This window comes from Candoia aspera, chromosome 2 (genome assembly GCF_035149785.1).
Source record: "Candoia aspera isolate rCanAsp1 chromosome 2, rCanAsp1.hap2, whole genome shotgun sequence".
Classification (NCBI taxonomy): domain Eukaryota; kingdom Metazoa; phylum Chordata; class Lepidosauria; order Squamata; family Boidae; genus Candoia; species Candoia aspera.
In genome coordinates, this window is record NC_086154.1 from 125,601,228 (window position 1) to 125,673,316 (window position 72,089).

The 72,089-nt window shown below is 41.5% G+C and overlaps 1 protein-coding gene across 1 annotated transcript; it reads right to left on the reverse strand.

Moving 5' to 3' along the window:
* Positions 1–7,914: 7,914 nt before the first annotated feature.
* C1QL4 (complement C1q like 4) lies at positions 7,915–36,449 on the reverse strand. The gene is made up of 2 exons (XM_063293552.1): positions 35,865–36,449; positions 7,915–8,094 (listed from the first exon to the last, which is right to left on the reverse strand). The coding sequence occupies exons 1-2, from the start codon at positions 36,426–36,428 to the stop codon at positions 7,915–7,917; spliced, it is 744 nt and encodes a 247-aa protein (XP_063149622.1). The 5' UTR covers positions 36,429–36,449.
* Between the last annotated feature and the right edge of the window lie 35,640 nt (positions 36,450–72,089).

Genomic DNA, 72,089 nt, shown 5'->3' on the forward strand with positions numbered 1-72,089 from the left:
TCGGGAGGGAGGAGGATTCCACTTCGGGGAGTTGTTATCTGTTGGCTGCTGGTTTGGAATGTGTTTGGGTTATCTCATGTGTTCAAGGTTGCTTTCCCAGGATCAGTGGAAAACGGTTACCAGCCCCTGGGAGGGGGGTGGTTGCTGCAGTTGGGCGAGGGGAGGGATTACGTTTCAAGCCAAGGGTTTTTAGTTTGTATTTGGCGCGCTTTTATTCATTCTCAGCTTTCTCTGTATTTGCATACTATTCTTTTAATAAATCAGATATCATTAAGTACCTGCTTGTGAGTCTGAGTATATCAGGATAGGCAATCACTACAGGTTGATCATAGTAAAAGTATGTGACCTCAAACCATGCTTCTTGCTTATACTTAATATTTACAAGACATAATTACCCATCTAACTCATGCAGAATTTGTGATGGCCATTCATTGTTGTGCCTGAGATGTTAATAGCTTGCTTTAAATCTCTCCGGAATCAGCCATTTTCCCTTCCCAGTGAAGGGACTTAGGTTGAGTTGTAGGTGAACTTTTAATCATAAATGATACAACCAAGATCATTAGATGGTTTTTCTGGAGAATTCCTTCTCACCATAACCTGTTTAATGGTCTCCTTTCTGCAGGCCCAGGAAGATGGACCTGACAGGGCAGGACAGAATATAGTGTTCTACCTATTAAGTAACTTCTTCTTACTAGTGAACATTGCTAACAAATCTATATTGAGATAACACACCTTATCTGGTTTAAATGTAAGGCTGTATTACTCCTTGATCTTAGGAAAAAGATATGGAACTGATTTTATTAGCCTGACATAAGCTGTTGTAAGCATAGTCTACAGCAAAGTTACTGTTCTGGAAAGCCATTTCAGCTTTATAATTAGGTCAGCCAACTCCAACTTGGTGCCCTCCAGGTGTGTGAGCAATAGTTGCCTTCATTCTCCATAGCAGGAGAATTGTGAGAGTTGTAGTTCAAAATATTGTAAGGGCATCTGGCTAGGCAAGGCAGATGATTGAGAGCAGTCATGAATTACTATTAGTAAAGTTACTACATTTTGTAAAAAGTTTGGGATTTAATCCCAGAGTTCAGTTTTGGATTTCCAGGCTAGAAATAGCATCTGCCAACAGGGTTATCAATTTCATCAGTATGGTTACTTCTTGAAAATAAATCTGCCTGGTGGAGCCCTCCGTACCAGGGATTTGAGCAGGTCTGAGGAGTGGAGTCCTTTCTCCCCAGCCACCCTTGGGTATCGATGAAGAGCCAAACATAATGCCTAAGGACGCTTTTTCAATGGAAGGACTGAGTGAATAAACAGCTAGCACCGATGCTTTTGTTTTGGGCAATGGGCTCAAAAAAGAGACAAGGATTTGCCAAGCATCCCTCCTCCTTTCCTAATTTGGCAATTCTAAATATGTGCTAACAATTATGCATCTGGCCAAGTGATCTGGAGTCCACAAAATTTTCTGCAATACTACTCCAGTTTTGTTAGTTTCTACAATGTCACAAGACTCCTCCTTGTTTGTCCTGCTAGAGCAGGGTTCCTCAGCCAGGGTTCCCTGGAGCCCTAGGGTTCTGCAAGGGGTCATGCTGGGTTCCCTGGGAGATCACGATTTATTTAAAAAATTATTTCAATTTTGGGCAACTTCCCATTAAAGAGCTAAGTTTCATTCTTTATTTTTAGTTTAAGAACACTGTTAATGCACACAGTATATACAGGCCTACCCGTGAAACAAATATAATAATTTTGTAACTTCTGGCTTATATTTGAGCCTGAATGTGCAGAGGGTCCTCGAGGACTGAGAAATATTTCAAGGGTTCCCCCAGGATCAAAAGTTGAGAAAGGCTGCTTTAGAGATTAACAGAGCTACCCCGGAAACCTTCATGGCCAAAAGCCGACTGAGACAGCCCCCTTAGTTGTGACAGGGATCCCAGCTGCCATAGCCAGGCATCTCTCCATCTATATATCTGCACCTACACACTGACTGTATACACACCACAGCACCTTTCCTAGAACGATCTGTTTTGCGTATTTGCTCACAGGCCCCCTATTGCACTCGTGAGTCGCTGCCTCGGATGTACACATCCCTTTGCTTTCTCAGCCCCCCATAACTTGTCCTATTTGCACTTCCAAGATTAGCTCCAGCAGGCACAAGTGTTCTTTAAAGCCTCTCTCTCACCTCGGTGCATTCTGCCTTTACAAGCTGTCATCAGAGTATTGAACGCCCAAGCTTACATTTGGCTTAATGAAGATTCTCGCCATGGAATGGGAGTGGGGGTGGGGTGGAGCAGGGTCAGGCCTCTCTGCCCAGCCCCTCCCCAGGGACTGGTTAACCATCTCAACAGGCAGCTCATAGTTTTCTGCCCCTTGGCTCCTTCTCAGAGCTGCTTTCCCAGCCTGATCAGTCAGGAAGTTTAAATCCCGGCTTCCCATCTCAGCCAGGCTGGAGAGCTCATTAAGTACTGCAAAAGTGCCTCTCATCCACTGACAGCACCATGACAGGGGCCAGGGCACAGCATCAAAACCTATTGGTTGCCTCAAATATGGGGCATGGGTAGAAAATGAGGGAGGGGAATTTATACAGAGGGTCCCTGGGAAGCTCAGCATCTATGGGGGGTATATGTTCTTCCACATGCAGCGGTTCTTCAGCAAATGTCTCTTTCTGCCTTCTTAACAGGTTGTCTGTGTGAGCTTGTGCATGAGGGTTAACATTTCTACATGTGTAAACAAGACTCCTGCACCATTGCACCCTCCTGATGCTGCACATGGGAGTCTGCGTGCATGAGAGCAGAGGCTTGTTGGACAACAAGCGACCAAGGCACAAGTTGGGAGCAATGTCTGGTATGATGAGGCTCTCATGATGAATTCAGTGTGACGTGTTTCCATTCTTGTGACTTTCTAGTCTGAGGAAGTTGGATGGGGAGGCGTGAAAGCTACCCCATAAAGCCAGTGCTCTGAAGCCCTTTTACCAACATTGACAGCTTCTGAGCAGAGGAGAGGAGAATAACTGTGAGTGGCAGGGAAATGCAGAAAATGCTCAGGGAAGATGCTGTCTGGCCTGTGGAGGCATTTTCAGTACGGGATCCTAGCTGTGTCTGTTAAGAGGAGGTTGGGTGATGGGGTAATATGAGCCAAGATAAAATTCAGAAATGGTCTACCTGCAAACTACACACATTATGGCCCTGTTATATACAGGTAGTCCTTGTTTAGTGACTGCCTTGAACAGCGACTGATCGCAGTTACAACAGTGATGAAAAATAACTTGGTGACCAATCCTCGCATTTATAACCTTCGCAGGTCTGCAAAGCAAAGGAAAGCTGAAGTAAGATTGTAAGCGCAGTTGCAGTTTCACTTAGCAACCACTTCATTTAACAACCAAGTTGCTGGTCCCAATTGTGGTTGCTAAATGAGGACTACATGTATGTGCTCTGTGGGTGTACATATCCATGTGCTTAGCCAGTTTCATGCACCTCCCAAGGTGGGTGTTGTCCTTGTAAAGTCGATGCTGAGATCTGGTTGATTATAGCAACCACCTGAGTGCTCCCCTCAAGCCTGAGTTCCATTTTTCCTTTCTTCTTGCCACCTAAAGTTAGTGAAACAAGGCCTGCTTCTACCATCCCTGGAGGGCAGTGGTAGGATGGGATGGGCCACAGCACCCAGGTTGCAGCTCCCTGGTGGTTTGTGCTCTCCATTTAAAAACCAGTCTGTTTAGAGGAGGTTAGCCCTATTGAAGTGTTTGTTTTTTTTAATTAGTTGCTTGGAGTTTGGTTTATTATTTTTTAAAAATAAAGCTTCTTTTTTCCTTAAAAAAAAGGTTGTCCTCCACTTACAGCATTAAATGTTACAGTGCTACCATTTTCTTCTCTGTGAGTGTATTTGTGTGTGTGTTGAATTGGTATGTGTTGAGGAAAAGAAAAGGAAATACAGGAACATACACACACACAGACATATGCACACATACGTACTGTATATATATTTATTGATATGACTTTCTTAAAAAGTATAGCCCCAAACTTTTCGAAAAGAGACAGCTGAGATTATCAAGAAGTGAAATTCTTTTTCTGAGCTTGGTTTTGTTGACATGGGCTAGAAATTTTTCTGACACTGCTGAAAAGTGGAGAGGTTTCTTTAAAAGAGCTACCCAGTGTGGCATGGGAAAAACAAATGTGTGTGTTTCAAATGTGTGTGTCTTCTGTACAGGGCCTAGTTCATGTGAGTGCAGTCTTATAAAACACACACACACATTCCTGGGATCATATATCCCGTGTGAGTGACTGTGCTAAAGACAAGACATGAGTCAAAAACAAGGTATCTTTATTCACCGATAAAACACAGATTCTGATAATTCAATGACATAGAGCTGAGTGGGCCCAATAGGATTTACAGTATATTCTTGGCTGCAAAGCTGGGCTGATGCTGAGGTTACACTGTGCCCTGGAGTCACTCTGGCAGTTTCTTCTTCCTAGAGCATGCATGGAGCGCCATTCAGATTCTCCCTAGCTCTGGGAATGAAAAAGCAGGCATACGGGGGAGGTCTTACCAAATACCAGGGCTGCAATGGGAACCAAACTGCAGCCCTCAGGGGTGGAAAGTACTTTCTCTGTCCCCAGAAAGATAAGGAATGAAAGAGAGCTCAGAGACTAAAGCAAAAGGGGCTTTAATAGCTGAGAGAAGACTGAAATGGTGGTCCTTAATCTGCAAGACATGCCTACACTGGATAATAATATCTGCACACACGTGTGTGTATTAGAATAAGTGTGGATGGATGGTGCACTCTTTAAGTAACAATGACATGGTCGTGCCTCTTAAAATTGTGCACCATTTGCCATCCACTCCTTTGGGTGTGCAGTCTGTGTGTGCACATGCATGAACTCCCTTTCATAGCTTCCTTCCTAGTCATCCAGCCTAGGCCATGTTCATCCTCAAACTCAAATCCATAACTACATGGAAGCAGTGTAAGCACACATGCCTATAGATAGGGGAAAGATACCTGCATTTGTGAGCACTAGCACAAGCAGGCACAAGTACATATACTTAACTGGGCTGGAAAAACCTCAGAGCAGCAAGAGAACCCTGAAAATTTTTTTGACCTTTTGGTACCTGAAAATGTGAAAGTGTTTCATGAGTCAGCACAGCTAATTCTGATCTTTGGCTCTGAGGCTGCTGAACTTCTCTCCCCCGCCTCAAAAAATTCTGCATAAATATACCTGTACATAAACATAAATATACCGTACATTTACAATTTCATTTGTATAGGCACACACATGTACAGCTATGCTATTTATGGGGCCAAGCAACTCATCTGAACAACTTTTTGACAACAGCATGTGGAGAGATGGTGAAATCTACAAACATGTGAAAATATACAGGTGAAAGCGCACATGTTTCCTATTTCAGTGCAGATGTGAAAAGTTGCACACCTAGAAAATGTTGTCAGTCTTGCTGTCCATAATGTAGACACGTGTGGAATGAAGAACGCTTTTCATTTGTTGTGAGGGGAGGAGGAGCCCGCGGTAAGACAAACTTAGAGCATTGACTGTCTCTCCTCCTTGCCTTGGTCAAAGCTCTAGATGCCAAAGCAATGTCAAGGCAGCATGCACTTGGGTGCACACGCTGAGGGATTAACAGGCATGCCTGTGGACTAGGGGCAGGGATGGTCTGAAATGACTGCATGGTTTTGGCTTGATGGGAATGTAGTCTTAATTGCAATGCCAGCCCAGGACATGTTGTGCCTGAAGAACAGCCCATGGGATGTGTCCTCCACCAGTTCGACACTTAACTCAGGCACCAGTTCTCTTGCCTTCTTCCATCTCACTCCCCCGCTGTGCTACCTGAAGTAGGCTGCTCCCTTCTGCTGCATGGCAGAGCTGCATCCCCGTTTGTTGCTTCAACCTCTTGCATCCCTATTAAAGTGCATGGATATAGCATGACCTTGTTTGCATCTGGAAGTTGTTCTGCTGCATATTGACGTGTGTTAGGGACACAGCTGGAGTGGGATTCTATAGGTCTGCAAATGAAGGAGTTGAATGCTAGAATGAACTTGCAGGTGCTGCTATCAAAGTGTTTTACTGACAAGTGTACATACCTGAAGTACGATTAGAATGGTGCATTCTTTGGTGGGTAGTATGGGGGGAAAGAGAAGTCAGAATGAGACATGTGGAGCTTCTGTTGATGCCTGTTGGGGCTGGCTGTGCTGCTTTTGAGGGACATGACAAATACCATCCATCAACACTTTGGCTGGCTCCAGGGTGGGAGCCTCTGATGAGCCTGGCAATCTCTCTGGGACCATTTGCTGTTCCTCCTGCTCTGTAGCAGAGTCACCATTTGAATGTGAGCATCTCTGATCCAGGGTGGTACAGATTCCATTTCAGAGTTCAAAAGGACTACTGTGAGATAGTTATATGGAAAGCGGAATAGACTCCACTTGTCTGACTTCTAAAGTCTATTTTTATATTATCTATATATCTTCATGCAGGTGAACAAAAGATTGTCTTGTGGGGCAGCTGTCCCCACAATCTGTGAATAAATGTACAAAGCCTGGTAGGAATTGAGGTTGAGAGTTCCAGTTTTTAGATCAAGATTTGTTTAACATCTGTTGGAAAGCAAGGTAGGAGCCAGGACTGGTTAATGAAAAAGGATTCTTTCCCATTGCTTTCAATAGAACGATCTATTGTAAAACTTGGGCTTCATATGCAGAGCTTTATATGAATATTTTCTCATGCCGATATATTTTTGATTCTACTGAGGTGAATGCCCATTTCTGTGGAGAATAGGACTGGGGAAACTAAAACTTGCTTTAAGTGCTCCCTCCTCCAAAGAACTTCACATTGGCTTTGTTCAACCTGGAAAATCATGGTCTATCTTTGCAAGCCATCAGCTGAGACCCTTAATGAGGGTCATGTGTCTCTTCATCAGCAGCCAAACACGTAGGTGGGTGGTGGGTGAGGAAGACAGTGAGAGTGAGAGAGAGAAGCAGGTCAGACAGGAAAGGTTATTGGGGTGTTGGAAAAAGAGAGGTGGATGGTCCCATGCATTTTCAGCTTTGGTCCTGCCCATCCCTTGTTCATCCCCACCCACCCTTGGCATTCAATGCAACTCCATAACAGATTATTCTTGTAGAAATATAACCCCTTAAGGAAAAAAAGTCTCACTCTAGTCAATTTAGTCTCAAATATGGCAGGATGACTGAAAAATATATGTCGCATCTAGAGCCAGCATGACTCCATGAAATGATACTACGCTCAGTTATGACACCCAAGTTAAATTCCCATTTAGTCATGAGGCTGGCTGGGTGACCTTAAACTGGCCACTCTGAAACTGAAATGTCTTGTAGGGTACATGTAAGGTTATAAGCTATCCTCAGCAAATTGGAGGAAAGAGGGGGTGTAAATTGCAATAACTTCTATTTGGTGAAAATTGATGCAGAGCACTGATAAAACTGCCCCTTCCCATTTATTTAGGGAAGGGAACATGTAGAGAAAATGAGTTTTCTAGAATTTGCCAGGAGTTTGACTCCAACCTTATTTAATTAGGTTTTTTTCCCCAAAGTACCCAAACTCCAAAATTAGGTGTTACCTCTCTTAGGGACATTTCTTTTATTGATGAAGGTCTCAATAATTAATAAATAATAATAATAATAATAATAATAATAATATACCCTGTTTCCACCCCCTCCCTGATTTTCCCCATGCAGTGAAAATCCCATAATCACCCACCCTCCTTCCATTGCACTGACTGGGTGGGGAGGGCAGAATTTCCACGTCTCCAAGTTTTTCTGTTTCATCCTCAATTGATCAGAACTTACAGAAGGAGCCTCCGGGAATCCACAGAGATGGTAAAGCCAAGAAGAATAAAAGCTGACTCACGGGGGAAGGATTTGGGTAGGCAAAACAGGGAGGGAAAAATTGGAGCCAGGGAAGCTCAGTCTGGGTAGATGATGAATCCAGAGAATGTGCTGTATTTGTTAGTGTTTCCACCATGAACCTTCCCTCCATCCAGCTTGATGAAGACTTCATCACCTACATCCAGATGCAGGATCACACTGTTGCTGGCATAGTCGTAGTTCTGGTCAGCATCTTGCGCGATAGCGCTAGCACGGACCTAGTTAGAAAAAAAACAGAGGTTCTGCCGAGTCTGCTTTCAGAAACAACGATAATCCAACACTTAGACAGAATCTCTAGTCTCACATCCCCAGGTGAGGTGGGGAGGAAAAACAAAGGGCAAGTGGCAAAATGTGTACGTGATATTACGACGCAAGCTCCACCCCTTACAAAGTTGCATGCAATGTTGCAATGCAAGTACGAAAGGGCAGAGTTTGCACTGTGACCCACAACACATGTTTTTTTCATTTTGATGTCACTGTGGTCAGGAATGGATGCTTATCTTCTTGTCAGTAGGTTTTGAAAACCTGCCAAGGCTGTTCGCTGAAAAGAAACCTTACAGGGTGAATATATTTAATATAAGTAGCCCTTCTCTGTTACTTCAACTTGCATTTAATTCAATCCCCATTTTTTTCTGTTTTCGACCAAAGCCAATTGTTCCAGGAACTTTCCTAGTTTATACCTTGAAGATACCTTTCTTTGAATAACGTTTTCTTCACTTTTTAATTGCTTAATGTGGTTCCTGCATGTTTATACTCCTGAGGATGCTAAAGGTTTTGTGCATGCCATAGGTAGTGGTGGAGTTCAAAATTAAAATTTTCTCCACCAAGAAAAAGTCAGTTCTATGTCTAATACAGGTAGTCCTCACTTAACATCCATTTGTTTAGTGATGGTTCGGACTTATGATGGTGCTGAAAAAAAAAACTTATGGCTGGTCCTTACATTTACAACCGTTGCAGCATCCTCGCGGTCACAGGATCATGATTTGGGCACCTGGCAACTGGTTCACATTTATGACCATTGCAGCATCCCATGGTCATGTGATCACCATTTTTGACCTCCCTGGCCAGTTTCTGGCAAGCAAAACCAATGGGGAACCGTGTGATTCACTTAATGATCACGTGGTTCGCTTAACGCCTGCGGTGATTCACTTCAAGACCACTGCAAAAAAGGTTGTAAAATCGGGTTGTAAAATCAGGTCAGATTTGCTTAATGACTGCTTCTCTTAGCAACTGAAATCCTGGTCCCGATTGTGGTTGTTATGCAAGGATTACCTGTATACCTTTTTCATAGTTTCCCTCCATAGGGTATATTGGTTAACTTTCCAGTCAAGACAGGAACTCATTCTATCATTTCCTGACCATAGAAAATTTCCCTCTATCTTTGATTTCTGAGATTTCATCAAGAGCTGTCTGTATAGTTTCACATATGAGTGTATATGTATGTATGAATGCCGTGTCTTTGTGCACACACACGCATCTATGCAAGCCAAAACATTTTTAAAATAAAAATTCATAGGAAGATATATTTGTATAGGATATGGAATATATATATATATTCCATACCTCCTAATCAACTATCCCCTCAAGGATAACATTTATTTAATTATTTCCTTCCTACTACTATTCTATATATTCCTGTCTACTATAATAAAGATCAAACTAAAAAACATATAAATTGTCTGCCATTGTACTTGATAATACAACAATTTTAATCATATTAATAATATTAAACCCCAAACCAGACATTTATTATTTTTTTATTATACCTTAATAATCTCAATCCAAATCATTAAAGATAAATGAAATCAGCCAAACCCTAAAAGCAATCCAGATAAATATTCTTAAACCCTTATCCCACTTCAAAATAAACCAGAGCATTTACATATCCCCACAATTCGCACAGAGCTTTTTTCTTAAAAAAATTGAACAGCCCAACTGCCCCCCTCAAAAACTCTGACTTCTCTTCAGGAGACCTCCCATACATAATAACCGCTTCTTTTCCATGACGTTCCCTCAGAAGATCAATTTCATTACGGCTTGCAACTCGATCTTTAATTTCTTCAACTCGACTACCCAATCTTCATCCAGCATTTCAACAGAAGTCCCAATCTCACTCTTAGAAGAGACATTTCTGTCGCTGTTAAATTCCTCAGTTTCTTCTACAACACCCCCAACCAGATGACACATTTTAGACCTCATATTTTCCACAATGTCCTGAATGCCTTGCATAAAAACTTGACAGGAATCAGAAAGAATCTGTTTAAGATCTCGGTGAAAGTCAGAGAAAGTCTGCTTAAACTCCTCCATGTCTCAAGCAGTAGATTATGGCACCCCCTAGGAGCGTAACCAGCAAAAATCAAAGATATGAAAGAATTCCAAAATGTGTTTACCTAAGTGAAAGTGAGATATTCAGACAGTTCCCCAGGGAAAGTAGAAGCAGAAAACAGAAAGTTCAAAACAGCTGATTCAATGTGTAGGAAAATACTAATATCTTCAAATTTAGTAGAAAAATAATAACAGGGAGACAATTATTTACTCTCAATCCTCCTTAATATTTGGATGGAAAATGAAGTCCAAAACTTCAAAAGAATTTTTTAAAAAATTGATCCCAAAAATAACAATAAGCACCAAGAGAACCCGATTCTCCTTGCTGTAGAAAGCCTCTCTTAGGGTATGCGTACTTAAAAGAAATAAAAATTGGGTGATTTAGAAATGGGGTGGCTGGTCTTAGTGTCCCTTTAAGGCTACAGCATGGCTTGGAAATGGTGACATGCCGGCCTCCCGGCTAGCTCTTACCAGTCAAACATGAATGCTGTTTGTGATCTTCTAGCTGCAAGCAGCCATCTGGAGGACAGATGGGGTGATTCCAGGTGTTTTCCTTTTTCCAGAAAAACACTCCTGGGCTTCAGGAAAAACCTGCCTGAGCCGAAAAAACTTGCCGCATTTTCAGTTCTGCCCACTGAGCCCGCGGGCACAGCTGTTCAGTCCGCCATGTCCCCGCCAGAAGTCGGTAACAGTTATTGCATATTTCCATCAAGGTAATCTTCCTTACTCTCGGCATCTGCCCATGCCACTTCTGGCCTTCCTGCTTTCTTTGGTGCAGCCCCTGACACTCCACCAAAGGCCAAAAAAGGATGGCTCTCAGCTCCAAACAAGTAATCTACTTTTCATCCCAGTATCCCACATGGGCGCCTTACAAACAGGTTGGGATTACAATTCCCAATTCCCTAGCAGCACAGGCATTGCTCTTGACACCTCAGGCAGCTGTCACCCTCACCCCATCTGGAGGACATTGGCTTAGAGAAGGCTGCTCTAAAGAAAGAATGCTATCTATGAAAAACATGTGCTTTCTGTTCTCCATAGGAGTTGTAAACTCAGGAACTGGGTACTCTGAACCCTGAAAACTGAATCAATTATGAAAAGAGAGCAAATTTGCTGCATTTCTTGTCACTCTGGAGACCCAAGAAGAAATGTCATTCACTGTGCACTCAACCACTTTTCTGCCTCCTGAGATGTCGTGAACACTCAGTGCCCACTCTCCTGCAGCGTATCTTCCCAACACTACGAGCTAAGATACTTCAGGGAACCAACAAGCATGAACACCGGCCTGCTCAGGAAGATTAAGTTCAGGTACCAAATTCTGTACTCATGCGATGTGATCCTAGATCCATGTAACAAATGCAGCTCGGAGCATACCAAACAGTTATTAATCTTTGAGAAGCACAGGATAATTGTAGATTGACAATGGATGGCAGTGGTGGCTCGCAGAGGAGAGCTGAGGCCAGAGTAGCTGCCTACACATCCTAACTGGGCATTAACTCAAAGCCCTATTACTCATCCAATCAAACTTCTAGGGAATATAATTTCTGAGGCTTCCTTCATGTGCTACAGCACCTTGCTGCTATTCCAGACAGTGTCATTTTTGGAACATCTGCCCATTAAATGATTTACACAAGGAATGTTCTAATGTGCATAGACATCTGAGCCTGAGCTTTAAAAATAAATTCCATTGATAGGACTCCATGAGCAGCTGCTTGCCGGCCTGTTTGGGTACTTGCTTCGGAGCTGCTAGAGAAGATACTCTTTCTCCAGGTAGGGCCTTTAAGTGAAAATAGTGTTCTGGCATTTAGTTTGTGTTGGAGGTCCTGGCAAATCCAGCATGCCTCATTAGCATATAAATTGAGTTTCGTCCCAGGATGCAACTCTTTGTGCTTCTGAGGAAGCTGTTTGTTGCCACTCCCACTTCCTCTTTCTCTCTCTTCCTCCTCCTTCCACCAAGAGCAAAGCATGCAGCATGCTTTGCCTCCCGCTCCATCTTGGGCCATGCGGTCAGCCTAAGAAAAGAAACTTCTGCTCCTATTCTACATGCAGCTCTTAGCAGCTGTAGAGCTGAGAGATCACCAAGTATAGGTAAAGAACAGAAGAAACAAGGAACATCATTTTCCACCAAAGATGAATGTAACTGGACCAAAGAATAAAGTCAGTATGACTCTTTTTTACTTTACTTTGAACCTACTCTGTCTAAGCGTGTAATTCTTTATGCTTGGGAGGGCTAAGTGTGTAAGATTAATAACCTGTGCTTTTTGACATGCTCATTAAAACCTTAAAGGTTTTATTTATTTATTTCATATGGCATAGCAGAATGCAGTATTGTTGCATAAAGATCACAAAAACAGTATATAAAAGTGTATAAAATATGGGACATTGGGACAATATTTTTTTAAAAAACATGCAATACAAATGATGAATAAAATGATGAATAAATTAAGTTATGCATGAGTAGTTACTAAAGTAACTAAGCCTATGGCTGGATATATAGATCGTTTAGCCATTGGAGAGCAGTACCCTAGAGATGACGTAGTTCTTGCAGGGAGCCAGGAAACCTTCTGAGGGGACATTCCATTGCAATGTGATATAAAGTTTGCAGGACATTCCCACAGTCACAGCATTTTGGCTGCTGGACCCTACAAGGATTTCCCAGCAAGAAGCAGCAGCATGAACACCACCATTTAAGATAATATTCTTTTCTGTGCACACCTCCTCCACTGTGCTAAACTCTGCTCCATTATGTGGTCCTAGCTGTCCACTAATGTCTTCAGTTTGGTTGTCCTACAAGGCATATTTGGTAAAGATGCATTTGTCCAAAGGTGTTGAGTACCTGAGTCTGGCTTAGTCCTTGCTACCTTTTTCCTCTTCTCACATAACATTTTATGTGATAAGCCCAGCCAAGTGAGAGCAACTAGTTGGATTTGCTTAGAGTTCCACAAAGTAAGAGAGACAAAAGTATTAGGATAGAGCAATAATTCTATCTTCTACTGCTGAATTTCATGAAAGATCGGATGTCCTGCAGTTTTATGGCTACTAATCTAAACACTGTCCTCAAATGACAAGGCTGGGCTTACAGATTATGCTATCACAATTTTGTTCATAATTTTGCTGTCACAATTTTGTTCTTTATTCAAGAAACTTGGTTTCTTGAATAAAGCATGATTGATTGGGTTGGCACAACATGAAGAATTAAAACCAAAGAAACCACATTATGGTTGAGTGTGTAGTGTGAACCCTCTCTAGGAATGTTCTAATATTGTCATATATATAGTCCTCCATCATAGTGCAGAACTGGATTAAGGTGATATGAGTGAGTGGATGAGTAAGTGGGTGGAAACCTGTCAACTCAAATATTGTTCTTCAGTGTTATGCTTCAAGTAAGACCTTGGTGTTTGCAGTCCTGCCTGGCAGAGGATAAAAATGGAAGTCCTACTTACTTTAACAGTAAGAAGGTGGGGCAATGAGTGAATTTGTGCGTGTGGCTCAAAACCTGGAGATATTAGATATTGGATACTTGGATGCTTCTGGAGAGATAACTTCAAGTATTATCATTCAAAAGATGACGACACATTACTCTTTTTCCACTCTCTCTTAGCATATATTCTATAGCAAGGAAAAGAAAAGCGAAGAAATAGAGGAAAGCACAAGTGGGTTATAAGCAGAATGTGAAATCTGACTTCTCCCTCCTTCCCTTGTAGAAATCCATGAATGAAACATGGTTACTACACAATAAAAGCCTGTTTTGCAAGCAAGCCTGGAGCTGTATTAAAGCCACAACACCTATTTCTGGATGTGCAATTTAGTTGCAGGGAGTATAGCCATAGCTAATGGTGCTGAATGATGAATAATCCCAGGGCTCTAAGATTCTTCCCTACCGCAGAATATTCCATAGGTACTTGAAGCGCTCTATGACAGTCAGAGCTCATTGTTACAAGAGTTTTGAATTAATACGCCTATTCCTACAGTTGACTTGCTGTTCCTGAACCTTCACTTCTAATACAGCTCTTCTCTTATAACCCAATATAGAAATAGATGGATAACAAGCTTTGCTTGAGTGAAAAGAACTCGAGTTCGGATAACTCCTATTTTGAAAAATGATCGACATTTACACTGGGGTGTGGGGTGGGGAACGATGGTCTCATCTTCAGATAATTCTTTTGTTGTCTACAGATGAAGTGTTATTCCCCTATTTTATATGCAAGATGACAGGAATTATAGACATACGACTGAAATTATAGACATATAGCTGTTAGCTTCTGCTAGAGAAAGCAGTTGCTTTGAGCGATGCTGCCTTTTGTCCAGAGAACACTTCTGCACCACTATTTTTACATCTAAATTCTCAGGAGCAGCTTTGCATCAACCTGGGAACAGCGCTTTCTCAGAGTCAGGAGGCATACAAGTTCAAACAACAATAATGACAACAATAACACCATGGCTGTGGACTCTCCTTCAGCCCATCCTACCTCCCAAGGTTGCTGCTCTGGGGGAAAAAAGGGAGGAGGGAGGGCTCTGTACAGGGTGTCACCTTGAGCTCTTGGAGGAAAGATAGGTTATAAATCTAGCAAATAAACATTTTTTTTTTAAAAAGTTGTTCAGTGGACTTTTTAAAAGAAAAACAAAGCAGTCATGTTACTGTGAGAAGAGGTTCAAACCTGCTCCTTCTACTGAGGAATGATGTTTTAATTTGGGGCCATTGACAGTTGGATTCTCATTTTTTACATACTGTGTTGTCTTTTCTGTGGAGGGTTGGATTATTACTATTTCTATTGTTTACCTTATTTGTTTGTTTTAATCTGAGTTATATGGATAACATTTGGATGCTACTCAGTCAGCTTCAATTGGAATGGCTCATACGCCTTGTCAAATAAATGGATCCAAATAAAACTTGCCTCTTGGCTCAGTCAAAACAATTGTGAATGGATGGTGTGGTACATGGGGAGGGAGCGAACCCAGGAGCTGAGAGGCAGGAGGGTACCCTCCATGGAGAAGTGCTTGCTCCATGCTCCGCATTTTGCTGCAAAACCATCCTTTTGCAGTGACTCTTCCTGTGCCACAACAGAGCTAGAAGCTCCGCTGCCCACAGAGGCTCTGGCATGTTGATCACGTGGGCACTGAGCCAATCCAGAAGCAGCACGCCTGTCATGCGCAGAAGGGTCCAAAGCCTTGAGCCATGAGGCTGCTGATGGGGGATTGGGTGTTGATTGTCAGGTGATTTAATGAGTTGTCCATGTAGTCACCAGGAGTCAACACTGACTTGAAGGCGCACACACAAAAAAGAATATGCTTGAGAGCCTGCAAGTTTGGATTTTCATTTCCATTCTCTACATCTGTTGCATTATTGTGATTAACAATCAAGGGACTTGTTGTGAGGCTGTGGGCCTGGAGTGTGGTGGCTGAAAAGCAAACCTTAGAAACAGACTGGAAGCCAATCAGATGAACTCTCCCCTAGGTGTCCAAAGCCTGAGAGACATTGCACAGGGTCCAAAGGGATCTGCTTCCCTCAAGGCCACCTTGAAAAGGGTTTTCCAGCACACAGGTCTGAACTGGTAACAAAAGATGGAGCGTTTTAGTATGCTAGTATGGAAAATAAAAATTAACTTGTATTGGCAGCTCCCCACCCCACCCTACCCCAAGTTGCTTTGCCCAAGGCTCCAACAATTCTTAATCTAGCCCTATCCAAGTTTGGATTCCACAATGCTTCGGGTTCCAAAGACTTCCCCTTTGATGCTGGCAATGTCACTTGATTCTCCGAGCCTAATGTTTCTATTAGCATTGCCAGAAATGTACTGTACAGGGTGAACCTCCCAGCTTCTACAAAGAATCCATAGATGGGCACAGATCTGAGAGCAGAAAGAGCACTGTCTGGAAACCAATATATAAACATTTCATCACCACCCCAGATATTGTTTCCAGATGTCAAATTGGCAATTCTTGAACAAAAGACTCTTCAAACAGAGGATAGGGTTTTACTCATTTTCTTATATTACATTTTCCCTTTCTACAGATACCATGGAATTGGAAGAGAAAAATAGAGAAGAATACTATGAAGACACTGAACAAACCCAATTTTTAGTAGCTGGTAAACTGTTATATAGGCTGATCAGCCATGTTTCTCCCTTCCCTTGCTTTATTACATTACATGAAATGTAATTAGTGCATGTTATGTTAATTCTGTTTAATTAAATTAATTTGCATTGTTAATTTCAGCAACAGAACATATGCTACTTTTCAATTCTTCCACACCTCTGTTAATAACGCAACTGAAAGTGTCACCCAGAAGAGAGCAGAATTGCTAAGTAAAGGAGAGAATGCAGGTCTTTTTATTACTGTTGGATTCCCTGTGGTTTGCTGCTGAATAGAGATACTGATACCTATATTATCAAGCGTGTGGGTGTGGGTGTGTGCCTTCGAGTCAGTCTTACAGTTTTCTTGGCAAGATTTTGGAAATGGCTTGCCCTTGCCTCCTTCCCGGGGCTGAGAGAGAGTGACTGGCCCAAGGTCATCCAGCTGGCTTTGTGCCTAACGCAGGACTAGAACCTGAAGTCTCCCAGTTTCTAGCCTACACCAACTGGTCTCTTTACAATCAAGGATAGGATGGGTTAATTTTTATCAAGGTTTTTATTCCCCCAAATGTGCCAGTGACCCTCTGAAATAAATAATTTATGTTAACATCATTCCGCTTAACTGTTTAATTTAATAATTGAATGTTTGAGTTATTTAAATTAGCCACTTGTTTTGTGAGATTGGTGGCTATATAAATTTGACAAGTAAATAAATAAATGAATTAAATTATGTAAAATAAATTGTAGTTCCCTATTGTGAACTTTTGAACAAAGATGGATCTTCATTGGCGGCTGCAATTAAAGTACACTGGATTGCAATTAAATAGAGTGGGAGTGTACTAAGCTAGGAGGACAATCCAAAACCTTTGGACAATAACTAACTCTTTGCACGATACTATCATCTGCTTAGAAATATAGAGGGTAATGAACTTTGCCTTTGTTTTCTATGTAGTCACGCAAGGATATTAAGTCAGACCTTCTTCTCAGTATTTAAATATGCAGTATCTTCCTGACTACATAATTTAACATGGGAAACAAAAGCATAATTCAGCCCAGTTTGAAGATTTTCTACTCCCATTGATTTTTATGGAAAATTAAGTGTCAGCCAAACCCTCTGCCCTTGAAGTTAACATCCTGGTTTACACATCATGCTTTAATTTTCTCAGTTAATATCTAAACCCCAATTGCTGGATTTATATTACATACTGTACTTATGTGTAACCAAACAAAATACATTATTAAATAGCACAAGAGTAGGCAAACTTTGGTGTGCATGGGCCACAGTTTTAGAAATTTTTAGCTTCCAGATAATGTAGTGCACATCAGAAATTGTATACTTTTTTTAGTTTTGGCCTAAAGAATCTATTTTGCTTGGCCCAGAATCAGATATTTACCATCAAATTGTAGCAGCAGCTTTAGTGCATTGGGTGAAGCCAGTCAGTGAGAAATAACATTGTTTAATTTACAAACCAATACAATGCAGATTTACTCAAGCATACTCAAGCATATAGTTTCTTAAATAAGAGTAGCTCTTTACACTCGCATTTAGGATGACACTTACTTATGCCTTGATTGGCTGTCCAACTTAGTGGATGTTCACAAATGTCCATAACTGCCACAATAATTTTAGAAGGCTTCATCTCAAGAGATAGATTTTTTTACATTCAGGCAGATGCTTGTGCTTCATAGTCATCAAGTATTTAATTGTCATGTATAGTTTTAAATACACATATATACATACTCACCATGCTATTCCCTTTGCAAGATTATGCAAAATGCAGAAAAGGACTAAGAAATTGTAAATCAAATTAAGGCACACCATTCACTCTATACCTTTCTATCCTTCCAAAGCACTGATGCTTCCACCATATTTATACACCTCCTCGTACGTTGCCTTCTGTGATTTAAACTTCTCACTTCTCTCTTTTTGAGAGTCTCATCAACACCATCTCACCATGACTCGCTTGACCCATTCACTCTTCCTTTACTTATTTGTCTTGCAACTGGATCCTTATTCACTCTTTATTGCACCAAACCACATCAACGCACTTCTTTCCCTAGTCACTCACTTTTGTATTCAACCCACTTTAATTCAGCAACTGTTCATTTTGACTCTTAGTTCTTCTTAGTTTTCCACACCCTTCTTAAGTAACCCATTTTTACTGCCTCCAACTTATTTTTATTTCTCTTCTGCCATTCCCAAATTTTATTTCTAAATAGCAAAGCTGGCAAAAGCATGCAATTTATACACAGGTGTTTTTGTTTATTTTGACAAACATTCATTTTTTGCAACAGGCTTCATCTTACTTTTCTATCAGCCTTTCTACATCTTTGCACATCTTAAACTTGATTCATCTAACCTCCTGTTTTTAGTAGACATGCTACTAAGCTGTACAAATTTGCTTACTTGCACTAACTTTTCACCATGTATGTATAGTGTACAATTTTTAATTCCATTTTCCCTGTCAAATGCAACTGTTTTGGTTTTTGATAACAAATGGCTTGTTGCATCACATAGTATATCTAACATTCTCTGCAAACCCTTAAGGTTCTCAGCCAACAGCACAGCATTGCCTTACACAAAAGTATATGCATATTCAAATTACCAATCAACACACTTCTAGTCTCATCACAGACATTCCCTATGCAGTTATCCATAAATACATTAAACATGAAATACATTTACATATATTTTACCATGGATTTTAATTATTGCTTAGTTTTTATTGTGTTAATCACAGGAGACCGTGGAAATTATGGCAATATATAAATGTAATTAATAATTCAAGCCTCTTCACTTTATTATACACTTTTTCTAAATCAACAAAGATCAAATAAATTTTCTTTGTCACACACATGGGTTCCTCAGTAACCTACTGAAGAGTAAAAATCTAGCCTGTATACTCACGCCCAGTATAAAGCTAGACTTCATTTCTCACATTTTGCTGTTTTAGCTGAAAAAAATAGATAAATGTAATAAAGGTGTCTGAGCATGCTCTAGTATTTTTATCAATTATTAGAAGTTATACAAATACTTCATTATTGAAAGACTATTTTTTAAAAACAGACAAAACAAGATTTTGAAGACTTTTTGTGACAGACACGCAAATTTGGTGGTGATTTGGGATGCATTTAAGACATAAATCTGTGGTTTTATTACTGAATATGCTTTACAGAGAAGAGAAAACAAGCTACATGAGAATATTTGGAAAATAAAATTCAAGAGCTTCTGAGTACATATGCAAGACAACCTACGCTAGAATTATACAAAGCTTATTATCACCTTCTGTACTCCTTTAATCAGAATTCTGCCTAATGCCTTTCCAGGCACAATTAGAAACTAATTCCCCAAAGTTTTTGTATTCACTCTTTTTTTCCCATTGGTAGAAGGGAATAAAAGCGTTCTTCTGATCCAGTAATTTAAAATGTGAACTCATATCAGACTCCATTTTAATCACTGGTCTTTTTAGGCAAAGGACATTTTATAACTGATTGTTTAAAAACCAGTTTTAAAATAAACATTTTTGCTTTTTAATCACCAATTTTCCTCTGTTGTGGCAAGAAAAATAATGGTTTGTTCACTAAGCTAAAAGACATAGCAGGGCTGCTTTGAATTAACTACCTGTTGGCCTACTCCCACCAACATAGGAACTTGTGAACCCCCTACATAGGATGAACTAGACAGACTCTGCCTAAGAGAATAGATAGACCCAAACTCACAGTCTCCTGACTTCTACCCTTGTGCTTTAACCACCACACCAAATTGGCTCTCTTTTAACCCATTATATTTGTATAATTCATCTTCCATCCTTATTTGTGAGAACTTCCTCTGTATCTCAACCACTGTGCAAACCCCATCTTGTTTTTCCCCCATCCCTTCCTTCTCTTTAACTCACTGTACTGTATTTATACTCCTGTAATAGTGAATCCATTCTATACATCTGAGGAAGTGAGCTGCTATTCACAAAAGCCTTAATGGTTACTCTCAAAAGTGCTTTTAGATTTAGTGTCTATCCTGAAACCTCTGTGCCTAATACATACAACACCCGGGGCTATTTAAAAACAAACAAAACAGAAAAAGATTATTTTATCTTCAAGGAACCACTAAATGGAATCAGAAGCAAACTAGCCTGTGGTCAGAGATCAGAAGTTTTAGTTCTTCAGCTGAGACCCAAAATGTAGAAAATAATTTGAAATGACTCTAAAAGGGCCGTTTTTCTTGATGTAGGACTGCCTCCTTCCTGCCATCAAATAATTTACACAATACATGCCAAGCTATCCTTGTTATTTTATCTATGTACTGCCCTCCACAAAGAATAAGCGCAACATTTTTGGGGAATGTAAATAGTTCCTGATCACTCAGATATCTCAGTTTTTTCTTTCTTCAAATGCGGTAGCACTGAAAAAATAATTAGTACTTTTCAGAGAGAGCACTGGACTGATGTGCGGTGATCAAAGTTCTTAGATTATTTTTCACCCATGAAAGGAATATATGCACGATCCTGATTCTAAAACTCTCACACCCTAGTCGTCCTAAACTAGTCGGCTCACAGAAGGGAAGCAGATATTAATGTGCTAATGGTACTTCTCTGAAGTAACTCTTGAAGCATTCCCTAGTCCTGAAAAGGTGTTAAAATTTGGTGAGACTTCATTTAAAGTTGTCTGCATTAGTCTGCCTTTGGAGGAACCGAATTTCCTTTTCTTGCTGTACCACTGATGCCCGGATTCACCTTGGGCAGTTTAATCCAACAGTGCGCTCAGTGCTACAGGTTTCAGAGAAACCAAGAGATGCATCTGCATACCCAGCTTCAGTGCAAGCGTCTAGGACAGATAGATCAATGATGTGAGAGGCTCAGGCACTATAGTGACAGTGTCCAGGTAATAAATCTCTTGGATAGACAGATCAAAAGAGGCCAGCATCAGGCTTTGCCAAACAAATCTCTGACAATAGAGCAAGCTCTTACATGGATCAAGCTGTCACCAGGGGAGATGAAACCCTCCTTGTATCAGCAAAGGTGGGATAAACTTGCCACGTGGAGCTTACGTCTAAGCCATTGACACAGGGCAATTGCCATGGGGCCGGAGGCAGGATTTAATGGGGAGTCAGCCATATCTGAAGTTGCCGGTTCAAATTGTGCGCAAGATATTTGCTTTCTCTCTCCTTTGTAGAAAAGTCCATGGAAATGACACCATCAAAGATATCTCTTATTTATTTTTTCCTGACTCCAAAAATCACAGGCATGCTACTCTCGGTAAAACAGCCAGTGATGGAGCTTGAACTCCCCAAATTAAAAACAGGCAGACTAGGACTGGAAGGTTTTAAACATGCTGTTATTTACTGTCATGTATAGTACATGCCTTGGAAATAATACTGTACCCAAATTATATGTTTGGAAAGGGATCTCTGTGTTGAGTGATACAACTTATTTCTTGTGGATCAAACGCAGATAAGCGGAGTTCAAACACCCAGTTCTGTTGTGGCTTGGAAATACGTTGCATGCTGTTTGCACCCTCTGGGAACAGCAACATGTCATTCCCAACGTATGTGTGAAAATGCACATAATTAACACAGGCAGGCAAAAGATCACATGCTTTACTCCCTGAGACTGAAATCCAACTTCGTCTTCCAATAAGACCAAGTAAAGTAAATTGAAATAACAACATATTGCCCTCTTGCTTTACTCTTCCTACGTTTCCCTTCAATTCTCCTGCTGTCTCTCTTGCTTCTCTCATCTTTTTTTTTTAGTGAAGCACAGTGCGCATGGATGGTGCCAAATAAATAAATAATCAATTGCAGTAATTCACTCTACAAGCTAATCCCTTAATTAACAACTGTGGTAATGCATTACACACTTGCCACAAGAGGTAGAGAGAGAGAGACAAAGGATGCTGTAAGAGAGCCATCCCAGACCACTCACCACCTCCGAACCAGCATTTCAGCTAACCTAGAGGAACTTCCAAAGGGCTTAAATAGAATAATAAATGGATTTCCTTGGTTAACTAGTCTTTCAGAACCAATGAAGAAACTGGGTGAATGGACATGTAGCAAATGGAGGATAGACATTTAATTATATCATCTTCGTAAAGAAGAACTCACAGCTTTAATACTCCTGTTGCCCAAGCTACTTTTTCGATGACATAATACTGTATTACCTTTTCATTTGAAGATATGTTACTTTTATTGCTAATGGTCATCCCAATAGCCTTGCTTTCCTCACAATTGTCACTCTTTCACCTGCCAGAGGCGAACTCCTCTAAGAATGAAGAAAGAAGGTTTACAGGGGATGTAAGTGGAAGCTGCAATAAAATGTCGCAATATATTCTCACCTCCAAACGAGCTTCTTTTCTAGGTACTAGCCGCCAGCCAGTCAGCCAGCCAGCCAGCCAGCCATGCACACCCCTTAGCTTAGAGCAGGGTTTCTCAACCAGGGTTCTGTGGTACCCTCGGGTTCCATGAGAGGTCACTAGGGGTTCCCTGGGAGATCACGATTTATTTGAAAAATTATTTCAAATTCTGGCAACTTCCCATTAAAGAGTTAAGTTTCATTCTTTATTTTTGGTTTAAGAACACTGTTAATGCATATATACAGGCCTACCCATGAAATGAATATAATAATTTTGTAACTTTTGGCCTATATTTGAGCCTGAATGTGCAGGGGTTCCCCGAGGCCTGAAAAATATTTCAAGGGTTCCCCCAGAGTCAAAAAGTTGAGAAAGGCTGACTTAGAGATTCATTCTATCTTCTTCCTTCCATGTATTAGATTTTTCTTTTTCCCAGTCCCTCAGCATTCTGTGGCGCTGAGTACACTCACCTTCAGAGGATGCTTTGTTTTTTGTTTCTCAGGGCTCTGTTGTGAATTTCATTCCCATCAGCACTCAGCGCCCATGTTTGCTGTTAAAGGGAATGATTGCAGAGAACTGCTGGGGTGAGCAGGCTGCAAAAAGTGGGATACTTCATAGGAGACCCATTTCAGTCTTACTCTTGTCTGGACTCTGAGCTACAAGAGTTGGAGACCGTGACATACACTGCTTTGCTTTGCTGTAGAGCAGTGTTTTTCAATCTTGGCAACTTTAAGATGTGTGGACTTCAACTCCCAGAATTCATGCTGGCTGGGGAATTCTGGGAGCTGAAACCCACACATCTTAAAGTTGCCAAGGTTGAAAAACAACGCTGTAGAGGGAGAGGTGTAAAGGCTCTGTGCTGAGCACTACACAAGAATGAGCACCTAGGGTCAATAGTAGAGGAGGGAATAGAGGAAGGAGAGGCATAATGAGATAGGAAGTTGTAGGTTTGGAGTGGTAGGAAAGTTGATGGGAGGGCCTGCTTTGAGGCCAGCTGCTGGGGGGAGATCTAAGGATGGTATTGGGGCACTCTAGGCAACTTCAGCTCCTGATCTCTGATAAGGGAAAAGAAAGAGAACATTCTCTGGCCTAGTACTGGGATGGCAAATCTGTGCAGTGAGTCTCTAAACTAATTTATGTGGCCTGGGAAAAATGAACTGAAGGCTCCTCCATTAAAGCAAACAAGCAGCTTAAAATCTCATAAGGGTCAGAAGGAGCCCCTATTCAAACACTTTCCACAGGGGGTGAGGAATTGTACACAGAAAAATGGCTTAAAAAAAAAAGCAAAACTGGATATGGAGAAATATGGAGAAGTATTGGGGTAGGCTGGCATCAATGAAGCGGTGATGAGCTTTCAGGCCGAATGGCTGTGGTCTAGTTTTATTTTGGTCTGACACGACAAAGCAGCTCACTCTGCCTCTGAAGATGCCAGCCACCAGCTGCTGGTGAAACGTCAGGCCAAAATAAAACTAGATCACGACCATTCGGCCTGAAAGCTCATCACTGCTTCATGGAGAAGTATTCCCTGGACATCATAGGAAGCAGTATTGCAGGACCTCTGCCCTGGGCCCACTGGTAAGGACAGCCTTCTACCCCTGTGGCTGCTTTTCGTGCATCACCACTTGTTTTTCTCCATTCTCCAAAGAATGACTGGAGTGATCATGAGGAGGAGTCGCTATTGCCAGCTCATTCACATGCTGTTTTCTGGCCTGTGGTGAGGACTGGACTTGGGGATGGAGGGATTTGGGGGTGATAGGTGAAATGAAGAGGGCCCCCCTGACTTACTTGGTAAAGTGATTCAGCTAAGTGCTGCATTTCAACTGATGTGAGGTTGTGTGAAGATTCTGGGCCTGGTGTTTGGTCTGTGATAGTCTGTTCAAGTTTGGCAGTCATCACTGGATGATCAAGCAACACCTGAACCATCAAAACAACCCTTTTGATATGACACATTTATTGACTACGCTTTCTCTTGGATAGAGATGATAGATGGAGGCATTGGAAATGCTTCTGCTCTTTATTGGTGACCATAATGATCTCTGCAGTTGTTGCCTTTGTTTGTTTGTTGGTTTATTTATTTTACAGTCCTTAAAATGTGCCCCAATTCCAAAGGACTCTGGGTGGCATCAAAACAAAAAAGGGGGGGGGGAAATAAAATTTGTGGAAGTTCAGCAAAGTTTAACTGTTTTTATGGCCTGGCTGAGTATTATTTCCTACTTCTGCTTCTTCAGAAGATCAAATTGCAAAGAAGATAAATAAACATTTATATTTATACCAGTTTATAAATACTGTAAATAAATAAAATTTATTTATATAAATAAATGTCGCAATATGATTACTTGGGTTTCTGTTGGCCAACGTGTTGTCCTCCACAATGCATTTATGAAAGGAATGGACGAATGTTTATATAATGGGAGTGCCTGGTCTGTAAGCAATGCAGAGAAAACATGCCACAGCAGTGAGATCCTGGCTCTACATCATCTATATCTATGGCTGACACAAGGCTCACAATGTACCAGTGGGTAACCTTTAGGTAAAAAAGTCTCTCAATTTCTGCATTCAGCTGCAAAGCAATAAAGTGGGCCATTCTTTTGCTGCCCTTCTTTTCTACCTGGTTCTAAATATTCTATGGCTAGCTGAGCATGGCCAGTCCTTATTACACTGGGTATTGATTTGGTTTTTTCCTCCTATATTTTCAGTTAAAATACTTCTTTAACTTTCTCAAATCTCAGGTTTCCCCTTCCTTCATCCATCCAAGCAGATTAATATTTTTCTACCTATATAGTGTCTATTTTGGATATGGCCACATGCATATCAGCTTTTCTTTATGCATCTTAAAATAATTATTTACAAAGGTGAAAGCTCCATCAAGTTGGGCTTAACTCCCGGTGCTTTATGTTGTTCCTGACAACAACACACAAGTGGTTTTCTGATGTCCTGGTGACAACAGAAAGGTGACAACAGAAAATACAAGACTGAATCTTGTACTTTCTGCTGGAGGGAATGGTATGAGTGCATATGCCTCTCCCTTGGTCTATCAAAAGAAAAGAAAGAGAAAAAAAAGGGAAGCTAAACAGAGTCACTCCTGGCTAGTATTTGGATGGGGAGACAACCAGGAAGGACAAGGGCTGTAAGCTAGACTGGGAAGTCAAAAACACATCCTGGAAGAGGGCAATGGAAAACCACTTGTGTGTTGTTGTCAGGATCATAAAGGATTCCATAAAGTCACCGGGAGTTAAGCCCAGCTTGATGGAGCTTTCACCTTTGTAAATAATTATTTTAAGATGCATTTGGCCATGGAGGAAATATGCCAAAATGGCAGTTGTATGCCAAAGGGTGGAGAAAGGAAAAGGAGGAAAGCATGTGTGGAAAGAAGAGGTCAAAGACTGACAGAACATTACTCCTTTAATAGAAATCTTTGACCTCTTCTTTCCACACATGCTTTCCTCCTTTTCCTTTCTCCACCCTTTGCCATTAGCTGGTAAAACCTCCATCAAGTTGGGCTTAACTCCTGGTGTCTTTATGGAACCCTTTATGATCCTGACAACAACACACAAGTGGTTTTCCATTGCCCTCTTCCAGGATGTGTTTTTGACTTCCCAGTCTAGCTTACAGCCCTTGTCCTTCCTGGTTGTCTCCCCATCCAAATACTAGCCAGGAGTGACTCTGTTCAGCTTCCCTTTCTTTCTTCTTTTTTTTTTCTTTTGATTGACCAAGGGAGAGGCATATGCATTCATGGTATGATAAATCAACTGAAATGATAAATGCTGACAGAAATAGAATCAAAACAGGACAGTTGAGAGTTATTTGGTTATTTAAACAAGATAGGGAAAGCACGTAGAACACAGCTTCCAGATTTTTTTCTAGCCCTTCTATAAGCGGCAGCCATAGGAGGCCTCTGAATTTCTTCTGGATAATGAAGTAACATGTTGGGTCAGTGGGTGCTTTCTCTTAACAGACTAATCAAGGCAGGCATATATATGTTGTGTCTGTGTCTATGTGTGTTTCTGCTCTTCCCTTGCATGTGTTTGTGTGCATGCGCTTTAGAAGCACAGGGTGGGCTGCATACTTGCACATGGGTCATGCGATCAGAGGGATGGAGGCTTAGAATGGAGGATGTGGCAACATTCCAAGCCCCTCCCCAATTCCTGTCCCATTGGGATGCATTGAGAAAGGTGTTTTTTTTAAATCTGAACCCCTATCCAGAGTCTGCCCATTGTTGAACTCAAGCTTTCATTCACTAGCTTCTCTCACCAACCCATAGTCCAATTTTGGAGAGCGATCCTGCTAACATACAGCTAGAGAGAGAGAGTCAGAGTCTTCCCACAATTTCTTTCCAACATTCCAGTCACTGGAAAGACTAAAAAGAGACAAAGGAGAACTGAGCTACAGCATGTTGACTGAAAATGAAAAAGGAAAGTGAAGCACGTGAGAGTATAATGGAATGGCCTCTGGTATTGCCCTCCTATGGGAAGACAAGAATATATCACACATTTTGTTGCAGGTCCCACTTGTTTGGTATGCTTTTTGCACAAGGTGATTTACTACACCAATGAGATTTTGTAGGAGTGCGTAGTGTAGAGGTCAGTTGTAACAAATTAATGTTGTTAAAAGAAGTGAAAATGGCTGTGTATAGGAGCGTTTTGCCCACTCTTGAGAGTTGGGTATGTAGGAAAAAGCAAAAGTTGTGTGCAGTGAGAACTGGGTCCAGAAGAAGTAGGCGTGGTAAAACAAGAAGAGAGAGGGTCACGAATGGGGACGTGCTGAACGAATGTGGACTGAATACAAAAATGAGCAATTCAAGAAGAAGTGTGTTGAGGTCGTAGGCAGAATGAATATGGACTGAATTGCAAAACAAATCCAGGAAGGAAGAAGGAATGGATCAAGAGGAAGGTTGTGTTTAGATGGAGGTGATATCCTCAAAAAGAAAGAGGTAAGAAGTTTAAAGAACAAAGGACATTATCTGAAGTGAAGGTTTCAAGGAGAGAAAGGTGAGATACAGTGAATGTTAATGCTGTAGTCAGATTTATTTTCCTCTCATCTCCTTCCTTTAGTGTGTTCTGCCAACTACTCTCCCCTTTTTCTGCCTAAAGCTGAGAATTGCTGGCTCTGAAAGAGAATAGTGGTCGGGTTATATGGATGGAGAGATCTCTGCCTACTTTGGTTGGTCTCCAATACAGTTCCAATATTCAAACTGAATGTGGTGCTGGATTGGCTGCACCGGAATGGCTTTTCTGTCCAGAGGAGTACCTGAATCTGTGGTGTGGGATGCAACCTGATGCTTTTGAAACAGTGCAAAGGTAGTATAGCAAAAGACACTCTCCCTGCGGGTATATTTCCTGCCCAGTAAGACCGAAGAATTAGGCCTGAATCCAGGCTTAGAGGAGTAGCGCCCTCTGTGGATCTGCTAGAGTTTTCCTGAGCGGCTGCCTGTCCAAAGAGTGAAGCTGCTAAGCTAGGATAAACTGACAAGATCACAGCCTGAGTTGGCAGGACTGCATTCAGTGAGGGAATTTATGGCAGTGTATCTGGGAATAAGACAGCACTGGGAATGTATATGTGTTTTAAAAATGATGCCGGAGAGAAGTTGGAAGGAATTGCTGTCTGTTGATGAACTGACCGTAATTCCTCCAGCATTTGCTCAGGCAGGCTGAGTAAAGGCTGAAGGCATGGGTGTGCTCCTGAGGGCACATTTCAACTAGAATTTAGACATTTTGGGATGTGAGCGAGAAGGGGAGAGTGAAATACAAAATCTAATAGGAAGAGGTTTTGCATCTTCCATATGCTGATGGACATTGGGGCTTAGTACTTAACTATGGATTTGGCTGCAGGCTCCATCAGATTCCAGTAGTTGCATTAAAGGACAGTTCAGAGTGAGGGAGAGAAACGGGTGAATAAATCCAGTATTTTCTTTCTTGATCATATAAATTAATCAACAGTTAAACAGTGAAACCCCTTGACACCCCAATGCTGGGAATTGGATTGACTCTTGAAAAGAGAGAACTGAAGCCTATATCTCAATTCTTGCTTAAACTATGGGGTGACAAAGCATGGCGTTGCAAAGATGTGATGATAGTAAACTACGAGGAGTGCTATGGGAAGCCAGGAATTGGAAAATATTTTTTGTTGTCCTCCAAGAGAACTGTTAACCTGACAAAGGCTCCAGTGACTTAAACTGCTGCCCTTGCTGTATTACAGCTTCTGAATCTCTATTTTTAATTTTATTTTCTTGGCCCAAGAAGCAAATTTAGGATCTTGTTGAAATATGTGCCATAATGAAAAAAATGTATTTCATTGACAATTTGAAAGCATATACCACCAATGATCAGAAGTGCTATTCCAAAACTAAGAATCATAGAGTTCAAACTTTATGTATAATTCAATAACAGGTACTCTTTAATATTAACTTTGGCATAATGCAGACAATAATTTGTTTGCACTGTATTCCTATACAATCTGTGGTTTATGAACTTCTTTCGCCACATGAGTTGTCCCCCCCTCCCCTCTCTGTCCTCTTACTTGCTGTTTCTAGAAAACTTTTCTGTGGCCAGCTGTTTTAACAGTTCTTCTCCTATTCAGCCTCCCAGCAAGTGAATTTCAAAAGGCATCCATACAAGCTTAATTTTCCATGCTGAAACCTTTAGTAAGTCTATGTCTCCTGCATCTCAAAGATGGATACTCCTAATAAGAGATCACAGTTGTGGTGATAAATTGCCAAGTTTATCCCTACAATTCTTGGAAGGAGATGATGTTTTGTAGCAGACTGAGTGCAGGACCTGGACCATAAATAGAGCAAGTTTCAAATCTCTGCACAGCAATAAAAGTCACTAGATAATAGATCTCATTATATATTTTGCATGGTAATTATGGGGACAAATGTGGTAGATATTCCCTGTGTGCCATTCTGGGTTTGGGGCCAAAGGGTGGAATATGGTGATAAGAGATAAAAATGGGGCTGCCAGCTTCCCCATACATGCAACTTTTCTATTTTTCTGGCAGGGCTCTGTGCTTTAATACTGGCACAAGAGGAATCAAAACCAATGGTGCTTTTCCTGACACAGACACACCAAAACAGTACAGTGGTGGGTTGGCTTCTCCTGTTGAACTAGGGTCCCAAGACCTGAAAAGCACAGAAACTCATTAAAAAAAGGCAGTGGCCATAATTATTTCCCATTTCCAACTGGACACACAATGTCTCTACGTCTACCTCATCCGTTCCCTTGTGCAATTTTCTTTGTAGCTTTTACTTTTCAAGTGTAAGAAATCCTCCCTACAAAATGATGCTTGAATGGCAGCTGACTTCATTGTTTATTCACACAGTGGACACAGCTGTGCCAGCCAGTGGCTCCCATGATCCTGATCCGGGACCTACTCCAAAAGGCTAATTCTCCACAGCCTGTCTAATCCTCATCTCCCCACTGCTACAGATTCCAGTTAGTTTAGATACTTGTGTGGTGGAATGGAGTGTATGTGAATGTGTGAATCCGATCAGTTGGTGCTTCAGACCCTGCCAATCATATGGAGGCATGCACCTTCTCTGGAAGTGAGAAGGTAGGTTGGCTTAGAGAGAGTAACTGGCCCAAGGTTACCCAGTGAGCTTCTCCAGCTGAGCGTGGATCAAAACCTTGATCTCTCTTGTGCCAGTCCAACTCATTAACCATGATACTGCACTGGCTGTCTTGTTTGTCCTTTGAGGTAAACCCAAGGAAAAAGTTCATCTAGTCATGTGCAGAAGGCTGAGACTTGGCCTCTTCATGTATCTGGAATCAGGAAGAAGCCTTTGCTGGCTGGAGGTGGTCATTTCCAAGCAGATATGAACCATAATACTCCCCTGAGTATTTTGGAGCTGTGTGAAACAGGATGCTCTTTTGGGCAGGGAGTGAGTAGCTGGATCACCACACCTGGCACTGCCCCATTACTAGTAAGTCTCATATTTGAGCTGTTGTAGAGGCAATTCTTGAGTGATAAGTGAGGCTGAAAAGAAAGGAAAACTAAACTAAATCCTCAAAGCCCAGGGACAGAAGCCAAGAATATGTCCCCGCCTTGTGGGATTTGGGACTGACAAATGATGAATATTGAGAGTGATTGGCCAGGGAGGGCACACGCCAGTCTGATCTACTTGGGAACCCTCCAGGTTCTCACTCCAAGAGAGGTGTGCTGTGCGTCTGCCAGCGAGCTGAACCATGCCAAGATGGAATAGCTGAACCGAGACTGAGATTTGGGGGCGGGGGCTGTTTGTGGATTTTGACTCCTACCAAAGGGACTGGAATTTTGAATCAGCTTTAAGTATCCTTTTGGTCTTCTTTGTGTGTGTCTGTTTTACAGTTGACGCATTGGCTGTTACGGCAGAGAAAGGCATTAAAGGTGAAGGAAAATTAAAATGGGCCTGGAAGGTATGGAGGGCAGAAAGAAGTTATTCTAATTCTGATTTTCAGTAGTTTCTGAAGTCTCACTCTGTATCAAACCATTGTTCAGCTTAGATCACTTCTGTCTGTGTGGCTTTCCAACATTGCTGGAGATGTCAGCAAGTGAGGCGAGTTTTTCTTCAAGCAAGGCATACGAGCCCACCCCACCTCTTCTGGCACTTCCAAGACATTTCTGTCAGAATTGAAAGATGCTTTCTGAATTTGAAAGAATTTGCCCCCACTAACTCCAGAGTTTAGGGTCTGGCAATTACAACTGGGGAGTGGTGGAGAGAAAAGGTTTTGTATCTAGGTTTAAAACCACAATTCTGGGGAATTGTTATATACCCCCAACCTCTGATGCTACAGTATATCTTGAGGAACTCATTTTATTTATGCCCTGATTAATTGTGCATTAAGAATGGGATAGAGTGCCATTAAACTTGGAGACTTAGAAAGATTAAATGCTAAAGATTTTGTTTGTGAGTTATAGGATCCTGCTGTCTATGTATGTGTGAGCTTTTAAACCCCCTCCTCCTCATTTGTCTGTAGGATTATTGTTGGATTTATAGGCTACACATAGATTTCTATTTTGATTCCTTGGTTTAAAAAATGGTATAGGACATACAATGAAGAGAAAAAGAGGAGCTGTGTGGAACAGGATGTTCTTTTGGGCAGGGACTAAAAGTAAGAACATGGCTCCTGCTCGCCCCTGATCTCAATTGACAGGAGATATTTTGGTCTTAAAACTTTTATTTTTTTAAAAAGCCGGTTCCTGACAAATTGACTGCAAACAGGTCTCAGGAGGCGAATTGACTGAACCAATATTACCAGGTGCCCTGTCAGTTTTTATCCTTCCCGCTATTTATTATTTAATAAACAGGCAATTGTTCCTCTTCACCAGGCACAAATTGTGAAGGTGTCGAAATTTAAAAATCTCTCTGGGGGGAAAATATTAACCCTCCCATCGCCGCTTTCAATTGTCTGTTACAATCTATGCTGTTGTTGGAGAAGGGGGAAAAATCTTTATTTCGAGTTAGGAGGGGGGCTGGGAAAGAAAAGAAAAAAAGATCAGAAAACCTCACGAGACATCAATCACTTAGGGAAGCGGGCAAGGCAGCAAGTGATCCAGCCTGACGTACATTCTGATCAATAGAGCCAACTGCCATTTTGCTACCTGGGAGGGAGATGCTCCAAACTTAGGCTTGGGAGCCCATTTGCCTTCTAAGTATTACTGTTAATTAACTGTTTTTTGTTTTTTGTTTGGACAAATAAGAGATAACTGTGATAATAACTGTGTTCTACATTTCTAAAAAAAAAATTGAACTGGAATTAAAGAATACAGCATAGGGCAACTTGGGACTGTCCCAAATATATTTCTGCAGCTCCTAAAGTGGGAGGAGGCTCAGTTCTCAACAGCATGTGCTCATTTGGGGGCCAGTGTGAGGAACTGGACACAAGTAAGCTGTTTTAATGTGTGTGTCTGTCCAGAAGAATGGATAGAACTTGTTTTTTGTGGGTGCCTTCCGAAAGCAGGCCCAAACTACAGAGGAAGTGTCTTAGCTCTGCTGAGTCCCCCTCTGCCTGCTAGAAGAGATGTCTCTGGGTCCTTACTTCACACACCACCGCCGTGGGTTGAGGATGTATGCATCACACGCCCACTGTCTAGATTGAAGTGACTCAGCCTGTGGCAGCTGAGGTGGTCTCTGCTGTTTCTGAGCCACCCTCTGCATACTGTACACTTAATTCAGAGGGCACAAACTAGCCCCCAGTCTAATGTTACGTTAGCTGCTGCTTCAGCTTTCAGTCTAATTTTTTTACAAGGAAAGCAAAAAGAAAAAAAAAGACTTGGAACAATAGAAACAGGCAGCAATTGAAGAGAAGAATTCTATCCAGCTGTTGAAAGGTTTTTGTTGTTTGCACCTATTTACTAAATCAGAAATTATTTCTCCGTGTTATGCCTCCCAAACCCTTTTGCTGAAACTCCCTGTTAGCACATGTAAATATGTTTATTGATTTGGTGAAGGGAGATGACAGACTCCTTCTCCTGAGATGTCGCTTTCATTAGTTCAGGTGGCTTGCTGAGGGATAAAGGAATGAATTTTTAAATTTCAGATCGATGACTTCTTTCTCTTTAATAAATGGAAAGAGTTGGAAATGAGACTCTAATTTAACCTAATCAATGTAATAATTTGGTGCCCTAGGTAGATTTAAAAAAAAACTTGAAACATTTTACTCACAGTTAACTCTCCTAATCTTATGGTCCCAAGTTTTGGGACTCATGAAAAGCCATTCAATAAAAAAAGAAATATCTTTAAAAATAAATAACTTTTTAAAAGCCCAAGTTGCTTGTAAACTTTCTATCCACCTGAAGCTTCAGGCAGGCAGCTAATAAATACAGAGAAGAGGTAGAGGTCATATAAACTAGTTTATTGAAAGCTAGCTAAAAGAAGGGCAAAAAGGAGCAATGGATTTTGATGGATGGAAAAATGCTTAGAGAGAGGGAAACAAAATAATATAAAATGCAAGAAGATATTGAAGCAATATTGCTCTGCAGTTGGCATTAGTTGGCTAAAAAAATACCAAACCTTACTTTTATTTTCAGATTCATAACCCTATGGTGTAGCAATATTTTAGGTTCAATCTCAATGATATATTCTGATAATTGACAGATTTTAAATCTATCATCATTTTCTCAAGATCGGAATGAAATTATTAATACATTTTGTTGTTGAAGCATATTAATAATGAGTTTTTATACAACTATGTGTACATATAGATTGTGTGCTATTGAACTGGAAAGTATTTATAGTATAAATGTGTGTGCTATTGAACTGGGAAGTATATATATATATATCTGTTAATCTTTGCATACCAGTATGGTTTACTACCAAAAACCGAAGTAAAGCTAGGTTGTGAGACATGTTCAATATGCACAGACTATTTTATTTTTCCCTGCAATTCAACATAACTATTTCTTAGCTACCTACATACATCGTACAGAATATGTGTATGATAATTATTATCATTTAAAGTTTATATGTTTCAATGTATTCAGTATAATACTGACTGATGGTATCTCTTCAATAATAAAACAATGGGATATTGAAGAATACATATTAGACATTTATTATACTCTACTAAAGTGAATATCTTTATCGTTTAGGTGAATACTTCTATCATTCATTTTTTTTAATATGAAGATGTACTGTGGCAATTTGTATAAGTGATTAATACATATGCATGCTACAAGTACATTATATATGTATAATTTATCTAGCATACATTTGGTATATGTAGGCACAACCATTTTAATAAATACCTCATTCTGTGTGCAGGGCATGGATATTACCATTTTATTAAAATAAACTTATTCTTCTGTAACAGGAAGAAAACAATTATTTTACTGATTTGATTGTTTTACTGTTTCATAAGGTCCATTCATTCAGTTTTTGAAAATCAAATAGACTCCATTTCCTCTCCTTTCAACTGTAATTGTAATTCAGTTGTAAACCTTATTCATTAATGAGAGATACCTGTTTGGGAGAATATACATTTGTGTGTTGTCCTAACAGCTGGTTGCTTTGTTATGCAAAGTTTTGATTTCAGATTTTACTACTGTATCAGGTAGCAGAAGGTATTTCTTTAATTATGGCATGTTGAACTGAAGTTTCACAGTAGATTAATATAAGTACTATTTTAAAAGAAAATAGAACCCCTTTTCAGGCTAAGTGTAAACAGAACAAATACAGTATAAACTGAATCCCTTTTCAGCTGGTTTTGATCCAAATGATGTGAGAATCACACCATCCCGTATGAGAATACATTTTTTTTCCTCAATAGTATATTGCTTTACATTTTGTCCTATTTTGAAATATCTCCTCCTTAAAAAAGAAACAAAAGCACCATTTAGGATAGAGAATAGGAGAGAAAGGTTGAATTCAAAGGTAATTTCCAATTAAAGAATTTTTAGTCAATTGACAGCAACATTTAACTGCAAATCCAGAGATATTCTTAGTGGGAGAATCTCTGTTAAGTGAAAAATAACAGAAATATATTTTATTTGTTTTATTTATTTTATTTGTTAAGCCTTATTCTTTTTCCTCTGAAAATTCTTAATATTAGAACCAATGGCTATTTATAAAGACAGGCTTATTTTAAATATTGTATAACATTTCTAGTGAATCTTGTGGAGCTTTATAATACTGATATTGTTGTATTATTTAAGATCACTTATTACAAATGTAAAAATGAATGAGAATTAATGTGCAGAGGAATGACAATTTTTACTAAAAGTACTCTGAAGTTAGAGGAATTAATCCCCTCTTCTAACTTTTTGTGAGAGCCCTTATGGACAATAAAAATTACTCATTTGGGCTACAAGCTTCTACAGTGCAATAATATATACATACATAGCACAATCCTGAGATTTGAGATGGACTGTGCCCCAAGGAGTTAGTTGTGAAGTTTCTGCACTTAAAGTAAATTCAGATTTTGACTAAGTTTTGAGAACAGGTGCAAGTTATTCATGATCAAGAAATAGGGCAAAGGTGAATGTTGGAGTGGGAGGAGTTAGGGTTTAAAAGAGGAGGGGCTGCTAAAGGTCACTGTGGTTAATTGTTGAAGTGGGAAGGGTCATACATTTGAACAGGTAGAATGAAGAAGAGCAGGTAGGTATAATAGGGTCACCAATCAGTAAAATGAGAATGGGGTATAGACTAAATTAATTGGGAAGAGGCAGAGGTAACAGAGAAGGAACTCAGACAGATTTGTATACAGAAAAAGAGAGAATGTAAAGCAGGAGAGGATGACTGTGGAAAGGAAAGACCTTTGGGATAAGAGAGAGCATTGCTTTACCTGCCCGTTCTTCATCAGGTCTGCCCACATGCTGGTACCATCACCACCACGCATAAGCACATGGTAGGTGAAGAAGTAGATGCCAGGTAGAGGGCAGGTGAACTTGCCACTTGATGGTTCATAGTAGTTTCCCACATTAGTCACCACATCATCAAAACGAAGGATCTCATACCCTTCATGTGGTTTCCGCAGTCCTGCATAAAAGGCAATTTTAGGGCTGTAGAAAGATGGGATGTAACCTCCAGGACCTGGACCCGGTGGGCCTGGGGGACCTGGTCTCCCTGGCTCTCCAGCTGGACCTCGGGGCCCAGGTGGCCCTGGAGGCCCTGGTGGCCCACGGATTCCAGATTTGGCCTTCCTCCCTGGGTCTCCTTTCCCTCCGGACACATAAGGCGGTGGTGAGATGAGAGCCAGTTCTTGGCTTGCCTCTGCTGAAGCTGCCCCGTGGGTCTGGGGAGTGTACGGGTCACAGACCATGCGACAGCTGCCCAACATCTCATAGTGGGAGGTGGTTTTGGAGCTGTGCACCAGCAAGGGGATAGCCACCAAGAGTATCAGCACCATGGCCACCCCAATGGCAGCCCCAATGACCCTTTTTTTGCGGCTCAGCCTGGAGGCGGCCAGGGTTAAAAAATCGTCTTCGCTTTTGGAGGTAATGATGGAAGTTCTCTGGAGTCAAAAAAGATACAGATGGAGGTCTCCCCTGAAGGGTCCCTTGAGTGATGCTCTCCTCCGATGTCCTGTCCTTGACAAGGAAGCGCTGGTTTCCTTACAAGGCAAACTCCATCCCAATTTGTGCAGCTCTGCTTCTTCGTCTGCCTTTCCTCCACCAGAGAAATGCTCTCTTTTACAGGAATCACTTTGTCTCGCTCCTACTTCACGGAGAGCAGCAGCGCAGCAGCAGCAGCAGCAGCAGCAGATGTGTTAGGGGGTGGAGATGGAAAGAGAAAGCGTGTGTGTGTGTGTGTGTGTGTGTGTTAGAGAGAGAGAGAGAGAGAGAGTATGTAAGTCTATCTCTTTGCCTTCCTTTCTCTTCTCCAGTGGAGAACTCAGCTGGTGACCATGTAGCAGCTCCAGGCTTCTTGTGCCATATCATATGGCCATCAACGGAGAGCCAGAGGGAGAAAGCAGGATTTCCCAACACACAGGTCATCCAGCACCCCTCCCTACCACATGCAATACTCTTTCCACAAACTCAAGAAGAGAAGATGAGACTGAGCTGTCCAAGATGCAAAAAGTAGCTTTAAGCCAACCAGAGCGACCTCTGGTGCTTCACAAAGGAGGCTCAGCGGCTGAGCTACGAAGCTATGTCTGTCTGAAGTCTGGAAGCGTCTCATGCCATCCATGGCAGCTGGGCTTTCTGCTTGCTTTTCTTGAGCCTGGGGCAGATGCTCAGGAATATGGGAGCAGGAGGCCTCTGTCTTCCGATGGTGGGAATCCAGGTGGACAAGCATCCCTGTCACCTTTCCTGGAAGGGAAAGGGACTCTTGAGGGATGAAGCCTGTGGTTTGCCTGCCTTGCTTGGCCACTTGCATCGCTGAGGGATGAAGAGATCCTGTGGTTTGTGCTCCCACTCCTCCACCTCTCCTGGACTCAGCTCACTCTATCTATGTCCCAGCCAACCCCCAGCCCCGCTGGCATCTAGAGTCATGTTTAAGGATGTGTTTTATATGCGGGGTTGTATCATCCCCCCCCCCCCCCGCAATTAAGTGCTTTACCTTTGTGCCTCCTTTGCTTCTCTCAACGGAGATTGATTAACAGCTGACAGATCCAGCAGGAATCTCCTAGAGGGGCTGCAAGCCATCCCATTAATTAATTAATCAATTATTCCCCCCTCCCCAAACACCCGTGTCTCCCTCTCTCTCTCCCACACACACACCTGCACACACTGTACAAAGAAGTGCCTTAGTGCTCTGATTCGGTTTGCCGAGATGCTACACAGAGCAGGATGGGAGGAGGCAGACTTAAAACTTCAGAGACAGCTACACATTCAGAAGGCTGAGAGAATCGAACAGAACGCATGCTTAAATGGAAGAATGAGTACCTGCCCCTCTCAAACCGCAACTGTTTGTTCCCATGTACTTGGGGACCATTTACAAGTGTGCATGTAAAAAAGATCTGCGCATAAATATGTGTGCACATATGAAAGACAGAAGATGATCTCTGTTGTATGGGCAAATGATACACAGTGATGTGTGCGTGGATGTGTGCATTTACTGAAGGTTGCATTTGGGTTGTAGGAGTGTGTCCTAAATGAATATGCAGAAAGTTGAGAATGTGTGCATGATAAATACATTTTAAGTGACAGAGGAGTATGCATGCCTGGTTGAATTGCTTGATTGACTGCTGTATAACAAATTTTGGATCAGGCTTCCAGAGTAGGGTGATATTTTATTAAAGGCAGATACTACAAAAAAGGGCAAATCCATTTCACCTTTCACCATATAATGAGTCCTTTCGTCATTATGCCGTTATAGGTCTATTATCCATTGCTCATTCTCAATGTATAAGGGTTAAGAAGATTGCATGCCCATTTCCTTGCCCTCTCTCTGTCCCTTCAGATTTGAATCCACAGACATACCAATGTAGGGCTTGATTTTTGTTAGATATCATGGAGGCAGATTTTACCAAGTGAGCAGAAAAAACGAAACAGGCTTTTCCACATGAGATCTCTGTGTTCAGGGGTCATCAGAGACACACAGGTATATGTGACTGGCATAACATGCGTCTGATTAGAAAGAACTCTGTGTGCATTTATTTCTAAATGCTTACTTCTATATGCACACATTCATGAATCATTTATATTGGAATGTGCAGAATTATGTTGGTCTAACAGTCAGAAAAATGTGCATATATACCAAACACATGCAGACCCACACACACACGTGTGTGTGTGTGTGTGTCTCCATTTGCATCTTCCTTGTATTGCATCATCGGTGTACGCTGATGTCCTTTGGAAGAATGAATAAGTGAGTTTTGAAGATGTTACTCTGCCTTGTTTGCTTCTGTCCAGGTTTTATCAGTTGCTCTAAGCTTGGTATTAGGTAAGTAGAGGGAGTTTTAAATGGAAATTTTGCATTCATTTTCTGGAAGAGTCACTTTGCTCTCTATTCCGCAGCGTACTAGGACAGAAGGGAGGGAGGGAGGTTTGCTTAAACTGGATCAGAAACAGATATAAGTGTGTATTAAATGAGCATTAATAAAAAAGAGAATGTGACTGGAGATACTGGACTGATGTACCAATGGAATTAACTCCCCCCCAAATAGCTAATGCCATTGTGGCATTAAAAAACACAGGTGTTCTCTGTGGAGGCTCCCTCCCTTGGAACAGTTCTACCCCCACCTCCACCCCCGCTGCCCCAAGACAGGGATGGCTCCCATTCTCAGCTTCCTGGAAGCTCGCAAAGATCTGACCCTTCTGGAAACCTTTGGGACCTGACAGAGGTGGAGCTGCTGGCACCAGATATGTAATGATTAATCATATGACATTATATTATTAATCATTACATATCTGGTGCCAGCAGCTCCACCTCTGTCATTTTGGTTTTACTGAATGTACGACTTGCTTTGGCTTACACTGCTGTTGCTTTTTATAAACTGCTTAGAGTACTCTAAAACTGAAGCAGTCCAGAAAGTTCATAGTCAATCAATCAATCAATCAATCAATCAATCAATCAATCAATCAATCAATCAATCAATCAATCTCCCTATCCTGGTGGTAATGGGTATATTAACTCCCTGCAGGAAGAATTCTGTTGGAATCTTCTTCTGGATCTACTATGGAAAAGCTTCTGATGTAGCAGGGAGCTACTCGCTGAAGTGGAGCTGTGTGGCTAGCAGCTGTCTAATTTGCCAAAGATACGATGTGCACATGTGTTCTGTGTACAGCATTCTTTTCCAGCTTGGTGCCCTCCAAGCAAGTTGAATAGAGACTCCCATCAATCCCACCCAACATAGCTCTTGAATGTGTCAGGTCGAATCCAACATACCTGAAAGCGGCCAGGATGGAAAGGTTGCCCTATACTGAGCATGTACAGGTAGTCATTGTTTAGTAACCACAGTTGGGACTGGCAACTCACTTGTTAAGCGAAGTGGTCATTAAGTGAAGCCGTGACTGTGCTTATAATCTTACTTCAGCTTTCCTTTGCTTTACAGTCCTGCGAAAGTTGTAAATGTGGGCATTGGTTGCAAAGTTACTTTTTCATCACCATCGTAACTGCAAATGGTTGCTGTCTGAGGCAGTCGCTAAATGAGGACTACCTGTATAGGCGTGATTGAACTATCCAGCCTGTCTCAGTTCAGGCTGGGGGACTGATGTGGTGTTAACTCACTTCGATGTGTGTGTGTGTGTATAAATCTGTATTTTAATGTGCAGTGTTTAAAACTATACAATTAGCATCTTGTTCCTGGGGTCATACAGAATATGAGATAAGCATGCGCTAGCCTCATCTTAGAATTTCTGTGTGCTTGCATTCTCATACACGTTCCGCATTTCTCTCCGGCTTGCTTAATATCTTATATTTCTCTCCACACAACTTTTAACATTGATTTGTTCCTCTGCATGTGACAAAACGGAGCTGTATCAGAGGACTCCTTTGCTATGGTTTCACCCAGAAGGCAACAACCCAGAGAGTCCAATACATCTCAATCGCAACATGCCTCTGCCCCTAGCAGCTGTCATTCACTCTCCCACGTCTTCCCAAACTGAAGAGCAGGCTGATTTATGAGCTGCTCTTTTACCATCTTTCCTGAATTTTAGCATCTTTGCTGAATACAGCTCCTTTATGCAAAATTTAGCTTTTGCCCTCAGAATTCCCAGGAGGCTGGATTTCCTTCAGGAGGGATTAGAGTCTGCAATTTTCTAGGCAATTAAAAAGGAAGAAGGAAAAGGCTAGAAAAATGCAAGGTTTTACTCTTGTTCACTGTGGGGGACTAGGTGACTGGGAGAGATAATTTCTCTCTGTTCGTGAAAGCAAAGCCCACTTGAATTTTACTGAAATGAGGGGTGGTCCTGCACCTCGCATTTCCTCCTTCCCTTTCTAGGCTGGCCCTGCACTGGTGTGCTAGTTTCTGCCTGTGTAGGAAAGAAAAGTGTGGTTCTTCCTCACTAGAGGCTTTGTCTCTACCAGCCAGTATGTGCCAAGCGTGCATACTTGTATCCTGTTGTTATGCTCTATCTTACTCTCTGCTGTCGTCTTTGTGAATCCTACTTTGTCATCTTGTATGCAGCTTTAGTACACAATGCACAGAGCACCGTTTAATTTCTTACATCTTTGCTGCCTAGGATGCATTTCTGTGCTTGTTGTCAGAATTAAACTTTTCTGTGGAGAGCATCTGGGTGAATTACTTTGTGCAGTTGCTTGCTTTTGGAGATGTATGAATATTTGTCTTTCCCCTATTCGCTGGCTGTGCAATGCATAGGGTTTCAACTCTGTGTTTCTTTGTGTTGGCATCTCTTTCCTGTGCTTCTGTGTGAGATTTTGTTATGCTTCAACTGGGCATCCTTTGTTTGTTCATTTTTGCCCTGCAACGGTTTGCTATGTTTTTATCACACTGATTCTTTACTCGATTTGGGGCACCCTGACAGTTCCCTCTCCGAAACTCTGTGCTTCATGTTTTTTGCCCCTCTTTCTGCTGCTGTCCCACATGCAGAACCCACTTCCTCCCACTTCTGTGACAATATGTGTAATTTATTAGTATCATTTTAAAATCTGCAGTCCTGGACAGAGTCTTTTCAAAGGGCAATAATCAATCAACCTGGGATATTAGATGGATTTATGGATGCTTTATACACTAGGATCAATGCAATTTTTAAAAGAAAAAAAAAACCAGCTGGCAATGTTTGTGCAGCAAATTATACTTGCCTCCCGCCCTTATCCTCTGCACGATGGCTGAGCAGAATATATTTGAGGGGATTGTCATAGGATCGATTCTCTGATCTTCAGCTCCACCTTGGCTAAAGACAATTGCTTTCCCCTCCTCCCCTCTGCTTGATGGGGGAGGGAGGAGGGGGAAGAAGGCTCTTCAACCAGCTGGCCGAGCTGTTGCCTTTGTAGCCCAGGGGCCACTAGAAAGACTATACTGGAAGTCTTCCGCAGGCTGATCCTAATGAGCATCACAAGTGAATTAATTAGAAGGAAACAGAACAGTGGGGAGAGGAGAGGCCTCTGGAAGTGGAACCCCTGCTAATTAGCAGGACGGGTAGGTGGGGGCATCCATGCGATGTGGCAGATAGCCAGAGACCTCCAGGAAAAGGCTAACGTTAGCTCAAGTGCCAAGGGAATCCTGTCCTCTGATCAAAGAGGGAGGGTGGGCTTTCCTAAGAACTCTCTTTGTTTAGTGCAAGAGAAAGCCCAGGATAAGGTGTGCTTACCAGCTTCTTCACATATGTCCAAGGCTCAGAATGTGCCATATGTGCAGCAGGCCTAATAATCTGTTTGATGGATTGGAATGCAAAGAGAGCCAATATGTAATTTGATTAGACTAGTGGACCAGGACTGTGGAAAACCAAGTTCAAACCCACTCTCAACCCTAGAAACCCTTCAGTTCAGTAATTGCCTCTCAGCCAAAAATACCTACCTCACAGGAGTGTTGTTGGATTAAAATGCAAAGAGGAAGTCCTATGTGAGTCACCTTCATTTCCCAGAGAACAGTTGGGGTGCATCATCAAATGGCTAAGCTAAGCAGCAGGCACAGACGCAGCCTGCAACATTGTCTGTAACAATTGTAATCTGGATAGGATGTGTGCAGGGATCAGCATGCAGGGAGATGGTTGTGCTATTGTTTCATTATGCAGCTTGCTCATGACTTAACCTGCATGGATTAGAATTTTGTATGGGTTACCAATATTTATCTTTCTCTGTTGGCCTTTCTACCCCATAACACCTACATATGTGACTGTACACTCGCAATCTTCAAGGTATGAGCTTCTGAAATCTTTTTCTGTTTGTTATGGCTGCTCCTCATGTGGGATCAGGACTGGCTGCAAGGTTTAGTTGGTTCTTTTCCATTAGAAATAAGTAAAGGAACCATAAATGGCTACCAAGCCTGTGCCATTTGTTTGTCACACAGAAAAATTCATAAAAAACGATGGGATCCACTGTATCTAAGATTCTACATGAGAGGCAGAACCATTGATAGAGAACCTAATATTAATGTCCCATATGCCACACAAAGAAATATGCTGTTCTCCCCAAAAGTATCTATGAGATTGTCTTCATTAATGCCTTGAAGGCAGTGAGAGAGAGGGAAACATCAGGGATGGAATGGAGTGGAACGAGGACTGTCCAGCAAGATCAATGAAATCAGTTTTATCCTGCATCTGGGGTAGAGTCTGACCACTATTAAACAAAAATCTAGGTTGAAAGGAAGAAATCTCTTCTTGGCTTTACTAGAATGAAATGAATCATTAGTAAGGAAGGACTTGGAGCAGGAGGAAGGGACTACAGCTTATGTCACTGGTAAAGCACAGGCCAGAAGGGATAAGGCCCAGGCTCAATCAATGACCTCTCTTGCTTGTGGAGTATCTCATGAAGTTAGCTGGACCGGGAGGTTCTCCAAAGTTCTCAAAGAGCCCTTCCTGATAAGAACCAAACTCAAGTAGAGTCATCTTTAGTTGAGCTCTACTCCGGGCTCTACATGTTCACGCATGATGTAGGAGTGGTTTGCCATTGCCTTCTTCCAGGATGTTTTTACCCTCCAAGCTCCTGTAGTAGTTGAAGAACTATGACTTATTTTACCAAGCAGTTTCCAATGCTTATTAGATCATGCTCCCAACATCCCTTGGCTGTGCCCTCCAGTATTTTCTCTTTGTGTATGTTAATAATGCCTCACTGGTACATGGAACAAATTGCGCTTCCCTATTGCAGAAAGGGAAACCCAGGGCTGCTTTAACCTTTATAAAAACACTTGCAAAATAAAGAAGGAGCGAGAGAAGTGGGAAGCATGTGCACCACCCTGTATGCACAGACACACTGTTTCCTTCTGCAGCACTGGCTGTGGGGAGTGGCAAGGTGATTTTGCACCCGTCCTATAGAGTTGCCCCCATACACAGTGCTGCACGGAACCAAAAGGAACCACCAGTCAAGTATTTGCTTCTATTTTGAGAAAATAAAGTTGTCTCAACAATATGGCTGCATCCCTTCATCTCCAGGGCCCCGTTCTGGGAGTCAGAGTATTAGGATTTGGTTTTCATGCTGATTTATTTGGATATTTGTATGCTGCCCTTCAATTCCCTAGGCAACTTATAACAATCAATTTAAAAAAGACAAACTGAGAACAAGCAGTTTTTAATATATACATGTGAATTCACAGCTATGTTTAAGATCAGAGAAGCAACAAAACAGTTAAAATTGAGCATGATATATAAATATTTATATTATATTTATTATATTAATTTCTCCATGCTGTAAAAAATAGTTTACATAGCATGCAATCTATTCCACCTGTAATAATTATATAGAAGTGGGATGAGTAGAAGATAGATCTAAATCTACTATTAGACTTCTGAGGGATTTGTAGGCCACTACAGATTTCTGACTCCTAATTGTTTAATTAAGGCTACAGAAAAATTACCCTCCTTGCCATCAAATTGTACTGCTAGAATAATAAAAGAAAGCTTGGCTTAAGCAGGTGTCAATTTTTACAAGGAAAGAATGCTAGGTTCACACACAGCATTAAGCTCCTGTTTTTTTTAACCATGATTCATTGAATAAGCCAAAGTGGCTTAGTTCGCACATCACACTAAGCCATCGCCTAAACTGGAACAGTTGGGATTACAAAAGTAATTGCGTTAAAAGAACATGCATTCTGGCATTACACAGCTCACTAGATTGCACTCACTGGGATCTCCCTCCTGTCCAGGGTAAACCAAGTACCTGTGCTTAACATGTTAACATTTGAAACATTTATCATTTGCATGCTGATCAAGTATGTGGATTGTAACACCGAACTAGAACATCTAGCTCTCCGGAGGTACCTGCCAGATCTGGGCTGCAAAAAGCTGGATGACCACTAGATGGTGGCAAAGAGATATAGAAACCTCTAGCTCTTTATGGTCATTTAATGGCCATCTCAATTTTTGCAGCCCAGCTCTGGTAATCCTATATTTCAGTAATACTTTCTTCAGTCAGCGACTGGCACTTTGAACAACCTTAGATGCCAAATCCCCAGCCATATTTTAAATTCCTCATCTTGTGTCTTCCAGAATTGTGTCTTCATTGCTCATAATCTCCCAACCAGCATGGCCATGTTGGCAGGAAATTCCGAGAGTTGAAAAACACTAATCCAGGAGGCACCAGGCTGAGGAAGGCTGGATAAATTGTTGCTGCTAGAACTTATGAAAACATGCTAGGGGGGGAGCTACAGCACTATTCGTAAAGTTTCATTTGCACAACCATAAGCTATAGTCAATGCTAGGACCCTCAGTTACATTCTACATGTACTGAAACATAGAAGCCAACGTGCCGTAAGAAATGTTCAACCGTTGGATTGGAATTGTGTTCTTATCACCAGTGCTATAACAGCCAGAAATCCCTCTTATGCGGTGTGGAAGTTAAACAAATGGAAATGAAATAATACCTGTAAATGAATTCTCTGCTGGGGAGTCTTAATCTGCCTACTTTCCTTGGCCCCACAATGCTCCTTCTTCTGGGCCCTGTTTCAATATGAATTCTCATCACCTCAGAGACTGAGGATCCCAGGTTATTCTTTAATTCATGACTTGGTGATTTGTAATTCATGACTTCATTATTTTGATATTTAAGCCATGAGGATTTCAGAAAAATGGCCCCTTTTTGCAGGGCTGCTCATTAAACATCCCAAATTGCAAAACAATCAAAAGACTGCTTGTCAATCACACATGGTGACCCCATACTCGAATCCCATAGAGACCCATGTTGTAATGGTATGCCGATTGCTTTCATGCTGGTATCACCTTAGCAAACAAGATAAACTGGTCTCCTACTAGGATGCCTATCGCATATTGAAAAGTAGGGTAAATATTTTCACCCCATGTGGCTCCCTGGGAGGAGAAATTGCTTGATCAGCCCCATCTCCTCTCCACAATGTGGCTGGCCCACCTGATTAATAAAGTTTCTCATCACTGGCACTTTTTCTCCTCCCATATTTTGCTCTTTGATTTTAGTGCCTGCTCTCCCTTCCTTGTTTTGTTTCTCACCAACTCTCATGTTGCCCAACAAATACTACTATGACACACTTGGAGATGGTGACACATGCTTCTCTGTGAAACCATTAGTGGCCTGCTAGGACCACAGAATGGAGCAGAGCTTAACACAGTGGAGAAGCTGCACACAGAAAAAGAATATTATCTGAAATAGCTTTAATGAGAATGTTAGAGAAACACAGGTTATTGATCTTACACACTTAGCCCTCCAAAGCATAAAGAATTACATGCTTAGACAAAGTAGGTTTAAGTTAAGTAAAAAGAGTCTTACTGACTTTATTCTTTGGTTCAGTTACATCCATCTTTGGTGAAAAATGATGTTCGTTGTTTCTTCTGTTCTTTTCCTATACTTAGTGATCTCTTAGCCCTACAGCTGCCAAGAGCTGCATGTAGAAAGGGAAATTCCAGGCCCACTGCATGGTGCCCAGAGATGGAGCGGCACACAGCCGCATGTTTAGCTCCTGATGGAGAAGAAGGAAGAAGAAAGAGAGAGTAAGTGAGAGTGGCAACAAACAGCTTCCTCAGAAGCACAGAGTTTGCATCCTAGAGCAACCATCCATATGCTAATGAGGCATGCTGGATTTGCCAGGAACTCTAACACTCTGATGGCAGAATCTTCTGTGCCAGCTTCCGGCATTGCAAGAATGTAATGCACAAATGCATGCTGGCCACTGCTGAAATCAGTGACTGATACAAAGGAATCATTTAACTATACTAGATTTCAGAGGGGTTGTTTTGTTTAGAAGTGAGCATTCTAGTATTAGAAGTGAGCATTCCTGTGTGTTCATTTCCAGGAGCAAAAATGGCAGAGCTGTCTTTTCATTACTTGGGCAATGATTTCCCTCCACTGGAGAATATGTGTAAACCTGACATCCCTTCTCACTTTGCTTAGGTATGAAGCACTCTTGAAAAGCCAGGTTGCTTTCTGGTGGTGTGTAAATTAGCAGATTATCATGCTTTGCATGCTTGCCAAATGCTGCTCTGCAAGTCGGGAGCACTTCTTAGCAGCAGAGTCAGCAGAAAAGAGAACGTGCAAAACAGTCCTTAATTCAAATCCAAAAGGTTATAAAGTCAGGGAAAGAGCTTTATTTCTTCTGACAAAAGCAAGAAAATGAAAGGAGATGTCTGCTTATCTGAAAATTTTTTTTAGAAGTTTGGATAATCATACATCAAGGTATGATAATTTGAATTTCTTTAAGAAATTTAGTTTATACCTTACACATTCACAGATTTCTGAGTGCAAAAAGTTAAAATTGAGGCACCTCCAACTGCTGTTAAAGCTCCTGGTGAATAAGACAAATTTCCTGGTTACATTTTTGACTGAAAAAGCAACATGAAATTGTTAAATTCCACTATATTGAATTGGAAAACTGCACCTTTCCTTGCAGCCAGTTAAAAAGAGCAGTTATTCATGATGTTAGGAAGGGCAGGATTCTGAAGGTGTGATAGGGAGATGGTTGTCCCTGTATGCTCAGTGCTTTGTAAGATACATGGTTAGGTAAAAATGGAAGAAAGAATGGAGAACAAGGGGAAACCACAAGTGGAGCAGCACAGTGGATAGAGATGAAATACGTTTTAACTGGATGAATGGAAGATAGGGAGAGAGAGATCAGGAGAAAGCTGGGAGAAAGAGTATCCTCGGTGTGTTTCCATGAGCTGTTTTATGGTCTCCTATATTCAGAACGCGGTGGCGCTGCGGGTTAAACCGCTGAGCTGTCGATCGGAAGGTCGGCGGTTCGAAACCGCGCGGCGGGGTGAGCTCCCGTTGTTAATCCCAGCTCCTGCTCACCTAGCAGTTCGAAAACATGCAAATGTGAGTAGATCAATAGGTACCGCTTTGGCGGGAAGGTAACGGCGTTCCGTGTCGTCATGCTGGCCACATGACCCGGAAGTGTCCTATGGACAACGCCGGCTCCAAGGCTTAGAAACGGAGATGAGCACCGCCCCCTAGAGTCGGACTCGACTGGACTTTACGTCAAGGGAAACCTTTACCTTTACTATATTCAGAACATGGCTCTTAAGGAGCTGAAAAAAATAATAGATGAGCCCTTTTTGTTTCAATGGGCATGATTTTGAAAGGGAGGGGCTTGGTCTTCCTGATTACCTTCTTGCTCATTCCAAACTTCTGATCTCATTAGATTGATTGAATGATCAATTGATTATGTGCCATCAAGTCAGTGTCAACTTTTAGTGACCACATTTTCTCCATGAGGACTCATTAGAACTGAGTCTTTATTCTGGTATCAATTGAACCATCTCTCTTGCTTGCTTCTGGCAAAATCTGAGATCATACCTTATTCTGGAGTAAGCTGGAGATTCCCTCGTATTTTATTTTACTTTTTTATTATTTCAATTTTGAGGCCACCTGACTCCACAGCAACTCCAGGTGGGTTACAATTTAAAAATGTAAAAGAAAACAACAATACAGCTATCCAGAAGAGAGAATCAAAAACCCAAAGGAGCTCAACCCTCATCCTGGCCCAAGGCCTGGGCAGTAACCAGGTTTTAACAATTTGTGGAAATTCAAAAGGTGGGAGCAGGGGAATATCACCCCACAGGACAGGAGCCATTACTGAGAAGGCATGCATCCATGGCCCCCCAAGGTGACACTGCTTAATTGATGGGACCTGACATGTGTCCACTCTAGCTGAACTCACCAGACAGGTAGAACAGACCTCAAGTAGCCAGGCCTTATGCCATGAAAGGTGATAACCAGCACCTTGAATTACACCATGAAGCCAACTGACAGCCAGTGCAGCTTGTGAAGCAGCAAGGACACATGCATGTATTGCAACCTGCCCATCACTGCCCATGCGGCTACATTCTGGACCAGCTGTAGCTTTTGAGTGGTCTTCAAGGGCAGCCCCACACAGAGTAGATTACAGTAGTCCAGTCGAGAGGTGACCAAAGCATGACTAATCATCTGAAGGGCCTCTCAGTCCAAGCAAAGGTGCAGCATCTTCTGGAATGTTAAAGACTAACATATTTATTAGTCTTTAAGGAAATGTATAATGCCTTATAAGAATTAAACGGTGCATACAGCAATCGAATATGATAAAAGTGAGATTTGAACATTCATCCTTGCAAATCAGGGATGGGTAAACACGTGTCCCTCTCTGACAACTTTTTCAGTGCCCTCAGAGGTTCTTCCGGCTCTGCTGATGAATTTGATGGCACTTTTGCCCCTCAATTTTGTTTGGTTGGCTTGATTTTTCATGCCATTCTTAAGTATGAAACATTGTTATGCAACATTCTTGTATGTCCTAGAATGTTATTTATCATTATTCATTAGATTATTATTATAGCCATTCCTTGTTTAGCAACTACCTCAGTTAGCGACCATTCTCAAATATGATGGTAATAAGCAGTAGTAAAAAAGTCATTTTCCGACCAATGTGCGCACTTACAACCAAATTTTGTGTGCCTGACAACAACACGCACAAGAGTGAGATAATGCTGGTGAAGCTGCACAAGAGACCTTTATCTGAATGAGACGGCAGCAACCAGCAATCTCTGCAGCGTCTCTCTCTCTCAATCTCTCTCTTTCTGTCCCGTGTTTGCTTAGTGACCATTTCACTTAACCACAAAGTCATTGGAACAGATTGTGGTTGCTAAACAAGGAGTGGGTATGTTATTTGGTTTATATTCCACCTTACCTGTAGCAGCTCAAAGTGATGAACCTAGCACGTTTTGAACTCATTTTCTAAAAATCAAATAAAGCACAAAAATATTCCCCTACCCCAAACTGAGCCTGCTTCTACATACGATGTATCCCACCCACCTGTCAATACCATCCCTGCCCACATGCATTTTCATCTAGACACTGTGGTCCTCGGTCCTGCCAAACATGGAAAATCTTCAGTGTGATTCTTGACCACCAAAATCTGGTAGTTCCTCTGTTGTAAGCAGCGTCTTGATCACTACTTGGTGTAGTGTAAATTTCATGGGCGATTGCTCTCTGATGCTTCCTGCCACACTATGACTGAAGGTGTATTGGGGAGGTATGACCAGCCCCAGTTTGCGTGTAGGTTAAGATGGCTGGCTGGGTGGCTGGGAATGAGCTCAGGCAGGGCTGATAAGCTTGCTCCGTAATACCCCTTGGATGGAACCCCCATAAATACAGAGATTATATGAATGGTATCATAAAAGCTGTCCTGATTTTTCCATTGTTGAAGGGGGGAAAAGGATAGGAAATTAAAATGGGCAGATTGGAGCCAAGTTGGTTCAATTCTGGAAATATATTTCCAAACCAGGGTTCCATCTTGAAACATGTGGATTAAGACTGGAAAGTGGGGTCTGGGATCTCTGGCACAATCTGTGGACATCTCTAGCTTTAGAAATGAATGCAGTGCTAATATTCTTTTATTGATTCTGCAAAATAACCTCAAACCCTAATTGAACAGCATTGTGTTCTCAGAATCACAATTACTCTACTGATAAATTGTGTATGTGTATGTGAATATATATAGACATATATTCATCTCATCTCCATGCCCTTCACTGAAATGGCTTCTCTGAGGAGGAGGAGGAAGAAGGCTAGGACAGCCTCAATCTCTGTCAGCAGATGAAGCAGAGCCACAGATACAGTCAGCATATTTTCAGGATTGCACACACACCACATCCTGGGCCAGGAAATGCCTCATCCTACTCAGAAGATCAAGCTGGGAATCTACCAAGTGCCTAAGAATACATTTCTTGAACATCATGATAGCCCCTTGCTGCTTGACCAAGTATCTTATTTCTCTGTGGGTTTTTCTGCACTGCAGCCTTAAATTGTTTAACTTGCATGTGTGAACCAGTTGGAAATGAAAATTCAGAAGAGTTTCAAGGAAAGAGCTTTCACAGCTGTATTTGGATTTAGCTGTCTTGGCAGTTCCCTCAGATAAGCTCCTGGACCCTAAATATGAGCAAATATGCTGTTGTTTTGATTTGGGCTTTTACAACATGGTTGGCTGGGGAATTCTGGGAGTTGGAGTCCACATATCTTCAAGTTGTCAAGGTTGAGAAACCCTGGTCTAAGGAATCTAGTGATTCTCTCTTTCTTACTGGGCTATTGTCTCTAAGCAAAGAACCAGTAAAAACAAATACACATCTCAATCAGGCTTATATGTCTCAGGATTATGATGCACAGATATCAAAGAAAGCATCTGAAAGATGCCTTATCAGGTCATCCAAAATAAAATTAATCATCCACTTAGAAATTTCTGTTTAATGAAACTTACCTTGTCTTCAAACCCCTGTTTGGAAGTCCCCTGTATAAAGTAAGTTAGGCAAATATCTTCAAAGCTTCGGGTTCCTGATAATTTTAATGTGCTATCCTGCATCTATATTTCACTTGAGCTGTGTTCACTGAGCTACAAGCTAGCCAAACACATCTTAACCTAGATATTTTGCAAACCCTGCCTCCTCAGTTAGTCTTATGATTCAATGTGTCACAAGAAAATTGAGTTAATCCAGTAAATCAAGATTCAGTTAATCATAGGCAAGCATATGCAAACTCAGCCTTCTCTTTAAAGAACATCAATCCCCTTTTGCTGAACATGACATATATTATTACTATATAAAACATTATTTAATAAATTGTCACAATTGGAAACAGTAGAGTTGGCCCTTTTACTTAGCCTGGAGTCCCTTGTGCCAGAAATGTGGGTCATTTACCTGTACTTGGAAAACAACCTTATATTTCCTGAGGGCGTAATGGCTTGAATTCCCCACAAGTCTTCAGAACATAATTATTGATAAACATGGGTAGTAGCTTCTCTTCCATTAAAAATATGATGAAGCTTATCTGGCAGCTAGTTGCTCCTTGCAGGGTTGGAAATGCAGATGCCTTAATTCTACCTGCTGTCACTTGAGCTGGCAGTCTAAGGTCAAAGAAAGAATAATGCACTTACCAGGAACTGTGCTAGTGATGTCTGAAGAGGGGCTGGCCATTGACTCATCTGTAGCAAACACTGCAATTTATATAAATGCCTAGTGTTTCTCTAATAAAACAGCTCCTCCACAATCTAATTGTGAAGAAGAGGATGGATCTGACCTGTATCACAGACATAGCTGGATGAGGACAGAGGGATGTCTCTGTCCAAGCTATGACTGTTTCATCTGCCATGACTCCAAGGCCATGGAAGTGGGGTGGCAATTGTTCTCTAGGAGAACTTGATGGTGGCCAGAGCCCTGCTACTCAGGTGGCTGGATATGAGATCCTATTTGTGAAGTTGGGTGTCAAGATCCCTACCTATGTTGCTTGACCTCTGGGCTGGGGGTCAATTCTTGCTCTCCCCACAGTTAGTGTTGGGGGCTTTCAACCTCAATGCTTAAGGGTGGGTTTGTAGGCAGACTCACTGATAACCATGGGCATCTACAAAATCATCATGGGCTAAATACATATGAGAGAGTTACACTTAGATCTAGTTTCATCTGAGAGCAGTTACAATGTGATCTGGTAATGGGGGACATTACTCTCAGTCCTCTGCCCTGGTCACACTACTGTCTGGTCACCATGATGTTGGTTGTTACCATGGCCTTCTGCAGTGGGGAGGGACTGATAAAAGTCTGCCTAATGTGCCTTTTGGATCCAATAAGTTTCCAACAAGCACTTGGAGAGTTTGTTGAGAATTTGGTTGCTGGGCTTTCTAATCAACCAATGGAATTGGGAGGTGACAAAAGCACTTAATAGGATTGTTCCTAAATGGCATTTCCCTGTACCTCAATCCAGAGGAGCTCCTTGATTCCGTGCGAAGCTCTGGGAGATGAAAGTGCAAAACAGACACCTAAAACAATGCTGGCAAAAGATAAGGAGTGAATATTATTAAAGATGGGTACAACCCACGTTTGGGTCTTTACTGACATGGAAAGAACAGCAAAGCACACTTCTTCACCCTTAGGTTTGCAGACTGCCATCCAGTGGCTTGTTTAGGGTTACTCTCTCCTTACTAGGAAGCAACAGGCCAGGGAGACTGCCCACTGGCTATTGGGACCTTTCTGCCGAGCTCCTTATAAAGAAAAGCACTCAAAATGTATTGGAGGACCTAGAGGCTGATTGGGCTGAAGCTAGTGGTATGACAGTGCTGATACCTTACAAGGACATCTGGGATTGATATGAACCTATGATCTCTGAGCAATTGGCAGGCTTCTCTGTGAAATAAGCCTTGCCCCTGTGAGCTTGATCCTTGCCTTCCTCATTGGTTTTGGCAGCCAGGAAGGAGTTGAGGTGTTGAGTTTGGGTGGTAGAAATGCTTCTGTGAGGGAGGGGTGATGTGCCCCTTTCTCAAGATGATTTCCCTTAACCCAGCCTATATGGTTTACTACAGACTTGTCTCCAATCTTATAATTTTAAGGTAGGTTGTTGAGAAGATGGTGGGGCAGCAACAGTAAGAGCCCTGGATGAAGCAGATTTTCTGGATGCATTCCAGTTTGGTGTTCAGGCCAGAGCATGGCATGGAATCTATACCCACTGGTATTGTAGATCAGTGGTTCTCAACTGGGAGCTGTATGGCTTCCTGGGGGCCCTAGGATATTTCAAGGAAGCCACAGGTGAAAAACATGTAATGGGGGGGGGTATGGCACATGCCAAGGGGACCACAGAAAAGCAGAGTATGTTATAATGCAAATACTTGATACCAGAAAATGCACCAGTTACTGACCCATGTCTGTATCTGGTAATGGGACCTGGAAAGGGGGGCCAAAGGAGGAAAAACAAGGTTTGAAGGGGGCCACAGGTGAAAAAAGATTAGGAAACACTATTGTAGATTATCTGCAACAGAATTTAGATGGAGGGAATGACTCCCTCCTAGTCCTGCTTGATCTTTCAGCCATGTTCAGGACCATCAACCTGAAGCCAATTTAGTGGCCTGCTAGAACCACTGAAATGGAGCAGAGCTTATAACACAGCTGAGAAGCTGGTGCAGAAAAAGAATATTATCTTAAAATAGCTTCAGTGAGCATGCCAGAGAAATACAGGTTATTAATCGTATACATTTAGTTCTCCCAAGCAGAAAGAATCACACACTTAGATATATTAGGTTAAGATAAGTAAAAAAGAGTTTTACTGACTTTATTGTTGCTTCTGTTATATCCATCTTGGTGGAAAAGATGCAGTTCCTTTGTTCTTCTTTTCTTTCTAAATACTTAGTTTGCCCTCTCAGCCCTACAGCTGCCAAGAGCTATGTGGAAGAAAGGGGAATTCCAGGCCCACCATATGGTGCCCAGAATGGAAGAGAGCAGAGAGCAGCACACATCCGTGTGCTTGCTTCTGGTGGAGAAGAAGGAAGAGAGGAAGTGGGAGTGGCAACAAACAGCTTCCTCAGAGTTGCATTGTGGGACAACTCAATTTACGTGCTAATTCACATGCTAATGAGGCATGCTGGATTTGCCAGGACTTCCAACACCCCTTCTCAAATCCTGCATGAATCATGCCTACACAAGATTTAACTCACTTCATAGGCCTTGATAGACACCCTTTGCAAGTGGCTTTGTCAGGATGTCAGCAACCATGTTCTCTGAGGGACAATACTCCAAATTTATTAGTCCTGTCTCCTGTGCCTCTCTAATCGTGTGGTAACGAACATCCCTGTGCTTGGTCCGCCCTCCCACCTTCTTTGACAGAGAGAGTCTTATACAATTTTGGTTGTCCTCAAAGACTCTTATTGGAGCAGGAACACTAAACCCCAGATCCTCAAGTAGATACTTGAGCCATTGTACTTCTGCGCATGTCTCAGCCGCTGAGACATACTCCGCTTCAGTAGCTGAGCATGCCAATATAGTCTGTTTGTGACTAGTCCAGCTCACAGCCCCTCCCCCAAACAAAAACTCATTCCCACTAGTGGATTTACGATCAGTTACATCTTCTGCCCAGTCTGCATCGGTGTAACCCACTAGTTCAGGAGAATTAGTTGCTGGCAGCTTAAGCTTAAGGGGGCCACAGGTGAAAAAAGATTAGGAAACACTGTTGTAGATTATCTGCAACAGAATTTAGATGGAGGGAATGACTCCCTCCTAGTCCTGCTTGATCTTTCAGCCATGTTCAGGACCATCAACCATGGTATTCTTTTGGGCTACCTGCAAGGGTTGGGAGTTGGAGGCATTGTTCTGCAATGGTTGTGCTCCTTCTTGCATGGGCAGTTCCAATTGGTGTTAGTAGGTGGGAGAGGTTGGGCTCCTGGACACTCCAGTGTAGAGTGCCCCAGTGCTCACCCCTGTCCCCTCTCCTTTTCAACATCTACATGAAATTGTTGAGAGAGGTCATCCGTTGGTTTAGAGTGAGGGACCATCAGTATCTGATGTTGACTCATGCTGAGCAGGACATTTGGTGGAAGATCTGACCTGATGTCTGGAGGTTGTGAGGGACTGGATGAAACAGAACAGGCTTAGAATGAATTCCAGCAAGAGGGAAATGCTGCTTATTCAGAAATCCTCAGGTTCCAGAAGTTTGATTCTGGATTGGGGCAGAGGAGAAGCAGGTTTGCAAGTTGTGGCTCCTCCTGGTCTCATGGCTCCTCCTCAAGGGGCAGGTGGAAGCCATAGTCAAGAGGTGTTTTGCCTAGCTTTTCTGGATCAGGAGGCTTTGGCCGTAGTTATTCATGCCCTTATCTCATGGCTGGATTACTGCAATTTACTCTGCATGGGCTACCTTTGAAGACAATTAGGGAGTTACAGCTGGTATAAAATGCAGCTGTCCGTATGCTGACTGCTCAATACTGGTAGAATAATACCAATAATATGGGAGCTGCATTGGCTACCAGTTGACTTCTGGGTCCAATGGGCATTACCTGACTTCTGGGCATTACCTATAAAACTCTCTATAGTTCAGGTCCTTGTTACCTGGTCAAGGGAATAGGCTGAGAATCCTGCCCCCCATGAAGTTTGGGGACAGCCCAGAAGCAAGGCCACTGAGCAGCAGCTCCCCTGTTCTGGAAGAGCCTGGTCTCAGGTTAGGATGGCCCCTTCCTTGCTAACATTTTGGAAGGCAGTGCCAACATTTTGGGAGGCATTTTGGAAGGCTCTTTCAATGAATCTTAATTGAAAAGCGTTACTAAACTGGATGCATCTGTTTGGGGGTCAGCACACAGAATGGCATTGCATATGAGTTGTGATGTTTTATGGTATTACCAATATAACATAATCCACCTAGAATTTGTGTAATAGGGGATTCAAGCAAACAAACTTTGAAGCTGTTATACATCTTTGTGCTGGAGTAGCATCAGTGCTGCAAAGAGCACCATTGGTTGATGAAGCTCATGCTCTAGTCATCTACTGTGGCCACTGAAGCACTGCTTGACGGTCCCCCATCATCAGGAAGCTTGTATCAAGCCTCTTATCTAAGATTCTGTATTAAAAGCTCAATTTGAAAAGGTTTCAGTTTCTGCAAAATACCCTGAAACATGTTGGGAAAATTCCAGTCTGAATGAGCAAAGTACAAAGAAGGGATAGTCAGTGACCAATGTGCATTTGAGAGTTATTGAAAAAGAGGGATCAAGAATCATGCTGGAGTGATGAGTTCCCAAGAGTAGCTCAGGAGCCTGTGATTTCCCTGCTTGCTGTGGAGATCAGAAAAGGACATCTGGAATATATGATGGTTCAGTCCCACTTAAAAACAAATAACTTGTTGCACATCTTGACTGGGAATTCTATATGCCACCTTCTACTGCTGTGCAACTTCAGGCACGCCTATCAGTTTCTTCAACCCTTTCCAGTCTAGCATTTGTCCCACAATATATGGCACTAAGGATGTGCAAGTGGCTTGAGCTAATGAGTCTCCGCGCAGAAATCAATAAAGGAAATTGTGCCTTATTGATCACATTAGATCTCTCCATGGCCTTTGGTACTATTGGCTGTGCAATGTTGTCATGATAACTGCAAGGACAAGTATGCTCTATATTTAGGGGTGGCTTTGCTAATTCCTCACAAGGAAATCCCAGAGTGTGCTGATAAATTATTCCTGTTGAATTCCCAACTTATTTTTTTATCCTTCATTGAATGGCAAGATGCATGACTTTTTTGGGGCTAAGGGACATGCTTGGATTTTGAGTAACGCGGCAGGAACCATGGTCTAAAAATTAGATGAGGCTGGAATAAAAATTTGATTTGATATCAATTAAATTGACTATAGAACAATTAATGTGATTATTACCCACCTACTTATTTTCTCTTCTGTCACATTAAAATTTATAATCCAGGGACAATTTTTGGAGGATATCTGGACCCCACCAAATGCATAGAAAAACTGTAGATTTTGTGTCCTTGGTTGAATGGGACTACAGCAGTAGCTGCTACCTTACCAGAGCAATTTGGAAACTGCACTTGGTGTCTCAGCTCCAAGGAAGGTTTTTCCACAGCTGAAGGGCACTATGCTGAGTTCTTAAGATGTGTTTCCATCTTCCATAAGTATTGCAGTTTAATGTGTATGAAAATACAGAGGTGATTGGGAGGATGGGTCCAACGACATCTGCAAAATGGGCTGCTTGCCACATTTTATACTCCTTCCCTAATTCTTCATTTCTCCTCTGCCCTTAAGAAATCATAATTTGGAATATGATATAAACCTGGAAATTCCAAGTATTAAATACTCCCTGTGTAAGAGGCCACACATAGATTCATGAAGAAGATAGGGGAAACAGACTGGAGCTCTTCTGGCCATGGCTGAGGAGTTTGGCTAGCAGTGGACCTTTCCTCCAGACTAACTCTGAACATTGTGGAAGTACCTTCTCCATATGCCTCAGTGAACAAAGGAGGGGTTGAGTGCATCAAGAAAGCAGGAGCATAGTAAGTCGATCATAGCTTGTTGAGCACATCTTTTTCAACAAAGATTTTGAGATTTTGTAACAATGAAGGTCTTCAGTTCTTCAATAGTACTTGGATTTAAGTGTCTGTCTGTGTGTGTGTGTGTGTGTGCGCGCGCGCGCCTTCAGGTCAGTTTTTGACTCCTGGAGACTGCCTGTACTAGTTCCTGCAGTTTTCTTGGCAAGGTTTTTCGGAAGTATTTTGCCCTTGCCTCCTTCCCAGGTCTGAGAGGATGACTGGCCAAAGGTCACCCAACTGGCTTCATGCCGAAGGCAGGACTAGAACTCCCGGTCTCCCAGTTTGTAGCCTGGTGTCTTAATCACTGCACCAAATTGGCTCCTAAGTGTCATAGGTGCTAATGAAGATACTACAGAATTAATCATTTCCCACCATCACTGGAGAAATTACTGGAAACATTTTACATTGGATAAGTCTTCAAAACCATTGTCAAAGGCAGGTCCATATAGGACAGGTTGAAATATTCTAGTCTCAAAATTCTAAAGGAATTTATTATGATTGCTAAGTCTCAGTAGGAAAGAAAAGGCTATAACAGAATTCCTTGCTGAGCTATCATTGGTTCCTTGTTTCTTACATTCCTGCTCCCTCAATATGGATTGGTACTTTTACCATATTGGTATTTTTAGTGTGGCAACAATCCCTCTCAGATGGCAGCCTCCTCTGCCTGATTGCTATTGCTGCTTGCAGAATGAACAAAAGCATAATTCTGTTTTGCTGAGTTGTAGGGTGTTTGGAGTATTAATGTTAATTTAATATTCTCCTTTCTCCTGTTAAAAGAAAGAGAGAAAGGAAAGCAAGTGTATTTCGTTAAAATGTGTATGGTGTGAAATAAGAATCTTGACCATAAGATTTAGTGTTTTTTTTAAGGAAGCAACAGCGTGAGAGTTTGGTGAATTCATATTCCACAGAGCTGGTTTGGGTAGGCAGCAGGCCATGAATAAATTCATAAATATTCTCCTCAATCTCCCCAGCTGCCTCCCCCCCACTCCTTACAGTTACAGGACTATCTTCTGACCAGCAATTCCCAGATCTATGCCATATGGATGGAGGTGGAGGTGGGGGACTTCTCTTTTAGCAGCTAAGATGGAGGATTGGGGGCTGGGGAATTTAGATGAGGGGAGCATGCAAGAAGGAAATGACTTAGTGATGCAACCTTTTGCACCTGTGCTTCTGATCCATCCATCATGGACACCCCAGAGGCAGCTGGCTGGCAATTAGACATTCACTGCCTGAAACAGCCCCGCCCCCCCGAGAAAGGCTGATGATGGCGAAGACCTTGAATAAAATGTGTATTTACGGTATGAGCCCCCCTCCCTTACCAGCTCCTGTCCCTCTTGGCATGTCAATGGCCTTGTATAAAATGAAGCCATCTTCCCTTCACCCTACTCCCCCCTCCCCATTTGGGGTTTATGATTTTTAAAAATTGCTATCCATTATGACAGCTCAATACTTAGAGCATCTTGTTCTTCAACAACTTTTGGTAGTTGGCCTTGGCCCTAAAGAAAAACCTAAATTACATTATCCCCATTTCAGCACTTGAAGGAAAGGGTTAAGAAATTGGAGGAGGAAGGGCATAATAATCCTTTGAAAAAAAATTCCTTGTCTTCCTAAGGGTAACTGAACTTTCCTGAGAATCTGAGGAAAAATACAACCACCCCCCAAAGAATTTAAGCATTGTGGGCTACCAGTTCCCTAGATCAGGAGCAGCATAGTAGGTAATTCCAAAACTGCCATGCTTACACCACAGTGTGTTGACAGTTATCTCTATTAGAAATCATTATTTTATTAGAAAATTATACCAGGCTTTCAGGACTGTAGAAGAGTGTGAAGGTAATTATTTTAGTGACTAGCTTTCCAAGTGGGACTTAGACTGCTTAAAGACTGGAAGTAGTAGAACTTGGTCATTGTAGGACAATGCTGGTATTATCGATTCTGCCACCATACACCACCACCAGCAGGAGTGTTACTATTGGATAATTATAACCGTGTCTAATACATTCTTGGTGTGATGTGCAAAAATAGAAAATATATTCTGCTGGGTCCAAAGGGAAAAGGAAAAGAGAAAAATCTGTCCAGGCTCTTGCAACTTTACTCACTGCACTGCTCTTAACGTTCTTAATGTTTCACCAACCTACTGCCTTTGCATGTGATGGGATGTTGGCTGGGAATTCTGATGGTTTGAGCCCCAGAACACCTGGAGGATGAAGACCAGAGGAAAGCTATTTGTTTGTTTCTGAGTAACCATCATTTTCAGACCTTCTTTAAATTAACACTCTGCATAAGAATTCCAAAATTAATTGTGTGACACAGATAAAGATGTAGAGTAAAATACAAGGCCTAAGGGAACTGGAGCTGAGTTCACATCTTTATGTGGCCAAGAATTGCTGTGAGTCATAGCTGTCTCTAACCCTCACTGCTTCATCTATAAAATGGGAATATTAATTCATTATCCCAGGTTGTCATAAATATGTCTAGGAAGAGCACCGTAAAACATTAGCATCTTGAAAGTGCCATAGAAATGATTAATAGCAATAATGTGTATGCAAATGTGGCAATTTGCATAACATACTCCCAAAATGGCAAATTAGCATAATTTTATTTGCTGGACAGGGAATGTTTAGTGCTTTTACTAAAAACATGGAGTCATCATTTTAACTAAGGTTATTGAAGGCATGGGAATTACCTCCTTTTCTCCTGCCTTTTCTCCAAAAAAATCAGTGTTATTTATGTAGAGTTTACCTCATAGCAACCCTGTCAGGTTGACTAGACCAAGAACAGTGATTGGCTTGAGATTACTTAGCATGTCTCATGGATAAGCAAGAATTTAACTTCAGTCTTTGATCTTTGCCCATGCTTCCTAAATGAGAGAAATAACACTGACTCTACAACAGTGGCTAAAATAACATGCTTACAGTAGATAGATTTTTGCCCAAGCAATTGTTCCGTACAACTAAGGCAAGTTTCGTGCATATTAGTTCCACTTGTTGCATATAAAAGTGGTATCTCCTTTCAGAATATGCTTTTCTTTCAGCTAGAAATCATGTTCCTTAACTTTCTATGACAATACTGTGTTGGTAGAAATTTATTATTGTAGAGGACATGGGGAATGGCCTTGAAGGACAGAAGGAAGAGCCGCTGCCATGGCAGTGGTCGGATGAGCGGGACTTGAGCCCAGGCCAAGAAAACAACTTGAGAAAACGTCTCAGACAAGCCCCTCCCTGGTTCCCACAAAGATAAAGTGAGGGAGGGGGAAGCACATTCAGACTTGCAAGATTGTTACTAGAGCTGTTACAACAATAGTAGGCCTGACCTACATGGCACTGGTTTCTTTGTCTGGTCTACCTTGTTGGGCTGGCAATTATACTCCAAGCTCTCTAATGTCCAACTTTTTCTTACTCCTTTACTAGGCAAAGATACTTATTATTCCCTTTGTCCACACAGCCTTCTCCAACATGGTATCCTCCAGACTTGTTAGAAAAATGCCAATGAACCTTAGCCAGGTTTGTGGAAGCTGAAGTCCTGAAGGGGACTAGCTTGGGGAATTAATTCTGGTATCCTTCTGTTCCTCACTTGGTTTACTCATCTTCACCTTATCCATCTCTAACTGTATTGTATGCTCCAAGAAATCCATATAATTTCCTGTAATAATGAATGTGAAGGGTGCATTGATTGGCAAGTGCAACAGAATTAGAACGAAATGTGGGCATTGAGTAACAAGAAAGGGTGTGTCTCTATGTTGAATCCAAGGTTTGAAGAAAGAAAGAAAGAAAGAAAGAAAGAAAGAAAGAAAGAAAGAAAGAAAGAAAGAAAGAAAGAAGGAAGGAAAGAAAGAGAAAGAAAGAAAGAAAGAAAGAAAGAAAGAAAGAAAGAAAGAAAGAAAGAAAGAAAGAAAGAAAGGCATTTAATGAGGAACAAACATTCCCAATTAGAATGTATATATATGCAGTCCATCCTGCTTACCTATAATTTATAGTTTACTGGAGAACAAATTGGCTAGTTGGAACTCTCAAACACGAGCATTCCAACTGGGAGGTGAGAATACATTGCAGCATATTACTACACGTTGTTACTGCAAAATAATAAATACCCCTCCTGCCCCATCCAACTAGCACATTCATTTCAGTTAATAGTGCTCTCTGGAAGGTGGTAACTCTCTCTCTCCCCCAAATTCATATAATTCGTTGTAAGATTTTTGTTTTAAATAAGCTTAGATGAGAACTTTGTTATCTACCCTGAGCCCAAGATGGGAATGTTCATCTAGCCTATCCCTTTAACAGGAAAAACAGAAGTATAAAGTCTAAAATTCAGACTATCTCCTTTCCTTATAGGAGTGTTTTGCCACAGCATTGTCTTTACATGCAAATGGTATGGTCATCTGAATCCAATGGCAAGGCACCCTCCATCGTAAATTTAGAGATAGGATATTATGCTTCTGCTCTTGGACTTGGAAAAATGCTTTTAACTGTTAGAATAACCTTTCCCAATCTCTAATCAGGGACTGCAATTCCCCAAAATTCAAAGGCTGGGAATTCTGGTTATTCCACTGTAGCTGGAGAGCCCCAAGATGAGGAAAGATGGATAAAAGGAATAAAGTGAAGGCAGTAATGGAGAATTCCGAGTATCTCAGGCCCTGCATATGTATTTTTCTATTGTGGAGATAGGAGGATTAGGTCTACTGGATCAAATATTAGTTAAGAAACAGGGAGAAGAAAGTGTTTTCTTTTGAGATAACCCAACAAATCTGAATGAGGATTAATGACTAGTGTTGGAATTTGGCAGCATTTCCTGGAAATAATCTGTTGTGGTTCACAAACCATAATTATGGAATTTGGAGAAGTCGGGGAGGAAGAAATGTAAGTAACATAATATAAGTAGCCTAACTCATTTAAATGTGTCTTTATCAGGCAAGTGTCAATATAAACAGACAAATCAAATCAGTACAAGAACATGCACATATCAGGAAAGGCTTGATATGCATCAGAAAGCTATTAGGATACAATAGAGTTCAGCCCAGACTCTAGGACTGTACAATCCATGTAAAAATGGATGTAGAATTATTTTGGAAGGAATTATCAGATGTATTACATGATAAACATTGTCAAAATGTTTTTTTCTAATTAAATGTATTGTCTGCATTTACCACTTTAACTTTCTTTCTTTCTTTCTTTCTTTCTTTCTTTCTTTCTTTCTTTCTTTCTTTCTTTCTTTCTTTCTTTCTTTCTTTTTCTGCCTAAAATACTCCCAGAATGATTTGTTTACAATAGACACAACAAGACTGTCTTCTGCCTTTAAGCTTATACAGGCAGAGGTACAAAAGTAAAGCAGGATGGAGAGGGAAAAGGGAAAAAAAAGAGCCCAAGTATCAACTCTTAAGATGTAATACTTTTTATTACCATCTGGAATGTATTAGGGAGAGGAAGAGACAACTGAAGTTGTTCCAGCAGTATTACAAAATCTGATTTATTTATTTATTTTAGAGATTTATATGGCTGCCCAGCTCATTCACGGTGACTCTGGGTGGCTTACAAAAATAAAACCCCAAATACAAAACCCACTATACCCCAACCCACCTGGCAGCAACAAATTCAAACAAGCCACTTGATGGGCTCTGCATCAATCTGGGATCCCCAGGCCCACTGGCAAAATCATGATTGGAAGCAAGATACCAGAATAAAAACTGGCATGCATCTTCAGAATGTAATATCGATGTATTTCATGTCAGAACCAGAGATTGGCCCTGATTTCAAGAGGTTCATGAGGGACAAAAACCTCTCCAATATACGGTTTCACTAGTTATAATATTTGTTTTTAACTTCTGTTTGTTCACAGGACAGGGTAGTAAGATTAATGAGAAGCATACAGGTAGTCCTCATTTAATAACCATTTGTTTAGTAACGGTTCAGACTTAACAACCGTGCTAAAAATCCAACTTACAACTGGTCCTCACACGACCATCGCAGTGTCCCCATGGTCACATGATCACGATTTCAGTGCTTGGTACCTGGTTCGCATTTATGACCGTTGCAGCATCCCGTGGTCACATGACCACTATTTTCGATCTTCCTGGCTGGCTTCTGGCAAGCAAAATCAATGGGGAAACATGTAGTTCACTTAATGACCATGTGGTTCCCTTAAAGCCTGTGATGATTGACTTAATGAGGACCGCACAACAGGTCATAAAATCAGGTCAGATTTGCTTAATGACCGCTTTGCTTAGCAACCAAAATTCTGGTCCCAATTGTGGTCATTAACTGAGAACTACCTGTACTCTACAATGCACCACGTAACATCTAAATTGTAATGTGTATTAATTAATTAATTAATTAATTAATTAAATTTCTCTGCTGGCCATCTCGTCTAATGCTAAATTGATGAAGCAGAAACATGGACGGTCCCTGCATAAATGTACTAAATCTCTCAGCTTGTCAAGTGATATATCCATTTCCCATATGCTTAATGTAAGGTGTGAACTTCCCCCCTCCCTACCCAGTTTCTTGTACTTTTATGATAGTCAGGTGCTGCCTTGGGACACTGCCTAAATGAGGGGTCAGGTGGATTTCTGCACTGCTTTGGCCTCCAGTGTGCTGGTGCCTCAGGCTCCATTTCTGCAGTTATTGGCTCCCTTTTCTTCCCCTCAGTGTAATAATGGTAAAGTGTAGGAATAGGTTTCTTTGTGAGTGGGAAGAGGGAGCTCATTAACTTGGGAGCATAAATGTGTTGGAATTACAAACCCTGATACATTCAGCACCTTCTTTTTTTTTTCATACAGCTTTATTAATTTTCAAGATGTAATTAAAACCCAAAATACAGAATATAGAACAGATAGAATGCAAGTCTGAAAAAGAAACAAGAGAAACTAAAACAGTGCAAGAATAGGCAGAAAAACATATAAGACAGGTGGCTTCTGACCTTTTCTAACACAGATATAAAAATACATAGTTAATCTCTTGCTATTAATTAAACATTTAGTAACATTATTCCTCTAAAATCAAACCATTTAATCATCAAAACCCAAAATCAAAACTTCATTTTTCTGCGTTACAAGCAAATAGTCCAAAAGCGGCTTGGTGCCCAACTAGCTCTCTGCCTCACTTAATTTTTGTTTATTTGTTTATATTCCTATAATGAAAGAAAAAAGGGAAGCCATCATGCTACGAAGCAAAGCACCAGCCTCCGGAATAATCTTTATTTACAAGAATGACTCAGTTTTCCACGTTAGCCTCATAGGTAACCTTAGAAAGTAACAACTGCAGAGTGTGGCTGCAGTGTGGAATTTGTTCACACTTGGCTTAGAAAAAAGACAAGCATAAGCTGGGGAGGCAGAGAGCATCTTGGTAGGGGAGTGAGTGAGTGAGTGTCAAAAGGGTGACACTTCATAAAATTGCCTTCTGGGGAATGCATGTTTTGTGACTGGTCATGCCCACCATGGCAATTTTTTTGTGCATGTGCCAGGCTCCCAAACTTCCTAATGTGCTTTATTAGTCCAAAAGATTGCCACCCCTGATCAGAGTAAAAAGCTGGGACTCTACTGCTCCAACCGTGCTGTCATTGCACAGTTTGCACAATGCACTTCTCTTTGCATGATGCTCTAAAAACAAAGCAATGGGAGGATTTGGATTACAGATGTCCTAGCTCTATGAGATGAGCCCCTTAAATCCTAATATATGTCACCCTTCCCTGATCTGGCTGCCTCCTGCTGGTTTGGGTTGCAACTTCCAAAGTAATAACAGTTCTCAGGGTGAAGTTGTGATCCCTGTGCATTCAAAGGGAACCATTGACTGATTTACAGCTAAACACACTGCATAGATCCTAATCCCCTTCCTTTTGCTGAGAACTGATGGAATGCTTTTTCTCTTTTCACTTTCACCCAGAGCCCAGCATCTTCCAGAAATAGAGAGAACTACAGGCTTTCTCAAGCTCCTTGAGTGTGGAATGGCTAGTTACTTTCCCTTCTTCTGTCTTCTTTGTTGCTGTAAGTCAGTCAGGGATGAGAGATCAAGTCCTTGCTTTGCATCTTTCTCCCCTGTGCTAGGAGAAGAGAGTGAGAATACAGATGGGCTAAGGAAACTCCTGGATATTATTAATAAAGCCTCCAGCCTGCTTTGCAATTGCTGGCTTCTGATTTCTGATTGCATCCTCACCCCGCAAGAGATGGATGGTTTTTTAAAACAAAAGCTGAGGCCAGGAATCCAATCTATCAAAATGTAGGAAAACTACTGCTTGCCTTTTCTCAAACTATTTCAGTTCTGCTTTGCTGTCTGCACAGTGTCAATCATGCTTATCTGGTGGGATCCAGTGATTAATGTGAAATTTAGAGCTTTTAACTTCTGTTGTTGTGGGTGGGGTTGCTAATGGGAAGTGGTATGTCTTATTTGTCTCTCATTAACCAGCAAATTAAATTACATATTGCTGTATATATCAATAGAATTGATTATTTGAAAATGAAAACTAACTGAAGTCACTGCTTCTTATTGCTAAGATTATGGATTACCTATTTAATTTCTGATGCCACTCACATACACACATACGTTCATCCACAGAACAAAGTACTAAAACAATCAGTAAGGTAATAGGAATATTTTTCAGTTATGAAATATAAAGCAACTATCTTGTGAGCTATTGTCTGTTTTCTTTTCTTAACACCTGCAGATGAAGAATTCTGTATAAACTGAAAGATTACTTTAGACATTTTGACCTTTAGCAGCTTCAGTAAAGGCACAGTGTCTCTTGCAGACAAATCCTTCCCTGTGAAGGGATATTGTCTTAGACATCATAGCTGGGATCAAGAATTGCAAATGCATTGTTTACGATGCTCATGCTGAAGCTGTCTAACAGGGATGGTGGGAGCAACTCCTATTATAAAAAAGTACACATTTTACATGTGTTAATTATTAATGAGCAAATAAATGAATGTTTTATGCAGCAGTATCAATGGGCACAAACCTTTACAGAGTTTATATAAGCAAAAATGACAGGTCCTTGACTTCCAAGGAACATAGTACTGAAATTTGACAATTGGGAAAACCACAAAAGCTGGAAGAGAGACATAAAGAAGGCATAGAGTGAACATGCAAAATGGGGAAGAGGATAATATGTGTAAATCAAAAACTAGAAAAGATGAACTAGAAAAGAATGAATTTTTCAGAAGGAATTAACAGGAAAGGGGGAGGGGGACCCTGGCTTTAGCATTCATCATAAAGGACAACCCCAGAGGGAGAAGAAAAAATGGGGTGTCAACTTTTTTCAAGTGGGTCTTCTAAGAATGTGTTGGCACCACAGCTCCCAAAATTCTTTGCAATCCATGGATTAAGTAGACCTTTAGGAGCAGTTGCTCTAGGCCATACCTTCAATCACAGGAGCCCAAAATCAGAATTTCCATATGCAGTCTCTCCCCTCCCTTCCTCCTCAACCAAGTCCTTCCTGCATAATTCACAGTAACTTGCTGCCACTTATTGTAGCTTTGGGTTAAGATTCCATCCAAAGTGCTGTTTTTAACCTTTAAAACCTTTGTGCTTTCCCCCATTGCTGAATTGAAGAATTATGGAACCATCCTTGAGTTGGGAGAAAAGTGGGCTGGCATGAAATGTGCTGTCCTTACTGCTGAGCCTTATTCTACCTCTGTTGTCTGTTTCTACCTCTATTGTCTGTTCTGAGTCATTGCTGAATTATGCTGTCCTGGTTATGCATGTGCAGCACATCATAACAGAAGTGATTGGTTTATCTCTCTAGCTCTGCAGCACTTCACTAGCCCTCAGTCAATAGCGGTACTGCAATAAGAAAGTGCTGGGTCGGGCTACAGGACCCCACCCCCATCATTTCTAGGGTTCTTCCTGTGCCCCTCCTCCTATACCCATTCTATAGCAACCAAACTTGGGTAAGTTTAAAAAAAGACTGAACGGAGCTGAGTCAAAAGTAGCACTTCTATTTAGGATTTCTCCCCCTTCTTTTCCTTTTTTTTAAATAGAGGCAACAGATAATGACTTACATTTTTTTCAGTGCTTGTTTATTTATTTATGCAATTTATGTACCACCATGGGTCCTCACAGAGTGTAGACTATTTGAAAGACAATGTGTGTCAGGGGGTATGTGTGTGTGTTTAATTCCACCATTCTATTCTTACACTACATTGTTCTGAAATGCTATTTCAAGTTGTGGCAACATTTCAAGCCACTAATCATTTTTCCCCCTGCTATATCAAGTCAGAGCAATGGTTTCCAAAGGCCATGATCCAGATACATCCGTGGACGCTTTTGCAGTATGTGAGGGTTCTGCACTAGTTTAAAAGCAGCTGTGGATTTCTGTGATTCCCATGACATCAGCTGTGTTTGAAAGCTTAACTGGTTTGTTTTGCTCAGTTGTCCTAAAACTAGTCTTTGGAGTTTGTAGGGAGTATTTCTCCCACTTGCAGAAGGTCAGGAACCATTTGCATTCTTAGTATGACCGGACAAATGGACAAAATACAAAGTGAGAGTATGGATGGGTAAGTGTGTATCTTTGTTGTTGTTTATTTGTTCAGTCGCTTCCGACTCTTCGTGACTTCATGGACCAGCCCACACCAGAGCTTCCTGTCAGTCGTCAACACCCCCAGCTCCCCCAGGGACGAGTCTGTCACCTCTAGAATATCATCTATCCATCTTGCCCTTGGTTGGCCCCTCTTCCTTTTGCCTTCCACTCTCCCCAGCATCAGCATATTCTCCAGGCTGTCCTGTCTTCTCATTATGTGGCCAAAGTACTTCAGTTGCCATTGCTTTGGGGAAGTAAATACAGTTCTCTAAGATAACACGTCCCATTTTCTCGTGTTGAAGAGACTTTTGGCATTTGATTTTATAAAATGAGCTTTCTGAATATGGGATTTGAGACTATCGCATGATTCAAAGAGAGTATACACTTCCTTAGTTATGATAAATGTATTTGTTGGGTACCTGGGCTAAAGACATATTGCACAGAATTTGAATTTATTATCTAGGTCAATGTTTCTCAACCTTGGCAACTTTCAGATGTGTGGACTTCAACTCCCAGAATCCCCCATGCTGGCTGGGGAATTCTGGGAGCTGAAGTCCACACATCTGAAAATTGCCAAGGTTGAGAAACACTGATCTAGGTGTTGCGTAGAATTTATGAACATTTGGCGTGTTCGTATGTTTGCTGTACACTGGATGAGCATAATACTCTTCTCTTGGATGAGATCGGAGTAACAAAGCTAATATTGCATGCATTTTAATGCTAACATGCAGGCTTTTGTTTCATTTCTTTATATGATTTGCAGCACATATTTCTGATGCTTCATTTCTATACTGTGGGATGCATGGAAAGCATAATTGTGCAAGAGTGCCCAGTCTGTACGGATGTTTTGAAACTCTTGGAGGGACTGGATTTCTCACACCTTCCTAGTTGTCAGAACAAATACTTGCAATGAATCTGTCTCATGGCTAGGCTGTTTATAGCTTTGCCCTTTGCAACTGTTGGAACAGACTGAGGGGAGACTGGGAGGCTATCCGGAGCTGGGCCTGGGTTGACACTTCACCCCACTCTTTAGTAGGAAGGCTGGCAGGAGATCAAATAAAGGTTTTAGGGGATCCCTCTTGTTAGCCTCTTGTTGCTTAGGAATTATGCATATGGCAACGGGTGCCAGTGGCCTTGGGCAGAAACAAACTACTTGCTCCCCTCGTTGTAAACCAGAGGAAAACAGACAGGTCAGAGCAGCTTTCACGCAGAGAAGGGAAAAAGGTTTCTTTGACCACTGGTGTGGTACCATTATGGAGGCATAATGGTGGAGGCTAGGCAGAAAAAAAATTAAAATGGCCAGCCTTTATCTTGTATAAAGCTAGGGCCTTGTCCTTTTATTTAGTGTTTAGATTCAGTGGTCACAATTCTGAGTCCGTGCAGAAAGGGAAGTAATTGGGGCAGGCCTTCCCCAGAAGTCTCTCCTGAAACACTGGGGTAGTGGATTCTATCCTGGACACATGGCTTGCTGGGGAAAGTCCAATGCCTGAAAGAATTCAGGAAGATTCTGGAGAAGTTGTAACCAGCTAAGTGCAGTTCAACATGTTGAGGAAGACTGCCCACCTGCACCTTGTTCTTAGTGCAAGTGCTGCTTTCAGGGTTTGGGGATTTTAGGTTGCTGGGTCATAGATTATACAGGGCAAAGCCCCATGGGGTTTTAGCCCAAGAACTCAGTAGTTCAAGTTCAACTTTCTCTTTCAGCAGGATGGCTCTTTGTAGCGGGGAACTAGAATGAGGACTGACTTGAATGCTAGTGAAAGGGTAAAAGACAAGGTAGGAAGTAGCGTATGGACATTGTGGAAGTAAAGATAGTTGCCAAAGCTAGAAAGATAGGGAGAAGTATCATGAATAGCGTTTGTGTAAACTAGATTTAGTTACTTTTCCTTTTCCTATCTCATGCCTTAATTTATTTACTATTTCTTACACCTTTTCTGAACTGGGCAGAACGTTGCTTCCCATAAAAGGTATGGGTATACAGTATATGTTTGCTGGCTATACGACTATAGCCTGGGATCCTCCTGTTTCCAGGACTTGAATGATACCTGTGAGCAAGCCTCAAGACACTGCCAGCCTTCTCTAAAGCTCCTGCTTTCTCTCCATCTGAGCCCCTTGACCTGAAGGCAGCCACAGGAGATCTCTCTGTGCTGCTAATCCTGTCTGCTGCTGGCATTTCTGCCTGACTTTAAAAACCTCAAGGCAGTGAGCGGAGAGTTGCTGCTGTATGTCCCATCCTGCTTGCCCTGCTCTTTCTTGTTTTCCTGGGAAGAGGCAACCCTGGAATTTTGCTTGCCCCAGTAACAGAAAATGGTTTGGTGGAGGGGACTCACCCAAGGACTGGGTTGACTGCCCCCAGGCTTTTGAGCATTGATGCAAATTCCTTGAGTTAATCTGCTAATCCTAACAATCAAGGGATATTCCATTTGTATCTTATAAAACAGAGGGGATAACTTTGCTGGGGTGTAGGGTCACTGTCATATTGTTCTTAACCTTTTCTTGCTTATAGGAAAGGAATCTGGGAAAATGCATATTCTTCTGGAGAGGAAAAATGGTGCTCTCAGAGTGTTAAATAATTAAAAAAAGGAACAGAATCAAAAGGTGCAGAGGATTCACTCATGTGTTAGTTAAGCCCTACAGTACAATGTCCAATCTCTCCTAATTCTGCAGTGGCATTTCTTACAGCACTTGCAACATTTAAACATGAGCAATGTAGTAATTAAGGTGTTAGACTGAGGCCCAGGAAGTCCAGTTTCAAGCCTTTTCTTAATCATGAATCTCAGTGGATAACTATGGATTCCTCTTTTTGAGTCCCATCACAGGTATGGGGAGACCATAACATGAAAAGAGATGTTGCTATGGGGAATGTTTTGTGGATAACCACAAAACATTCCCCAGAGTCCCCTTTTCACCGCCCAGAGTCCCCTTTTCAGGAGAGATGGGCGGTGATGGAAATTTGAAATATAAATAAATAAACAAGCATGTACAAATAATAAACATACCAATTATATTGATAGTCTTTTTGTGGCTGAAGGTTCTAAGCATATAAATGTATCCTGGGGTGTCTCTTTATCCCAAAGGTACCCAGCTTTCAAGGCACCATAAGTAATATGTTATATAAATGCGGCTCTGTGTGCTGATTGTGGATCTAATCTAGACTATTAAAAGACAGAAGGCAAGGAATCGAAGGGGTTGAGGTACAGTATGTCAAGTTGGAGCCTGGCAATGCAATTTAAGCCTTGTTCTGTTTCTTGTTGGTACCTCCTATTTGTTGGAATGTGGGCAATAGCATGTTGGTCTGTAAGGTAGTTTCTAGATTAGAGATCCTATCTTGCATAGCACAGAGTGAGCATGCTTGGAGTAAAATGGGCCTTGAGATGTGCTTGTGGTGTACTTGTCCTGAAATGCCAAAAATGCTCAGTATTGCCTTACCATTGGTAGTGAATGCTGCATGTGGCACAAGTATAGCTCACAACTAGTCTACACTTTCTCTGTCTTACTAAAAGCAGTATGTCAATGCCTCAGATGACCAAAGTCATGTTTAGCAGAGAGGGTCAATATCAACGGGGCCTGTGCTAATGTGGATAATGTGGATGCAACATGGAGTGTAAGAGGAGTAATTAGTAAAGAACACAAATTAATGGATGAAATTTTAAAAAGAGAAATAAGCATGTTACATGCTTAGAGTATTAGAAGATAGAGTAATCCCAACAGAACAAAAGGAAAGTGGACATAAGGAAAGAGGATGT

Coding starts and splice junctions, on each gene's coding strand:
- C1QL4 (XM_063293552.1), bottom strand. CDS start 36,428: ATGGTGCTGATACTCTTGGTGGCTATCCCCTTGCTGGTGCACAGCTCC. Junction 8,095..35,864: donor ACCTGATGAAGAACGGGCAG/GTAAAGCAATGC, acceptor TTTTCTAACTAG/GTCCGTGCTAGCGCTATCGC.